Source organism: Megascapheus bottae, chromosome 20, assembly GCF_031878675.1.
Source record: "Megascapheus bottae isolate mThoBot1 chromosome 20, mThoBot2.hap1, whole genome shotgun sequence".
NCBI classification, from domain to species: domain Eukaryota; kingdom Metazoa; phylum Chordata; class Mammalia; order Rodentia; family Geomyidae; genus Megascapheus; species Megascapheus bottae.
The window spans coordinates 43,121,239-43,191,769 of record NC_143528.1 but is presented as its reverse complement, the minus strand read 5'-3'; the positions used below and the strand labels follow the sequence as shown (position 1 = coordinate 43,191,769).

General features: G+C 47.4%; 1 protein-coding gene across 6 annotated transcripts; it reads left to right on the top strand.

The window, feature by feature from the left end:
• The first annotated feature begins 12,612 nt into the window (after positions 1-12,612).
• Arhgef10 (Rho guanine nucleotide exchange factor 10) lies at positions 12,613-69,433 on the top strand. 6 transcript variants are annotated; one of them, XM_090353706.1, is made up of 28 exons: positions 12,613-12,752; positions 14,802-14,957; positions 15,652-15,942; positions 17,929-17,992; positions 20,576-20,652; positions 23,378-23,434; positions 24,451-24,614; positions 26,823-26,939; positions 30,315-30,429; positions 32,226-32,332; positions 36,004-36,081; positions 36,340-36,519; positions 39,026-39,142; positions 39,920-40,012; positions 42,325-42,495; positions 43,883-44,028; positions 46,245-46,420; positions 53,450-53,565; positions 54,260-54,387; positions 54,726-54,826; positions 56,428-56,549; positions 57,777-57,857; positions 58,237-58,457; positions 59,590-59,747; positions 65,037-65,179; positions 65,935-66,109; positions 66,437-66,559; positions 68,181-69,433. In XM_090353706.1, the coding sequence occupies exons 1-28, from the start codon at positions 12,716-12,718 to the stop codon at positions 68,696-68,698; spliced, it is 4,032 nt and encodes a 1,343-aa protein (XP_090209832.1). In that variant the 5' UTR covers positions 12,613-12,715; the 3' UTR covers positions 68,699-69,433. The 6 variants fall into 6 exon arrangements, with proteins under 6 accessions (XP_090209832.1, XP_090209833.1, XP_090209831.1 ...); XM_090353707.1 differs by having other exon boundaries at positions 17,926-17,992; positions 39,923-40,012; XM_090353705.1 differs by having other exon boundaries at positions 17,926-17,992.
• Positions 69,434-70,531: the final 1,098 nt, after the last annotated feature.

The window sequence follows — 70,531 nt, the reverse complement described above, 5'->3', positions numbered from 1 at the left end:
CGGTGTGTGAGGAGACCTCCATGTGTGAGGAGACCCCGGTGTGAGGAGACCTCCATGTGTGAGGAGACCTCCATGTGTGAGGAGACCCCGGGGTGTGAGTAGACCCCGGTGTGAGGAGACCCCGGTGTGTGAGGAGACCTCCATGTGTGAGGAGACCCCGAGGTGTGAGGAGACCTCCATGTGTGAGGAGACCCCGGTGTGAGGAGACCTCCATGTGTGAGGAGACCCCGGTGTGAGGAGACCCCTGTGTGTGAGGAGATCTCCATGTGTGAGGAGACCTCCATGTGTGAGGAGACCCCAGTGTGTGAGGAGACCTCCATGTGTGAGGAGACCCCGGGGTGTGAGTAGACCCCGGTGTGAGGAGACCTCCATGTGTGAGGAGACCTCCATGTGTGAGGAGACCCCAGTGTGTGAGGAGACCTCCATGTGTGAGGAGACCCCGGTGTGTGAGGAGACCCCGGTGTGAGGAGACCTCAATGTGTGAGGAGACCTCCATGTGTGAGGAGACCCCGGTGTGAGGAGACCTCCATGTGTGAGGAGACCCCATGTGTGAAGAGACCCCGGGGTGTGAGGAGACCTCCATGTGTGAGGAGACCTCCATGTGTGAGGAGACCTCCATGTGTGAGGATACCCCGGTGTGTGAGGAGACCCCGAGGTGAGGAGACCTCCATGTGTGAGGAGACCCCGGTGTGTGAGGAGATCCTGTTGTGCGAGGAGACCCCGGTGTGCAAGGAGATCCTGTTGTGCGAGGAGACCCCGGGGTGCGTGGAGACCCTGGTGTGCGAGGAGACCCCGGGGTGAGGAGACCCCAGTGTGTGAGGAGACCCCGGGGTGCGAGGAGACCCCGGTGTGTGAGGAGACCCCGGGGTGCGGATGCTGCCGTCTGGAGACAGTCCCCCCCCAGGTCTGCTTTGTGAAGCTTGCACAGTTGTCCTTTGGGCCCTCTTGGGATGGAGGGCGCTGTGCCATCTGGCAGCCCATCTCCTGGGAGACCTGAAGCAGACCTGAGCAGGTCTGCCCTGGTGGCTGAGTGACCTGCCCTCCCCCCCACTAATCGGGGACCCTTGTGTCAGGACTGTCGAGTCTTCTAAGAGACGCTTGGGGCCCTCTTGGTAACTGAGAGGTAGGCAGGTATAACCCCTCACCACTCCAGTCACCGGGCTTTCACAGCTCCTGCCCTAGGGCCTGGGGATACATTGTGGAGCTGTCAGTGCTTAGATTCTGTGCTGGATGCTCCCTAACTGCCTTGTCTGTACATCAGCCCGGTAACATTTTCATGGCTTGCCTTTCTTGTGGTGTTGCTGGAATTGAACTCAGGGCTATCTACAAGGCTTACCATGTGCAAGGTTGTGCCACTGAGCACAACATTGAATGATACTATTAAAAAGGTGCCTTAGAATAAATAGATGGACCTAGAAAAAATCATGTTAAGTGAGGTAAGCCAAGCTTAGAGAGACACATGTTTCCTCTTATAAGGGGGAGACTAGATCTAAAATGCACTGGGACATGATACATTATACAGGACACTAGACATTCACACATAGGGAGACCAAAGGAGTATGCTCTTAGGAGAGGAACAAAAGGCACTGTTGCGTCTGATCATTTGCAACAATATTTATGGAACTGAATTTCAGGAAATGGAAATAAGGTGTTTTCTTTGTTATTGTTTTGTTTATTTTGGGCAGAATAAGAATGGCACAAAAATGGAGAAAGGGTGAAGAAGTGCAGCAATGATACTCACTGTGGAAAATGACCTATACAACTTGTAGGTGGGGATGGGAAGGAAAAATTGGGGGAGAGTAAGAGAAGAAGTGATGTTGTCCAAAAAGAAATGTACTCTTTTTTTCTTCTTCTTCTTCTTCTTGTGAGTCCTGGGGCTTGAACTCAGGGCCTGAGCACTGTCCTCAAGCTTTCTCAAGTCTAGCACTCTACTACTTGAGCCACCGCACAACTTCCGGCTTTTTCTATTTATGTGGTACCAAGGAATCAGACCTGGGACTTCATACAGTCTAGGCAAGCACTCTACCACTAGGCCAAACTCCTGCCCCCCCCATTTCTAGGGGGTCAGTCAGGGGGCTTGAACTCTGGGCCTGGGTGTTGTCCCTGAGCTCTTCAGCTTAAGACTACTGTTCTACCCCTGGAGCCACAGTTCAAACCACTTCTGATTTTCTGGTGGTTAATTGGAGGTAAGAGTCTCACAGACTTTAGTGCCCAGGCTGGCTTTGAACTATGATCCTCAGACCCCAGCCTCCTGAGTAGCTAGGATTACAGGTGTGAGCCACCGTGCTCGGCTCTTAACTTGCCTTATATAACTGTAACCCCTCTGTATATCACCTTTAGAATAACGATAAAAGATGTGTACCAAAAAAAGTGTCCTGAGCTAGACACCTGCCATGAAGGAAGCTGAGAGCTGAGGAATGGGGTTAGAAGCAGCCAGGGCAGGAAAATCCAAGAGACTCATCTCCAATTAGCCACATAAAAGCCAGAACTAGAAGTATGGTTTAAGTGATAGAATGCCAGCTATGGGTGAAAAGGCCAAGTGTGAGGCCCTGAGTTCAAGCCTGAGTTCTGTTGATCATCGATAGATAGATAGCTATAGATATAGACAAATCCAAATAAAATCCTGAACAGGACAAGGCATGGTGGTATAGGCCTGAAATCCCGTACGAAGACTGGCCTGTGTGAAACCTTACCCGAAAAAGTCTGAAAACAAAAGGACTTCTAGAGGTATGGTTCAAGTTGTGCATAGCTTAGTGTCTGGAACCCCACCTCCTTGAGATTAGAGGTGAGGACTGCAGTTCAAAGCTAGTCTGAGTAAAATGTGATACCTCATCCCACCTAGTAAAGCTGACCGTGGTGATGATTATCTCTTATTCCTGGTCTGCCCACATTAAAAAGAAATGTAAGCCCTTATTTGAAAAAGCACTAAAATAAAAAGGAATTGGGATGTGGTTCAAAAGCATGAAACACTGGGTTCAATCTCCAAAACTGAAAAGCATTAAAAAAGACATGTGGACACCTGTTTTAAGGATATTCTGTGCCCCTTGTCCAGTCAGATAAGACAGTCAGGACTTGTCAGGGAGTCACTTGTAGAAGGTGTTTGTTGTTGCTGAGTCTCTCCATACACAAGAGTTGTCAAAGGGGTTTTAGATAAGGAGAGAGAATAGTGAAATTCAGTTGCTCACATTAGCTGCCTTCTCCAGCCCAGCATTCCAGGCTTACATGTGCTAACCTGTATCACCAGCAGAAATAGCTGCTTGGTTTTTAAAGGCTGGAACCTGACTTTGTACATTTATCCTTAGGCATTTTGATGTGCTGCCTCTTGGTGAAGTTAGACCAACTCCAGGTATTCCAGATGGCATGGCGATGTTGTGGTGGGAAGTTGCTGTGTGGTGTCTCCTTGGTCCTCAGACTTGCTTGGGAAGCTGGGAGGCAAAGCAAGAGACTCACCGGCACTGGTGGCTCATGCCTGCAATTCTAGCTGCTCAGCAGGCTGAGATCTGAGGATCACAGTTTGAAGCCAGGCTGGGAAAGAAAGTCTTTTAAGACTCTTATTTTTACGAAACCACCAGAAAACCAGAAGTGGAGCTATGGCTTCAAGCGGTAGAGCATAGCCTTGAGCAAAAGAGCTCAGAGACAGCACCCAGAGTTCCTATTTATGCTGTCGCTGGGATGACAGATGTGTGCTACTTTCTGCTAATGTGTGAAAGGCTTAGTGTCTCTTCTGTGTGTTGGATATAGGAAATGATTTTGTGTTGTAAAATATTGGTGTCAAATGCAGTGATAAAAGCTGGCGGTGAGCCTAGCATTTGAGAAACAGGCAAGAAGGCCATGAGTTGGAGGCCAGCTGGGCTCCATAGTGAGATATTGTCTCCAGAAAAAAACAAACAGAATAAAAGCTGTGATAGTCATGTGGAGGCCTTGTAAGACGACCACAAGTAAGTGTGCGGGCCTCACTGTTTGCAAGTGCAGGTAGCACTTTGGTTCTGCCACTGAGAGTAGACTCGCCTGTGCTCCAGCAGGCATGAGGTGCTGCTTGACCCGCCTGGCTCCAGAGTCCAAGCACAGTCACAGGGAGTCCTGGGCTGGCGCTCTGCTGACCACACTGCTGCTCTGCTTAGCTCTGCTTAGGCTGGGGGAGCACTTAGCCCTTGAGGCCATAACCCACACAGCCCTATGCTGCTTTTTGTGCCAACATTTCGGTGTGTGTTCTCTTCGTGGCTCTGGAGGATTGTCTAGTTGTTGCTATGCTTGGAGATCATGTGTTTTCATAAAAGCAATTTGGACATTCCCTTTTTGATACAGTACCCAAGTGGGAAACTTCAGTCACATGTAGAGTTGTTTTTTTTGAGTCTGTGTTGTCTCTCGTTGGTATGGATAATTAAGATCTGACTATACACGGGAAAGGTCAAGGAAGTGTGCCGGGTATATGTGTATGTGTTTGTAGGGATTGAACACAGGGACTTGTGCCTTTGTGTATACTAAGCAGGTACTCAGCGCCGTTGCATCCTCTGCTCAAGCTCATATTTTGACAAAAAGGGATTATGCACATTAGGCATGCTGAAGTATTCAGTGTTGATTCGAGCAGATGTTCAAAGCTAAGGGCCTCGGAAAAGGACATGGGTCTCCAGAAAGCAGGACAGTGGGCTGGCCCCATTAAGGGTGCTCAGCCTTTGATGGCAGTGACTCTGAAATTGCTTGAAAATGTTGAACATTCACCTGTGTGGACACAGCCCAGACATTCCAAAATCCCCAGGTTATATGTGACTATTGGTTGTGTGCAGATCTGAACCTGCTAGGTCAAGTCATCCAGGTGGGATGCTGGGAGGCCCATGGTCCTGGAGTATGTAGGCCTGGTCAGGGTCAGCTTCCTTTTTTTTGTCAGTCCTGAGCCTTGAACTCAGGGCCTGAGCACTGTCTTTGGGTTTTCTCAAGGCTGGAACTCTACCACTTGAGCCACAGCACCACTTCTGGCTTTTTCTATGTATGTGGTACTGAGGAATCAAACCCAGGTCTTCATGCATGCTAGGCAAGCACTCTACCACTAGGCCAAACTCCTGACCCCGGTCAGCTTCCTTTCTTCCCAGGCAGGGCCCTGCCCTGGCCCTGGCCTTCCCCCAGCTGCAGAAATGCTAAGAAAGTCCATTGATGATCTTTTGGGGTGTGTGTGTGTGTGTGTGTGTGTGCGCGCGCGCGCGCGTGTGCACACAGCCTGAGCCTAGATCCCTGCGCAGGGAGCTGCCTGCCTGCCTCAGGCCATGAGCACCTGAAGTCCTCTGTGTGGACCTGAACCCTGCTGCAGATAGCCTTCTGCAGAGCTGTGGGGGAAGATGGTGGCTCTGTCTCTGGAGCTTAGACGCAGGCTGCTTTTCAGTTGAAGTTTAGGTTTGAACTCTTGCATAGATTCTGAGGTCTGGAAAGGCACACAATTGATTTGCACTCATGATCCAGAATCCAGGGTATGAACTGGAGGGAGGTGAAGTGGCTGTGTGATGTGGCAGATCCTCTGCCTGGGGGGGGGGGGGGGCGGGAGAAGGGTTGAAATAACATTCAGACAAGCACGCCTCTCAGTGACTTCATAGGAAAGAATGAAAGGTGCAGCACTTTGCCAGGCAACATAGGCAGTTGGGGAAGTAATCATAGGTGGTATGGCAAAGAGGAGAGTCTTGTGTTTTCCAGGATGTGTGGTCTCTGTAGTGACTGAGCCAGCGGTGGAGAGCTGCAGGCATCAGGCACTTCTTACTCCGCTGTCCATCTCTGGCGGGCACAAAGACTACTGGTGACCTTGGAGACTGGAGAGAAAGGGAGGGTGTGTGGGGGCTCACCTTAACTCCCAGTTTGTTATCCACCCAAGTCCCTTTGCAGATGACTCAGGCAGTTGTCACTGGTGGACAGTTGCCCAGGGTGCCAGCCAGCACATACCTAGGCTGCACAGAGCCTTGAGGAGCTCTCCCGGTTTTCCAGTTTTTGGTTTTGGGGGCTTTTTTTGGCCAGTCGTGGGGCTTGCACTCAGGGCCGAGGCATTCTTCTCCAGCTTTCTCAAGGCTAATGTTCTACCACCTGAGCCACAGCACCAGTTCCAGCTTTTTCTGTGTATGTGGTACTGAGGAGTCAAACCCAGGGATTCCTGCATGCTTACACTTGGTGTGTTGTGAGATGGATCTTGTGTGTCCATACTGCACTCGGTGTGTTGTGAGGTGGATCTTGTGTGTCCATACTGCACTGGGTGTATTGTGAGGTGGATCTTGTGTGTCCATACTGCACTCGGTGTGTTGTGAGGTGGATCTTGTGTGTCCATACTGCACTCGGTGTGTTGTGAGGTGGATCTTGTGTGTCCATGCTGCCCTCGGTGTGTTGTGAGGTGGATCTTGTGTGTTTGCTGCACTCGGTGTGTTGTGAGGTGGATCTTGTGTGTCCATGCTGCACTCAGTGTGTTGTGAGATGGATCTTGTGTGTCCATACTGCACTCAGTGTGTTGTGAGATGGATCTTGTGTGTCCATACTGCACTCGGTGTGTTGTGAGGTGGATCTTGTGTGTCCATACTGCACTCGGTGTGTTGTGAGGTGGATCTTGTGTGTCCATACTGCACTCGGTGTGTTGTGAGGTGGATCTTGTGTGTCCATACTGCATTCGGTGTGTTGTGAGATGGATCTTGTGTGTCCATACTGCACTCGGTGTGTTGTGAGGTGGATCTTGTGTGTCCATACTGCACTGGGTGTGTTGTGAGGTGGATCTTGTGTGTCCATACTGCACTCGGTGTGTTGTGAGGTGGATCTTGTGTGTCCATACTGCACTGGGTGTGTTGTGAGGTGGATCTTGTGTGTCCATACTGCACTGGGTGTGTTGGGAGGTGGATCTTGTGTGTCCATACTGCACTGGGTGTGTTGTGAGGTGGATCTTGTGTGTTTGCTGCACTCGGTGTGTTGTGAGGTGGATCTTGTGTGTCCATACTGCACTCGGTGTGTTGTGAGATGGATCTTGTGTGTCCATACTGCATTTGGTGTGTTGTGAGATGGATCTTGTGTGTCCATTCTGCACTCGGTGTGTTGTGAGGTGGATCTTGTGTGTCCATACTGCACTCGGTGTGTTGTGAGGTGGATCTTGTGTGTCCATACTGCACTCGGTGTGTTGTGAGGTGGATCTTGTGTGTCCATACTGCACTCAGTGTGTTGTGAGATGGATCTTGTGTGTCCATACTGCATTCGGTGTGTTGTGAGATGGATCTTGTGTGTCCATACTGCACTGGGTGTGTTGTGAGGTGGATCTTGTGTGTCCATACTGCACTGGGTGTGTTGTGAGATGGATCTTGTGTGTCCATACTGCACTCGGTATGTTGTGAGGTGGATCTTGTGTGTCCATACTGCACTCGGTGTGTTGTGAGGTGGATCTTGTGTGTCCATACTGCACTCAGTGTGTTGTGAGATGGATCTTGTGTGTCCATACTGCATTCGGTGTGTTGTGAGATGGATCTTGTGTGTCCATACTGCACTGGGTGTGTTGTGAGGTGGATCTTGTGTGTCCATACTGCACTGGGTGTGTTGTGAGATGGATCTTGTGTGTCCATACTGCATTCGGTGTGTTGTGAGGTGGATCTTGTGTGTCCATACTGCACTCGGTGTGTTGTGAGGTGGATCTTGTGTGTCCATACTGCACTCAGTGTGTTGTGAGATGGATCTTGTGTGTCCATACTGCATTCGGTGTGTTGTGAGATGGATCTTGTGTGTCCATACTGCACTGGGTGTGTTGTGAGGTGGATCTTGTGTGTCCATACTGCACTGGGTGTGTTGTGAGATGGATCTTGTGTGTCCATACTGCATTCGGTGTGTTGTGAGGTGGATCTTGTGTGTCCATACTGCACTCGGTGTGTTGTGAGGTGGATCTTGTGTGTCCATACTGCACTGGGTGTGTTGTGAGGTGGATCTTGTGTGTCCATACTGCACTCGGTGTGTTGTGAGGTGGATCTTGTGTGTCCATACTGCACTGGGTGTGTTGTGAGATGGATCTTGTGTGTCCATACTGCACTCGGTGTGTTGTGAGGTGGATCTTGTGTGTCCATACTGCACTTGGTGTGTTGTGAGGTGGATCTTGTGTGTCCATACTGCACTCGGTGTGTTGTGAAATGGATCTTGTGTGTTTGCTGCACTCGGTGTGTTGTGAGGTGTTTCGTGTGTGTCCATACTGCACTCGGTGTGTTGTGAAGTGGATCTTGTGTGTCCATACTGCACTCGGTGTGTTGTGAGGTGGATCTTGTGTGTCCATACTGCACTCGGTGTGTTGTGAGGTGGATCTTGTGTGTTTGCTGCACTAGGTGTGTTGTGAAGTGGATCTTGTGTGTTGCTGCATTCGGTGTTTTGTGAGGTGGATCTTGTGTGATTGCTGCACTGAGTGTGTTGTGAGGTGGATCTTGTGTGATTGCTGCACTGAGTGTGTTGTGAGGTGGATCTTGTGTGTTTGATGCACTCAGTGTGTTGTGAGGTGGATCTTGTGTGATTGCTGCACTGAGTTTGTTGTGAGGTGGATCTTGTGTGATTGCTGCACTGAGTGTGTTGTGAGGTGGATCTTGTGTGTCCATACTGCACTCGGTGTGTTGTGAGATGGATCTTGTGTGTTTGCTGCACTAGGTGTGTTGTGAAGTGGATCTTGTGTGTTTGCTGCATTTGGTGTTTTGTGAGGTGGATCTTGTGTGATTGCTGCACTGAGTGTGTTGTGAGGTGGATCTTGTGTGATTGCTGCACTGAGTGTGTTGTGAGGTGGATCTTGTGTGTTTGATGCACTCAGTGTGTTGTGAGGTGGATCTTGTGTCCATGCTGCACTCAGTGTGTTGTGAGGTGGATCTTGTGTGTTTGATGCACTCAGTGTGTTGTGAGGTGGATCTTGTGTCCATGCTGCACTCAGTGTGTTGTGAGGTGGAACTCGTGTGTCCATGGTGTGCTCAGTCTGTCCTGTGGTGGAGCTTATGTGTCCTTGTTACACTTGGTGCGTTGTGAGGTGGGGCTTGTGCGTCCATGCTGCATTCAGTGTGTGGCGTGATGGAGTTGGTTTGTCCAAGCACACATTGAAGCAGCCCTTCAGAGCTCACTGTCTGAGTTTGCCTGACCAGTTGTGTCATGCTTTGTTTGAAACTGCGGTTCAAGTGCACAATGAGATCTTTCATTACGATTCTTAAATTAAAAGACGGCAGCCATGATACCAAGTGTGTGCCCCAGGCTGCTGTTGTCTCATGCTGCATGTCAGGTCGCATGGCATTCTGAACAGAGACTTTTGGGCTCTGCCCAGATCCATTCCATTGTCTCTGGCAGGTAAGCTGCAGTGCCTGCTGGTCTTGAGAGTCACATCTCCATACTATAGCTGCGTAGTAGCAGGCACTGATTGACCCTGGAGAGTGCATGGAAACCCCAGACTCCACGCAGTGGGATCCTCTGATGCAAGGCCTAGATGAGCAGGTGTGTGTAACCTGGCCTGCGTTCTCAGAGTGCCCTTGTGGGTGGGCTGCCAGAGGGCTTTACAGTAGACTGTGAGGTGTAGCCTCGAGGGCCTCTGGGAAGAGTGGAAGCAAAAACATGTGTCTCAGGATGCTCAGGATGCTATATTCCACGTCACTGAGGTTAGACACTGTCCAGGGCACAGTTTGGAGTCATGCCCTATCTGTGACCCTTTATTGGGCCTTGTTCTTGATTCCTAGGGAGGAGCAGTGAGGGTCTTTTTCTCTGGAAGTGTTGTGCTGATTAAGTTGGATCTTACATTTGAAGTCCTGGGACAGTCCTCTGAGCAAGAGCCAGCCAGTGTGTTCTCACAGGTGGGCTCTTGCTGGAAAATTGAGGTAGACTGTTTTGTTTCATTTTGTCTTGTGCTGTCTGGGCAGTGGAAAGATGGGGAGTCAGCTGGACTGAGTGGTCATGTTAACCATTTGTGAGGCCCATGAAGTATAGCCTTGAACACTGGCAACGAGAACATATGTGAACATTATGGCCCAAAGCCACCACATGCGTGCCACATGCGTCTGTCTGTCCTTGAATAGATTCCAGGAAAGGAGTGTTGGCCCCAGGCCATCGTTCCACCGCACAGATGAGTAGTGAGCATAAGACTTACAAAGTAAGGGCAGAATAGATTGTATTTTTTTCTTTTCTAGAGCCAGGAGGCACTGATGGGTATGCTGTCTCTTCTTGCCTTACTGGTGTTGGCTTGTGGTTGTCAGCTGTCTGTTTAGACACCTGTCACACAGGTGCTCAAGATGCCCCTCTGCTTCCTTCCTCATTTCTCAGGCTACACAGTTGAAGGACATTAGTTGGTTGCCTCATCTCTCCTATTTCTGTCCCTGTAGAACAGACTTAAGGAACTGCTAGGGCCAGTCTGTGTTCTTCCTTCTTCCTCTAATATCCAGTAAGCTTCAGAGGCACCAAAAGTCACTTAGAAGGCTGCTCTTTGGCATCCATTCCTTCCTGTGGCCTCTCATGATCTACTGAAAGGAAAAGGCTAATGTTGCCTGTCTCTCCATGCCATTAGCCCAAGGTTTCTCCATTGGACTGTTGTGGTGGGTTGTGGGTGTGGGCACGGGCACATGCATGCATGTATGTGTGCATACCTCCCTGAATGTCACATTCTGCCTTAGAACCTGTGAAGTTCTGCAGAATAGGAGAGGTGCACGCACATTGCTGAGACCAACAGCTCTTCCATGCTGTGGTCCTTGGGTCTGACTGTTGGGAGCACTGCATTGTCCACTTGTTCTCCAAGGAGGCCTTCCTCCTGTGTTACTGCTTTGTCATAGTTAGAGCATACCTATACCTGCCTTGTGTTGAAAACTAAATAACATTTCCTGCTGTGAGGAGATGAACTCCTTTGCTCCTCGTTTAACACCTTTGAGCAGCACCAAGCTTGCAGACTGCAGACAGGGTGGTGGGTATAGGCAGAGAAGCTGGGTCCATGTGCTTCATCACCACACTGAGCTAGGCCCTTATTTCCATTGCCTGCAGTGGCCCAAGTTTTGTCCTCTGACGCAACTGTGACTTTTTCTCCCTGACGAGTGTGTGTCCAGTGAGGAATGGAGGAGGTGGGTGGGGGTGTGTCACCCAGGAGATCAGGTCCATGGTATCTGATACTGAAACAAAAGCTGGAAAAGAGCCCTGAGCAGTTCGCTTTCCCTCCCACTGGCACAGTCAGGGTGGGTATTACATGGACTGTGGTGTAATCCAGGGTGCTATTGTCTGGTCCACACAGAATCCAGCGTGGTGTTGACCATAGAGAATTTAGGTGGTGGGGTATGCTCCATGCAGAATCCAGGGTGGTATTGTCTGGTCCACACAGAATCCAGTGTGGTGTTGTGTGGTCCATGTAACCCAGGGTGGTACTGTAGGGTCTGTACAGAATACAGGTTGGGAATTGGGTGGTCTGAGAAGTCAGTGCATTGAGGGCCGGGAGCATATCCTCGTGGTTGTGCTTGTCTAGCATGCATGAAGCCCTGGGTTCCGATTCCTTGGTACCACATATACAGAAAACGTCGAAAGTGATGCTGTGACTTAAGTGGTAGAGCACTAGTCATGAAGAAAGCCCAAGGACAGCGCCCAGTCCGCGAGTTCAAGCCCCAGGACTGGCAAAAAAAAATAAAGTCAGTTAACTGAATTACAGTCTCCTGAGTTAAGAGTCTCATATTTATTAGTGTTTTGTGTTTTTCAGCTTGGTTTTTCTCATACAGTAGGGAAAAAAGTTTACAAAGGAGAAATAAAGAAAAATATGCATATGAAAAAGGGCTTGCCTAAAGGGAGCTAACTTTTTGTTAAATGGTCTTTATGTTAAAAGTATTGCTTGATGCTGATACCTTATACCTGTAATCCTGGCTACTTAGGAGACTGAGATCCAGGGGCTTAAGTTCAAAGCTATCCCAAAGCAGGGAAGTACATTGAGACTCTGTCTTCAATTAACTACCCCAAAGCTGGAAGTGGAGCTATGGCTCGAGTGATAGAGTGTTAGCCTTGAGTAAAAACAAAAATAAAATAAAAGAAAAACTCAGGCATGGTGTGAGCTAGTGGCTCACGCCTATAATCCTAGCTACTCAATGAGGCTAAGATCTCAGGATCACAGTTCAAAGCCAGCCCAGGCAGAACAGTTTGTGAGACTCTTAAGTCCAATACTCTACCATGGAAGTGGTGATATGGCTCAAAGTGGTTGAATATTAGCCTTGAGCAAAAGAGCTCAGGGACAGTGCCCGCACCCAGTCCCTGAGTTCCAGCCCCAGGACCAACAAACAAATAAATAACTTGGGGATAGCACTCAGCCCTTAATTCCAACCCCCGGGACCAGCACACACATACACACACATACACACAAACATACTCACACGGACAGTGTTAACTGAAAGAAAAGAAAGGAAAGGCATTTTACTTATGTTTTGATTTCTCCCCTTAGAAGATGGTATGAAATTAAGCAAGGAATTTCAGTGGTTTGGGGTTGAGATGCATCTGGGGTAACAAACTTCTGTCTATAATTCAAGGTGAAATCCAGGCTGCTCTGAGAACTTTTGTTTCATTTGCTCCTATTATTTCCAGAGAAATTCACTAGGATTTGCAATAAGTGTGCTTTACTTACAGCTATATGTGACTGACCTTTTGTTGTTGCAGGGTTATTGCTAGAAAGTCTTGTCCACTGAAAGGAGAGGGCAGTGCCCCTGCTGGTGGCGGCTCCTGTCCCCTGACCAACCCAAGAGCATTCCCCAGGCTGAGTATGGACCAGCGGGAGCTGCCCCCTCCAGTTCCCACAGGTAGGACTCTACCTCCTTGCCAGTGTCCTAGGATCCATGGTGGCAGTGTTGAGGTGATAGTTAAGGAGAAAGATGTACTTGTCTTTGTTGTTTAGAGGGGACGTGAGCTTTGAGTGGCTCCATAGCTCTTGGGGTGACTAGGAGATCTGTGTGTCTCATGCTGATCTGTGCCCAGCATCTGCTTCCCAGGAGGTTCAACTGGACTCACATCTGAAGGGGAGGTGCTCAAGGGAGGTGTGTGTGTGGGGGAGGGATTGTACTAGAGGCTGCATCCAGGCTTGAGCCCTGCCTGCAGGGTAGTGTTCTGTCTTGAGTCACTGAATCTCCTGGTGCCCAGAGGGGTGCTTATGTTGTTTCCCTTCTGCTTCCATCTCCTGTGGGCAGTACAGGGACATGCTGAACTTCTTATCCATCTGCTTAGTAGATAGAAGCTATGTGAATTGAAGGACCCTTGGTCCATTTTTACCTCCTCAGAGCTAGGTCTCTGACAAAAGGCCCTGTGGAGACTGGTCTCTGCCTGGCCGTGAGCAGGTAGTTCATATTCACAATGCTTCTTTAGTAGGTCTTTTCCCGTGTCTCTTGAGAAATGTGGCCTTGTTCTCAGAGTATGTACCAGTGCTATGGAGAGGGAGTCATGAGATCTGCACAGGTCTGCGGGTTCCTCTGTGTCTAGGACCTAGCAAGCAGTGCATGGAAGGGTCTGACCTTGGTGCCTGTGGTGTTGATTCTCCTGTCCTGTCCTTACAAGTTGGGCCTGAATCACAGGTGGCAGCTGTAGGTACAGATGTTTCCTCAGTAAATCAGGGGTGGAAAGATGCCATCAATAGTCATGATGTGGAGAGCATTTAGGTGAATAGATTCTAGTGTGTGGCACTGACGTCAGGATGAGGTAAGCACTCAGACAGCCCATCTGTTGGGGTTAAGATAAGAATGAAGACCAGAAACCAGGCTAGGACTCTCTTCCTGTCTCTTTTTCTGCATGTGGCTTTGGGCCAGCTCTTTTCCCGTGAATCCCAGGTCTTTTCAGCCATAGTGACGTATATGATGGGAGATGTTATTAAGGTGCTTTGAAGTGCTGAGATGTTGGGGAGAACATTAAAAATTAAAAAGCCAGGAGCCAGGAGCTCGCACCTGTAATCCTACCTACTCAGGAGGCTGAGATTTGAGGATCGTGGTTCAAAGCCAGCCCTAGCCCAAAAGTCTGTGAGACTCTTATCTCCATTTAATTACCAGAAAACCAGAAGTGGCTCTGTGGCTCAAGTGGTAGAGCACTAGCCTTGAGCTGAAGAGCTCAGAGACAGCGCCCAGGCCCAGAGTACAAGCCCCATGACTGACAAATTAATTAATTAGTTAAAAAGCAGCTGGGTTCACACTTCAATCAACTTTTTCAAAGAATGACCCTCAAATAATTTGAGTACATAGTATTATACAGAATGTACAACATTACACAGAATATACACCATGTTAGTTCATAAAAATAAATAATTGCCGGGCGGGGGGGGGGAGGAGCTGGGAGTTTGGCCTAGTGGTAGAGTGCTTGCCTAGCATGAACAAAGACCTGGGTTTGATTCCTCAGTGCCTGCTTGCTGTGTTCCTAAGGCCTGTGGCATAGCTACTACCACTTAAACAAGTTTTGTTTGTTTGTTTGGTTGGTTTTTTTTTTTTTTTAATACAATACTCGGTCTTTGAGCTCAGGGCCTGGGTTTGCTAGGTAGGCAGTCCACACCTGAGCCATGCCATAGTACTTACTTTCTTGCTTTTAGGTTCCAGAATGTCTCTAGCTGTTTGCTGGAAGCTGGAAGGTGATTCTCCTACAAATCCTAGTTCAAATGTGAAAACCTGCTTTTCTTCCTTCTTGTCTTTTGTTATTTTTGTTTTCTTTCCAGCTGAGAGTTGTAGGGTGAATAAAAGGGAAACAGGAGGCTGCCCGCTGGCTTGGAGAGGGCTTTTGGCTCAGTGTCATCTTTTCTGTTTTTTTGTATAGAAAGGTACAAAAGTGTTAGCGACAAACAATAACCTTATCGTTTATAATATTTTCTTAAACTTTAGAAAATGAAGTGAAATACGACCCTAATAACAATGACGAGGAAGAGGGAGAACAGTTTGATTTTGACAGTGGAGATGAAGCTCCAGAAGCCGATCGGCAGGCCTCGTCTACCCCCGAGGCAGGAGGAGCAGAAACAGGAGCAGCTGTTGACCTTGCAGGTGAGGCCCGGTGGCCATGCTGCCTGGTGCTCTTGGAGGCCTGCAGTTAGTGCCTGGCTGCCTCTGCCTGCCTAGCTGACGCTCCTGGTTTCTGGGGCTGGGGGTTATGGCTTCATCGTGATGAGCCGGGCATCACGGTGTCTCAGCCTTACCGTGATGTACCTGAGCCAATGTACCTTGGCTTTGACAAAATTTCTTCTGTCAATTTGTACTTTTTCCTACAATTCCCAATCCTGTCCCTCTACATTCCTATTTATATTTTGTAGATATTTGCTATTTCCTAATAAAAATTGCCTTGTCATTGTAGCATGGAATGTTCAAGTCTCTATGCCATTTGGGGTGAATTAACTAGAGGTGGGGCTGAGGCTTGTTCTTACTAACTAGGTAAATTGCTTGGACATGGTTGTGGTTGAAGTGGTGTTAGCTTTTCTTCTCTCCTGCCTTGGCATAGCCTATCCGTGGCTCTCTCGCACATCTCGTTGGATAAAGGTGTTGAGACCTGATAGGCAATGTCTGTCTCACCTGTGCCCAGAGGTGCCGTGGGTCCCTGCTCCACCCTGCACTGGTCTGTGAATGTCGGGGCTTCTTGTGCTGACAGAGAGCAGGAACCCCTGAGCCCTAACTGGCTGTAGTAGTGAGGGACCTGTTGGCCATGCACTTTATATCTGTCAATAAGTGACCTTCTGTCCTGCAGAAGGTGAAGATGAAACCACCTCAGAGGCTGCCACCGTGGCGGGACCTGCCATGCTTGCTGTTCCTACAAAAGTGAACCCATATTCTGTCATTGACATCACACCGTTCCAGGAGGCCCAGCCGTCCGCCCCAGATTCACATGTAGAAGAAGAAGGGGTGGGCCTGCATGTGCCCAGTGGGTACTCAGTGCCTGTGCCCTGCGGCTACGCCGTCCCATCCAGCCTCCCTCTGCTGCTGCCGCCGGCCTATTCCAGCCCTGTCATCATCCGCACCGAGTCTGTGGAGGAGGAAGGTACACATCCGTTTCCTCGCATGCTGCTGGGCACCCTGGTTGCAGAAGTCTGGGTATAATCTCCTCCTTATTCACCAGCAGGGGTTTGGTCTGCAAGCAGGAAAAGGCCTGATACTAATATTCTTCGATGGCAGGAACGCAGTTTAAGAAAGGCTTAGCATCGGTTTTCTGACCTCCTAAGTTCTCTCTGCGAAACAGGGAGGACATGGCCTTGACCACAGGGCTCACCAGCTCTTCCACCTCCCTGATAGTTTGTCCCTGTTCTGGAGAATGGTCATATGGTCAACTGTCCTAAGCTACCCATTCCCTGCAGCTCCCCTCCCCCTCCCCCCACATCTCTCTTCAAAGGGTCACAAGGCAGACAGGCACGTTCCCGTGTTTAGAATTTTCAGTAGAGTATATTACCATACAGTTATATTACTGGCTTTTATAGACAGTTTAAAATAAAAGGAAATTGTTTTAAAGTCATTCTGAGTTACTTTTATCTTCTTTTGTCAGTCCTGGGGCTTGAACTAAGGGCCTAGCCACTGTCCTTGAGCTTTCTCAAGGCTAGCACTCTACAACCTGAGCCATAGAACCATTTCCAGCTTTTTCTATGTATGTGGTACCAAGGAATTGAACCCAGGGCTTCATACATGCTAGGCAAGCACTCTACACTAGGCCACACTCCCAGCCCCCAAGTTTTTTTTTTTTTTAAGTAAATTATTTTTAAATAATGTTTAATCATTTTAAATAACTAAAAATATTAAGAATAAGCAACTGCCTTTAAAATGAGTGTATCTTCTTTAAGAAGACCACAAGAACTCTGTAGTCTGATCCCTAACTTGCTCTGTGTTACCAGAGAAGAGCATCTTAGTGAATTGTGGAAAAAGATAAATATTATGGATAACCTGAAATATGGGAGAAATCTACTCCAAGAATGATGATGTCCTGTCTTCAAAAATCAAAATCAAGGCTTCCCCCCCCTGGTCGTGGGACTTGAACTCTGGGCCTGGGTGCTGTCCTGAGCTCTTCAGCTCAAGGCTGTCTTACCCGTTGAGTCACAGCGCCACTTCCAGTTTTCTAGTGATTAATTGGAGATGAGTCTCATGGATTTCTGTGCTTGGGCTGGCTTTGAGCCGTGATCCTCAGGTCTCAGTCTTCTGAGTAGCTAGGATGCCAGGCGTGAGGCATGACCCAGGGGAGCCTGGCAAAACTGGAAAGAAAAGAAACCTTTACCAAAATTTCACATCAATATAAATTACAGTTCTGCAACTGAGATGTTCTTGTGCATAGCTCTTTTTAGTGAAGAATGTTTCTCACAACTAGGGATTGCCTGCCACATGCCTCAACACTGTACCTGTATCACTTGAGCCACAGCTCCACTTTGGGTTTTCTGGTAGTTAAGTGGAGACCTGGCTTTTAACCACGATCCTCAGACCTCAGCTTACTAAACAGTTAGGGTTATAGGCGTAAGCCGCCAGCACAGAGCAACAAATTCGTTTTTGAAAGTTCTTTATGAGCAGCTTAGTGTCCAGCTGTTGGATGAGAATCATCTTCTTACCCCCCAGTGGCTCCAGTGCTGTGCTGAGGGCCACCATCAGGGATAGAGGCCATCTGAGGGCACACAAAAAAGTGTTGTCTCCTGCCCCACCTTTATCCTCCCTCGCAGTACCCACTCCTCAGACTATTGGTTGACCACTCATTGTCCACCTCCATGAAGCATGTACAGAGTCTGAAGAAGGGGTTTTGTCATGTTCTCAGCACCTGTAAACAGTGAGTAGTGGAATCTCAGTTAGACCCAAGGATGCCTGAGATAGTCTGTGAGCCTGAGATTGGGTGTTTGGCTGTGTCACATTGATTTATTTCTCCCTTGGAGATCAGCATAAATCTGTCAGTTAATCCTTTTAAGACAAAAAGAAATACGAAACCATTTGAAGGATAAAAAGTCAGCTGCATAAACATTTTGTTGGACATAAGATAATATCACTTCTTTTCTTTTAGCAGAAACACCAGAAGTCACAGAAGATGGACAGGTTACTTCTGTGAGTTTGGAGGGGCCTGAACCCAGGTATCTTCATTTGTTAGTGCTACAATGTCTTCTGAATCTGTGTCTTCCTCCTAGACCTTTGGACTTGATATGCCCTCATCTCCATCCAGGCTTTCTTCATGGGGTTGGTTCCTCGGCCCTCCCAGTGCGGCAGTGCTCCTGTCCCAGGTCTCCCAGGTGTGGTGACCTCCCCTCCGCCACGTACTTTGGTTACCAGGTGTGCCCTTGGTACTTTCAGGGCAAGGTGATAGGAGCCACATCCTTTTGTTTCCATACCTCCTTGCTATCTTGCCCATAGTCGTTTGGGATTGTAATATTTTAGGTACAAAATGCTCCAGAAAACAAGTAGGATTTTGGGAGAGAGTTATTCACTTGCCAAGAATTTTCCCTCAGTGGAAACACAAAGCACACCACTAAGCAGATCCACCATGACCTTTTATTAGCAACTGTGCTTCTACGCATAATTTAAAGGATGGTCAGGCACGATGTTTTACACCTGCAGTCATAGCTACTTTGGATGCCGAGATCTGAGGATCATGGTTTGAAGCCAGCCTGGGCAGGAATTACTTCCATTTAACCACCAAAAAAGAAAAGAAAAGAAAAAGAGATAAGAAGTGGAGCTGTGGCTCAAGAAGTAGAGTGCTACCCTTGAGCAAAAATGCTCAAGTCCAGTGCCCAGGCCCTGAGTTCAAGCCTGCCCCCCAGTTTTGTCTGTCTCTCACATAAAATACAGTCTGCTGATGTACAGTACAATCTGCTGTTAAGCTCAGTGCTTTTTTTAAGAATGAAATTTTTTGGGATTACTGCACTCAGGGCCACTTGAGCCATGCCTCCAGCTCTGCTTTTTGCTGATCCTTTTGGAAATGGAATCTGGTGAGCTTTTCTGCCCAAGCTGACCTAGAACTATGATCTTCCAGATCCCAGCCTTCTAAGGAGTTAGGATTGTAAATGTGACTCACTGGCACCTAGACTTGAAATTTTAAAACACGTGGAAACAGGGTGGGGAGTGTGGCCTAGTGGTAGAGTGCTTGCCTAGCATGCACGAAGATGGGGTTCAATTCCTCGGTACAACATACATAGAAAAATGCCAGAAGTGGTGCTGAGGCTCAAGTGATAAAGCTCTAGCTTTGAGAAAGTCCAAGGACAGTGCTCAGGCCCTGAGCTCAAGCCCAGGACTGGCAAAAAAAAAAAAAAAAAACCACCACCACCACAACAAAAAACCCACATGGAAACACTTTGAAACAATTAAAAATTACACTGTCCAGATTTTATTGTTTTTTCATTTTAAAGTGTCTTTTTGTTCAGTTGTCATTTCAAAGTTAAAAAGTACAGGAATTGTCCTTTCTCCGTCTGGTCCATCCCTGAGTGTTGAATGGCTTCCTAACCACTCACACAGCAACTGCAGAGCTGTGGAGAACCTAGGGCTCTGCACACCCCATGGCCTGCACACTCTGGGGTCCACACACCCCAGTGCCCTCACACCTTAGGGCTCGCTCGCATACTCCACGGACCGCCCACTCCGGGGCCCATGCACCCTGGGGTCTGTTCACCCTGGGGATTGCATACCTTTGGGCTTTTGGCAGCCCCTCCCGTAGTTGTGTTGTCTTTGGTTTTGCTTCTTCACTTTCACCTCAGCACAACAGTATGGTGGGATTCCTAACTTTTACATTTCACAGGCTGGCTCTTAACTACCCTGCCCAGGACAGGAGACATGCGATTGTCCAGGCAGGCCCCACAGCGTGCACCTCTGGCCCACTGGTTAGGAGAGAACAGTGCTTGGAGTTCTGTGCTGTCTGTGGAGTGGGGGATTATAGTCTCCTCTCACAGACGTGTGGCTGTACTCTATCAAGACCTGACCTTCCTCTTGAATTCCAGTTCTTTCAGATGTCTCAGTTCCTTAGAACTTTCAGCAGCAAAGTGCCTAGCAGTGTTCTGTGTCCTCGCCATGCAGCGTTGATATGTGTCACGTGACCAATTTCCGTGTGGGTTCTTCAGAGCTGTCCCTGGATCTTGGTGTGCACCCTAGTTCAGTCTCTTCCTCCCCGTGGGTTCCTTCACATGGCTGGGAGACCCAGCAGGATGAATGCAGCATCGTGGGGCCCAGTCACTCTGCATCCCGCAGTCTACACTGTGTCCTCACAAACTGATCTCCAGTGAATCTGGCCTAGTTGTTCAAGTGTTGTGGTAGCTTCCTTTTGCTTAGTACAGCATCTGTGTCTGGATGTAACTGCATCCCTGTGGGCCAGTTTAGCCTCGTGTCTCATCCTACCAGTCTGTGCTGGAGGCAGAGAAGGCCCAAGCCTTGCACCACCAGCCTAGCCTCACGTGTGCCACATTAGAGCAGATGGGAACACAATGGAGACTTTTCAGTGCAGACACAGCAGTGCTTACACCGTGCCACGGCAGCAGACAACGGTGCTGTGCTTGGAGGCAGTCTCAAGCCCGTGTGGGCAGAGCCGTAAATGAAAGTTTGTACTTGTGATTCTGTAGACATAGCCGGTATCCGGGAAACTACACAGCCGGCAGGATCTGTGAATTCATGCATAGGCTGGGGCCCTTCGCCAACCCAGTGATGGTCCCATTTCATCCTGTGCTTCCTTGTAGTGCTGATCATGGCAATCGAGAGGGCAGTGCCCTGGCGCAATGGGCAGCCGACCCCGCCAACACCGCATGGATGGAGAGTGAGTACCTTTCACCAGAGCCCTGGGTCCCCATGAACTCCCATGGGCCTTGCCAGCAGGTGGCAGCATGTTCCGGTTGGAAGTTTTAAGACATAGTCACATCATTAAAGTATTAATTAAAACGATGTGTGAGACAGGGGCTGGTGAATCACACTTACAGTCCTGTCAGCTTGAAAAGCTGAGAATTCATGATTTTTTTTTAAAGCTAATGTGTGAAAAATTTCCTTGAGACTTTAAGGCCACCATTTTGCCTCCCATCATCCAGTCACAGTGTTGCATCTGAGCCCATATGCTTTCTGATTGTTTCTTTTTAGGACAGATTTGGTTTTATTGCAGATTGTATAGAGTGGGAATGAATGCTTTGACCTGGATCCTATAGCCAGCTGGTCTCCTGAGACAGCATAGCTTCTGACTTTCAGTTCCTCATGAGACACTTTGTTATGGATCGTTTTTGATGGCAGTAGCTGGGTGGGTTCAGCTGATCATAGTCCAATGGCATATCAGATTTAGATTCTACTGTGGATTAAGAGCTGAGATATTCTTAGCTAAGTTTATTTTATTTATTTATTTATTTAGTCGGTTGTGGGACTTGAACTCTGGACCTGGGCACTGTCCCTGAGCTCTTCAGCTCAAGGCTACCACTCTATCCCTTCAGCTACAGTGCTACTTTTGGTTTTCTGGTGGTTAATTAGAGATAAGAGTCTCACAGATTTTAGTGCCTGGGCTGGCATTGAACCACAATCCTCAGATCTCCACCTCCTGAGTAGCTAGGATTACAGGAGTGACCCACCGCACCTGGCCTATTTTTTAGTTTTTAATTAATTAACTTTTTCTTTTGCCAGTCCTAAGGCTTGAACTCAGGGCCTGAGGGCCTGACCACTGTTCTTGAGCAGCTTTCTTAAGGCTAGCATTCTACCACTTGAGCCACAGCACCACTTCTGGCTTTTTTTCAGTGTATGTGGTACCGAGGAATCGAACCCAGTGGTTCGTGCATGCTAGGCAACCACCCTACCACTAGGCCATGCTCCTGGCCCCCTATTTTTTATTTTTAAAAGGAAAGAAAGAATTATAACTTTTTTTAGTAGTCTTGTACTTTTGCTAGGCTCTTCCCCTTGAGCCATGCCTCTAGTCCTTTTATGCTTTGTTTTTCAGATATGGGTCTATATTTTGCATTCAGCTGGTCTCAGTCTGTGCTTCTACATAGGCCTTCCACATAAGCTGAAACTATTGGCATGCATGCCAGATCCACCTTGTTTGTTTAGATCTTACTTGCTTTGTTGTTGTTAGTTGTGGGGTTTGAACTCTGGGCCTGAGCAGTGCCCCCTGAGCTCTTCAGCTCAAGGATGCCAGGGCTAACTTTGAACTGTAATCTTCAGATCTCAGTCTCCCGAGTAGCTAGGATTTCAGGTGTGAGGCACTGGTGCCTAGATCTTACTAACTTTTTGCCTGTGCTGGCCTGATCTCCACCTGCTGAGAAGCTGAGATCTCAAATGTGAGCTACCACATGGCATAAGATAACTTTCTAATTATGCCTTTTATAATTCCCTGCCTTTTTAATTTCTGGGTAATTCTTTCCGAATTGGCATTTAGATATTTTCCTGTTGCTTCAATGTAGAAATGTGTCGTGGTTTGGATAGTCTCTTTGCAGAGTGGGCAACATAACAAATGAATGTTTCACAAAACATTTCCATGTGAGGTCTGGGGTCTAGCTTAGTGGCAAAGCACTTTTGTAGCAAGTGCAATGTCCTGGGTTCAATCCTTAGTATCAAAAAAGAAAAGACAAGAAACATAGTTTTTAAAAAAACCAAACACAAACATTTCCATGTGAAGCATGTAATTCTTATAAAATCAAGTTCAAATGCTTTGCTGCTCTAATGTCATTGCATGCAGTGAATGCTATATTGCTTGCAGACCCTTGAAAGAAAACTGAACACTTTTGCTGAATACAAACTGTCTGTCCTGCATTGACTGTTTTTGTGCCATGTAGCTTAGGCTGTTCTCCTCTTCTGGGTGTGAATATTGCAGTACTGCAGCCACTGCCTACTTGGTGTGAAGATCACGAGCCACTGGTTCATCTTAGTCTCCTTATTCCTGAAATTGTCACCTGTGGATTTTGTCATAGCAGCACAAATGAATCTCACAAACTTTAAAAATGTTTGTAGCCAGGCTCAATGGCTCACACCATTCTACCTTAGATCAGGAAGATTGAAGTTCAAGGACAACCTAATTAAGAAGGTTATAAGATCTCATGTCAACAAATACTGGATGTAGTGGTGCTTACATGGCATCCCAGCTATGACAAGAGTCATGAATAAATGGATTGTGACCCAGGCTGGCGTAGTTCTGAAAGCAAGGTACTCCCAGAAAATAACCAGAGCAAGAAAAGGGTCAGGATATGGTTCGAGGGTTTGAGTGCTTGCCTAATCGACATGAAACTCTGAGCTCAAGACCAAATTCCCTCAAAAAAATTGCTGTAAGAGTGCCATATAGAGATATGTAATTGAACGAAGTCATAGCACAGATTGACCTGAAATCACAAGCTGCTGGTGACACATTACATCCTTTATGCCAGGCAGAATTTAGTTCTGATCAAAATGTCCTGCTCATGCTTTAGTGAGGTTCTGGATAGTTATAGTCACAGGAACCCAGCCCTGTGAAGTTTAGACTACTTGGTCAGTTCTCATCAGCTTTTTTTTTTTTTTAACTTTCCTCTTATTTATTGCAGATCCAGAGGAAGCAATTTATGATGATGTTCCAAGGGAAAATTCGGATTCTGAACCAGGTTTGGTCTCATTTGATATTGTCTGTTAGGAGACAGAATATGGCAGTTTATCCTTCTGCGAGCAGAGAGCCCACTGTGTACACATGATCCTTGCCTGCAGAGCACCTACTGTGTACACGTGGTCCCTACGTACAGAGCACCTACTGTGTACACGTGGTCCCTGCATGCAGAGCACCCAGTGTGTACATGTGGTCCCTAGATTCAGAGTGCCCCATGTGTACACATGGTTCCTGCTTGCAGAGCGCCTACTGTGTACATGTGGTCCCTAGATTCAGAGTGCTCCATGTGTACACATGGTTCCTGCTTGCAGAGTGCCCAGTGTGTACATGTGATCCCTAGATTCAGAGTGCCCAGTGTGTACACGTGGTCCCTACATACAGAGCACCTACTGTGTACACGTCGCTTCATGCAGAGTGCCTACTTTGTACACGTGGTCTCTGCATGCAGAGCGCCCAGTGTGTACACGTTGTCCCTAGATTCATAGTGCCTCATGTGTACATATGGTCCCTGCATGTAGAGCGCCCAGCATGTATGTGTGCTCCCTGTTTGCAGAGCACCCAATGTGTACTTGCGGTCCCTGGGTACAAAGCACTCGGTGTGCCTGTGATCCTTGGTTTAGGATAGTGCTCAGGCCCTAAGTTCAAGTCCCAGGACTGGCAAAAAAAAAAAAAAAGACCAAAGAGGTAAGAAATAGGGAGGGAGGCTGCTGGAGGCTCAGGCGTGTCATCCTGGCTACTCAGGAGGCTGAGGATTGCAGGTCAAAGCCAGTCCAGGCAGGAATCTGTGAGACTCTTAGTCTCTAATGAAAACCACCAGAAAAGCAGAAGTGGCACTGGCTCGAAGCGGTAGAGCACTAACCTTGAGCAAAAGAGCTCAGGGACAGTGCCTAGGCCTGTTCCTAAGCACCTTACCTTTCCAAGAAGCATGCCTGAACGCTAGCCATGTCGTTCCTCAAACAGGCAGCATGCTAGTGAACTGTGTTTTTATTTTCCCTTTCTCTTGGTATGTGCATTTAGATGAAATGATTTATGATGATGTGGAGAACGGAGATGACGGTGGAAACAGTTCTTTGGAATATGGATGGAGTTCAAGTGAATTTGAAAGCTATGAAGAACAGAGTGACTCGGAGTGTAAGAATGGGATTCCCAGATCTTTCCTGCGCAGCAGCCACAAAAAGCAAGTACGTTTTTGGTCTGTATGTTCTGAGGGCAAGTGTTCTGTTAATTTGGAAATGGGCTGGTGAAATGTGGCTTTGGTTTTCACGAATTTAAAAAATTCTAATACATTGAAAAGTCTGAAATGTGGTAACATATTAACAAAGGAAAGGATGCATCTTATTTTACCTCGTATAATCATGGAATATTAGGAGGTTAGATTTTTGTAACCCAAATCACTTAGAAGTCTGAATGTAGACTCCTCCTCAGACAATGTCAGAAGACAGGTGACCATTCAGAATGCTGAGGAGCAGGTGCAGTTGCTGTCTGCAAGGTACAGGTTTTTCACGTAATGTCCTAAATTTGAGCTCTACACAAGAAAAGGAATGTAGGAAAATAGCAGGGCTTGAGAAATGATGCTGAAGCACACAGATCCTTGGCCATCCCAGGATTATCTTTTCCTGTAGGGAACTTTTCTCTTGCTTTGGTGGAAAACTTGTGAGATAAGGATCCAGGGAGGAAAGCAGAGCCTTGAAGGGTGAATTCTAGTCTGGGTGGTACAGGACTGGCCTGGTGCTGGTTCATTGGGGTGGGTCATGCAAGGAGTCCTCCAGGTGGCGTTCTGTTGGTGGGTTTCTTCTGTGTACAGAAGAATCCATTGGTTCTCTCAGGGGTGCTCACAGCAGTGATTGGGTACTTTCTGTGGCGCTGGCTTATGGTCTGAGATGGTCAGTCAGAGTCAATGCTTCTTGCTTGATAGACGGCCATAACTAGTTTTCCCCACCTACCTCCTACTGGTTCTCAGGAAGCAGAAGCTGCTTTTGACCTAGTTTCTATGTCGCTGTAGTGGACAACCTGTTGCAGGTTGTTTAGAAGCTTCATAATCTCTGAAGTCACTTTATGATACTCAAGAAGCAGCTACCAGTTCACAGTGATGAGTGCAACATCTCAGTGTTATAAACAGGCCTTTTCTGGAACGTAGGTTTATGTGTAGATGAACTGGTACTAGGGCTTGAACTCTGGGCATTACTTGGCTTTTTCACTCTTAGCTGGCACTTTACCACTTGAGCCACACTTCTTGGTTTGCTGGCTAGTTGGAAATAAGAGTCTTTCAAATTCATCTGTCTGTGCTGGCTTTGAACTGCGACCCTCAGATCTTGGCCTTCTGAGAATCTAGGATTATAGGCATGAGCCACATGTGTAGACCTTTTCAGGGATTTAAACTACAGTTGTAGTTAGCAGTGCTAGTAACCAAGACTTGACAGTGTCTGGCACTCCGGATACTCAAAGGCCCTTAAGGAGTTCTTCTGCACAGAACATCTTGGGTGGCCAGGTACTGTGTTGAGACAATCTTCAGGACTAAGGGTGGGGCTAGGCTACAAACAAGCCCTCCTTGTCCTCACAGTGGACCTGTATACTCCATCAGGGTCAGGCCTCCAAATGCCAGTGACAAGGTCATATGCCTCAACAGCCACTCCTTGCTGGGAAAAGTAGCATGTCAATGTGCAGAGACTAGAACCAGAGGCGTTTGTGAGGAGGAGGTTGGGGTCGTATATGGAGAAGTGTGTACCTGGTGGGGCATGTACACGGTGGGGCGTGAACAAGTTAGGCTGTAATTAAATGCTGTTCAGAATGCTCGTGTTGTGGTTGATGTGAGGGGGAAGGTGGGCCTGGTTGTGCGCAGCTAAGACAGAGGTAGCTGTGGGAAAGATGGCCCAGGAAACCTTAGCCAGCCTGTCATTAAGAGCAGGTGTCATGTCACTCAGGAGGCTGTCACATCACTTAGCTGCTTGTCATTGGGAGAGGGTGTCAGCCATTCAGCTGCCTGTTGTTGGTGTTGAGCCACTCAGATGCCTGTCTTTAGGACAGGGAGCCATGTCATTTTAGAGATTATCCTTCCCTAGAGAAGCTGCACTCCTGAAAATAGCTGTCTTCCCAAGAAGCTGACATAAGAATCTCAAGTGTGTTTTGGGCGTTAGAAATCCTGATCTCATCTGCATGGCACATAGTGATCCCACACAGAGGTTTCTGGCTGTTTATTTGCTTGGCCTTGGCCTTGGGCTGGAGAGCATGTGGCTGTGTGCACTTACCTTGGATTGATGGGGTTGGCCACGGGTGCTCTATTGCCAGGGCCCCAAGAATCCAGCCAGTAGGGCCACTGTCACTCATGTACGACTGCCTCTGGATACCCAGAAGGGCGCGTTTTGAAACGCTTTTGTCTCTTTGTACTTTAGCTCTCTCATGACCTAACCCGCTTAAAGGCGCACTGTGAGGAAAAGATGAGAGGCTTGATGGCCAGCACGGTGGGAGCCGTGGAGGTGCGGAGGCCAAGGCGAAGGCGGGAGCGGAAGGTAGTGTGGGGTCTGCCCTGTGTGTTCAAACGCCTGCGCACAGCAGGCCACTCAGAACAGTGGCAGGCGGCTGTGTTGGTCACTTGTGCTGGAACAGTGGTTCTTAAAGTGCAGCCAGGGGTCTCGGATCCACCGAGGTGCTTTTGGAGTTCATACAGACTCTGAGCCAGTAATTCCCATTTTCCAGAACAGGATGGTGTGTGATATCACAGCCTGTGCAGTGCAGAACCCCACTGTGTCAGAGAGTTCTAAAAATGCACAACAGCAGCATTGGTTTTTGTTTTGAAAATAACTCTGTTATTTAACATCTTACCGATTATTCTTCAAATGAATATTAATTAAAAATTTAAAAAGTTCTATTTTAACTGAGAAATTATCTATTAATAAAATTGGTTAATAGACCTATATAGATCCGTAAAGCTGATACAAACTAATCCTCAGGGGTGGAACGACGTGTAAGAGGTGGGGCATGTGCTTGGCATGCATGAGGCCTGGGCTTGATCCCCAGCATATAATATGATTTTTAAGACTACAGAGGACTCCTAGGCTAAAATGTTTGAGAATTGCTGGGTTTGAATGTTGTAAAAATGAGTTTCTGAAGATGTGTATTCAAAGGGTTTAAAGCACACACATTTAAAAAGGTTTAAAAGGACACTGCCAGGTAATTTTGACCTTAATCTTGTCTGTCTGTCCCTTGATGTGAGGTAACATTTACCCAAATGTCCAGAAACAAGGGCATACTAAAGCCACTAGCACAATGATGTTCATTGCAGCACTATTTACCATAGCAAAGGTGTGGAACCAACCCAGATGCCCCTCAGTTGATGGGTGGACCAAGAAGATGTGGTATTTGTACACAATGGAATTCTATGCTGCTGTCAGAAAGAATGACATCGCCCCATTTGTTAGGAAATGGAAAGACTTAGAAAAAAATCATATTAAGTGAAGTGAGCCAGACTCAAAGGAACTTAGGCTCAATGGTTTCCCTCATTTGTCATAATTAGTACACATCTAGCAGTCTAGATTTGTACTCTAGCAGAGGATTACAGTAGCTCAAAACCTAGGTGCATGAGGTCATCTAGGATGAGACTAAATGAAAAGATCTCTAGGACATGGAAACAAGAGCTTTTATCTTGTGTGGTTGTTGTTCTTAATGTACTATGTTATTTCTCTTCTCTTTTTTCCCCCTTTATAGTTAATCTCATATTGTTACTGTATTTACTTTGTTACCTGGTATATTGTATATACATTTATTCCTTTATTTGAAATAGGAAAGGGAAGGGGGAAAACAAGATGATCGGGAAGGGGTGGAGATGGGGGAGGGAAATGGGGACAAAAACATGAGAGGGGGCATCAATGTGTGAGACGTAATGCACTTACTACCTGGCGAATGTAACTGTAACCCCTATACGTTACCCTGACAACAAAAATAAAAATAAATAATAATAAAAAAAGAGGCCAGCTCATCCCAGCTTGGAAATGTAACAGTGGAAACCAACGACAAGGCCAAAGGGGCCTGGTCCTACGCTAGAGCAAGAGAAGAGAAAGACTAGGTTCAGGACTGGGCTAGATAGACAGACGACAACCTTCATCAGGACGAGGCCTAGGCGGCCATTCCATGGATGCAGTGTCTGCTGGCATCCCGTGCGGCCCGAAGTCTGAAGTCCTCCGATTGTCATGGTCTCACCTGAGTCTCCAGCCCTGATTGGGTTGGCTCATGTGGAAGTGGGGCTTCTGGCCTGAGTCTGCAGTCCTCTGGTTGGCACAGACTCACTTGGATGCGGGGCTTGTGGCTTGAATCTGCAGTCTTCTGTCACAAGGTCGGATTGGGCCATGTAGCTGCCCAGGCCTGGGTTAGAATACGGGCAGACCTAGAAGATGGTAGGCGGAAGTGAACTGGATACCTGCCCACGAGAAGGAGATGCTCAGCGTGCGTTAGAAGTGGAGGCCTGGTGGCAGGCTGATGGATGGTGGAAAGGGCTCTGCCGCTCTTGATGTTGAGGAAGAGAAGGTCCACGCACGGCGCCGATGCTGGAGGTGGGGAAGAACGTAGATACCCATGCAAGACTCGGTGCTGGAATTCACTTTAAGTTGAACCTTGGTTCCGTTGCGGTGATATGTAGGCACTGGGACGTAAGGACAGAGGAATGGTCAGGGTGAGAGTGAGGAACGTCGGAGCTGGACCATCTGTCCGAGGTGAGGAGGCCAAAGCTGGAGCCCATGGTGTCAGGGTGCGCTCTTTGAGTTCCATGTGGGAAGGCGTTGCATCTCTAAATAGACCATTTGGATTTTCTCTGAAAGAAGACAACTCCGCCCACCTGCCAACACCGCAGGTGTCAAGGTTTTTTTTTTTTTTTTTTTTTTGCCAGTCCTGTGGCTTGAATTCATGGCTGGAGCGCTGTCCTTGGACTTTTTTTTCTCAAGGCTAGTACTCTACCACTTGAGCTACAGCACAACTTCTGGCTTTTTTCTATGGATGTGGTGCCAAGGAATTGAACCTGAGGCTTCGTGCATGTTAGACAAGCACTCTACCACTAGGCCAAAGTCCCGGCCCTCAGGTGTCAAGTTTTTAAGGATAAGAAATATAATGTGCTAGCTGAAGCTCTCCAGTGTCATGCACTCGTGAGTATCCAGCTGAAGGGCCCGAGGTCAATGAGCTCCCATCCTGTGAGATGTGTTCTTCATGGCCTACCTCTGAGGAGTGGTGGTAGTTGGCGCATGCTCGATTCTGTGTGCTCTACAGCCACCTGATTCATCTTGCCTGTAGCCCCTGTGTTCTGGGCTGGCTCTGGTGATCATGCTGTGCCTGGGACATGTTGGGGGCATGGATACTAAGAACATTCAGAGCTCTGTCAGTGCTGGGACTCTACAGTTAGTCACTTTGCTGTGTGACATTGTACACTTGATGCCAGTTACCCTACAAGACTCGCCGTGTTTGTGGTTATGATAAAGACTTGAACATGTGGCAAGAAACTTTGTTTACAAACAATCAAAATGAAAACAAAACAACCATGAAAGCCTCTGGAGTCTAAAAGCCAATTTCAGGTAGTGTTTTAAGCTCAGACTACTTGGCAGTGTTCTTCTAAAATGAATAGATTTGAGACAAGTTGAATCTTTTTTTTTTTTTTTTTTTTTTTTTTTGCTGGCCCTAGGGCTTGAACTGAGAGACTGGGCTCCCTCCTTGAGCCTCTCTGCCCAAGGCTAGCACTCTACCACTTGAGTCACAGTGCCACTTCTGGCTTTTTCTGTTTATGTGGTATTGAGGAATTGAACCCAGGGGGCTTCATGCATGCTAGGCTACTAAGCCACATTCCCAGCCCTGACAAGTAGAATCTTACGGAGCACACTTTTCACTTGATTCCCTTTGTTTTGCAGATGCAAAAGCTAATGAAGGCAGCCAAGGAGGGCACCAGAGATGGGCTTGAGAAAACCAAAGCTGCTGTGAAGAGAGGCCGCTCATTCATCAGGACCAAGTCTTTTACTCCTCAAGGTCTGCGTTCATTTGCTTGACATGAGCCTCCTTTGTTGTGGCTCCTGCTGGGGATGGAGGGTTTTCATCTGAGTGGTGGGAAGGGTGGGGAGGGGCTAGCCCCACCTCTGTGGCCTGGGTTTCTGGGTAGTCACTTGTCTAAGGGCCCCCAAGAAGCTGTGAGAATTCACTAGCAGATTGACCAGTATAAGTAGAAAATTAAAGGAGTTCTCACAGGCAGCTGACTCCTTCCATCTCCACTCAGCAGAGGATAGACAGTATCCCAGCCTGGTCCTTGGGCCTTACCCTGTAGCCCTTCAAGTGCTGACCCTGGTCAGCCTGGATTCATAGCCACTTCACCCACCTTAAATCAGGCCTGTGGGTGACATTGCCTATGTGTCAGTTCTCTGTATCTCTCGGCTGTCTGCCAGGACTAGGATCCTAAGTCAGGAAATGATCATCTAACAGGTTTTAGAAATCTTTTCACTGGAGGATCTGTAATGGGAGCGGATGGTCAAGCCATCCTAAATTTCACTAAGAGAGATGGTAGACCTGTGCTGCTCTCGCATGTGAAACTTTCTGGGGATGCTGGACGTTGTTGACAAGCTGTAGATGCAGGGTCAGTTAAGTTGGAGGAAGTGTATTGAATCTCCTTGCACCTCTGTGTTAGCATCCATTTGTGAGAATTGCAGGTCCATCTGGTATCTGCAAAAGCTCATTTCTTGTTTCTGCTGTACATGTCCTGTGCAGGTAATATCTGTCTGCAGAAAATCCTGGGTTTCTGCGGGGGGATGGCCTGGGAACACTGTCACTGGAGCCAAACCTAAATTGGACCCTTTAACTTTCTGATGCTGATAACATCCTCAGCATTGGTGGAGGCTATTGGGATCCCAGAGCATTTCCTTGGTGAGGGAGACAGAAGTATGCTTTCTAATTGACATGTGGGTACTGCATGAGAACAGCTGGGATCTGGGGCCACATTCTGTGGGTCCCTAGTGCAGAATAAAGTCTGCCTTTAGCCGCAGTACCACTGAGAAGATCCTGGACTCTGGGAGCCAGTCAGAAATGCCCGTTGTGAGCCCTTGCCCCAGTCTTCACCTGGGCCCCACTGCAGGCAAGCCTCTGGCTTGAGTCGTCTCTGGTCACCTGGAGAGGTACTGCAACCTGACAGTCAAGTCTCTTTCTACCCTCACCTCATGAGCGGCTGAGACAAGGCTGATGCTCTGGGTCCTGGATGTTCCAGAATTACCTGGAAACTCTTTAAATAGTACCCTGTGGCCAGGCCTACTCTCCAAGCAAGGAATCTGGTATGATTTTATGACACCATGGTCCATGACTGCACCTCTAGAGCTTTGACTTGGCAAAACTCCAGTTTCTGTACCCGAGAACTAACTTACTGGATTTTGGAAAATTCTTCTTTTTCATACTTCCAATGAGAGGCAGAGACAAATGTTGTATGAGATCCCATCTGAGTTTTTTCCAGTTATTTTTTTTCTCACATATTCCTAGCTGAAGTCTTTGTGTCTGCTGGTGGTGGTATGCAGGGTAGGAAACAGAAATATTCTTGTTTTTTTGCTATCAATCCAATGATATTTCTGCCTTTTGACATTATATTTGAAGATGTTGCCATATTTACCTTGTAGGAAGGTATTTTGTTGAGTTGGTAAGATTTCTATTTAATAATAGCTGAGCAGAGAATAAGCTTATAAAATTAAAAGTTTCTTCACAAAAAGATTTATTTGGTAGCTCTTCTGTTGATGTTATAAATATGGAATATCATGAAACATGTACATGTTGACTTTGTTTTCCCCTTGAAGATCACAGATCTTATCTTGAAGAAGAGCAAAATTTGTTTATAGAGGTTGACTGTAAGCACCCAGAGGCTATCCTGACTCCAATGCCTGAAGGCTTGTCTCAACAACAGGTATGGTCACCTAACATTCAGGTACTCTGTATCAGTGTAGCATGCGTTTTAAAACATTAGGAGGTTTTCTTGCTACATATGTTGTCCCAAACTCTATCCAACACCTACAAGGTCACTGCTGTCTGCCCATGTTTTACCAATTCAAAAGTTACTCATAACCGGGTACAGTGGCTCACACCTATAATCCTAGCTACTCAGGAGGCTGAGATCTGAGGATCGAGGTTCAAAGCCAGCCCAGACATTAAAGATCATGAGACTCTCATCTCCAATTAACCAGTAGAAAACCGGAAGTGGCACTGTGGCCAGGGGTAGGGTGGTAGCCTTGAGCTGAAGAGCTCAGGGACAGCATCCTGGCCCAGAGTTCCAGCAGGCGACCAACAAAAAACCAAGAAACAAAAAAGTTATACTCATGGGCACAGAGGAGTAGGTGGGGGGATGTTGTCTTAACTATGTCTTAACTAGCTCAGGCCATTTTTGTTCTTAAGTATTTTGAATATCACTCCCCAGTGTAATTGTGAGAAATATGTAAACTTACATTTTGTGGCAGTTTGTATTGATGCAATCACTTAGAATGTCGATACGTATGAAGTGTGTATTTAATTACCCGTGGCTGAGATAAGAAAGGCAGATTTTAAGTAATGAAATTATCTGAACATAATGTGTTTCTTAACAGTTCAACAGTTGGTAGCAAAGGGGAAAATCAGTCTCCATTTATTTAGGTGAAAGGAAAAATGTAGGGCTAAGGACATATCACAGAGTTATAGAACTTCAGGGTAGAAATAGATTTTTAATGGGGATTTTAGATCTTCTTGACATGGATGAGTATGGTACAAGTTATAGGTAGTAAGATAGATTGATAGATGTTTAAATAGGTATATATACAGTTGGCTGATAGTGAGAGGTGTATTGATGGATAGGTAGACAGACAGATCAGATTATGGATGGATACATAGGTGAGCTATATAGGAAAATAGATTCAGACAACAGAAAGACACAAGGAAAACTACATAAAAGGCCAAGTGCAAGGTCTGAGTTTAAAGAGGTTAAAAAGGATACCTAGAAGTTGCTAACTATTCAATAGTATTGAAGAGTATTGTATTAATTTGAAATTAATACAAAAAAGCATAGATGAGGGACCGGGAGTTTGGCCTAGTGGTAGAGTGCTTGCCTAGCATGCATGAAGACTGGGGTTCGATTCCTCAGTATCACATATGTAGGGAAAAAAAAGCCAGAAGTGGTGCTGAGGCTCAAGTGGTAGAGCGCTAGCCTTGAGAAAGCCCAAGGACAGTGCTCAGGCCCTGAGTTCATGCCCAGGACTGGCAAAAAAAAAAAAAAAGCATAGATGAATGGGAGTAGTTTAGAGTATCCATAGTATTGCACACATGATGTGATGAGGTTCAGAGAACCTAGAGTAGAATTGTTTAGTAATTCCTAAGTACTTGGTACTTAGTACCAGCTCCACCTGCTAGCAGTAGCTGTGGAATCTAGGAGACTGATTTCAGTTTCATATTTTAAATTGTCTTTCCTCAATTTGAAGGCTTGTGACTCAGGAGCCTTGGAACAGTGTCTAAGAACTGAATTTCAGAAAAATAATGTTTGGATTTGGCCATGGGATGTAGTTGTCATTTTAAGGTGAAAATTCTATGTTCATCCTGCTACTGAGAACCAGCCAAGGTCAGGTAAATAATGCTCAGGGGCTGTGGCTTTCTGGCTTCTGGGCCTGAAGTTTACTAACTCCAGCCACACTGGTACTTTTTTTTTCTTTTTTTTGCCCTGTGCCACTCCTGGGGCTTGAAGTCAGAGCCTGGTGCTTTCCCTGAGCTCTTTTGCTCAAAGCTTTGAGCCACAATTCCACTTCCAGTTTTCCCGTAGTTAATCAGAGGTAAGAATCTCATGGATTTTCTTGCCCAGGCTGGCTTCGGATTGTGATTCTCTGATCTCAGCCTCCTGAGTAGCTAAGAAGACAAGTAGGAGCTTCTTTTACTCAAGGCTAGCACCCTACTTACTACCTGACCCATTGCTTCACATCTGGCTTTTTCTGAGTGGTTTATTGGAGATAAGAGTCTCATAGTCCTTCTTGCCTGGGCTGGCTCCCAACTGTGATCCTCATATTTCAGTCTCTTGAGTAACTAGGATTACACGTGTGAGAGCCACTGGTTTGTGGTTTTAAAATGACATCAAACTTTTGGGTGTCTAAGAAGGGTTTGTTTGTGTCAAAGTTTTGTAAAAAGAAGAACATTCCTTAGTTCATGTCTTCCTGAGCAATGTACTTAACTGTTTCCTCTGGAAAATACTCTTGGCCACTAGGTGGCACTGCAGGATCCTCACATAGTTTCGCCTATCAAGTCATTGCCTAGAAGAACTGTGTGCGCATTTGTCTACCTGCGTATTTGTGGTATGGTAAGGGCATGCTGTTTTGTGTGCATGCATATGTGCATTTGTGCATGTGTATGTATGAGCTAGTTTAGGAGAAGTTGTATTATGCTTTATTTTCCATTTATTGACAGATGTCGATAAGATGGCAAGCATCTTACAGCTATAAGTTGGTTGTTATTTGTTTTTGTTGGGGTTTATTTTTGGGGTGTGTGTGTGTGTGTGTGTGTGTGTGTGTGTGTGTGTGTGTGTGTGTGTGCTTGTCTCTCATGGGGCTTGTACTCAAGGCCTGGATGAGCTTCTTTGCGTAAGGATAGCTCTACCATTTGAGTGACAACTCCATTTCTGGCTTTTTGGTGGTAAATTGGAGATAAGAGCCTCAAGGACTTTTCCTGCTTGGGCTGGCTTCAAACTTTGATACTCAGATCTCAGCCTCCTGCATATAGCTAAGAGTACAGGAATGAGCCACCAGTGCTCACCTTCACAAGTTTATTCTTTATCCACTTCAGTAAACTGAACAAAATCAAAAGTGTTTGGGGCTAGGAGCATGGCTCCTTGGTAGAGTGCTTGCCAAGCATACATGAAACCTTGAGTTCTGTTCCTTGGTACCACATACACAGAAAAACCCGCAAGTGGTGTGGTGGCATAAGTAAGTAGGAGAGCCCTAGCCTTGAGAAAGGCTAGGGATGATGTACAGGCCCTGAGTTCAAGCCCCAGGACTGACAAAAAAAAAAAAAGAGTATTTTAAATGTAGCATCTCAGACAGTGGTTTTGTACCCTTAAATGATGGCAGATGTCACTTAGGCATTCTGAGCTTGTTGGGTGGATCTTTGTATGGTCACAGATATTTGCAAAAAGGCCATCAGTAGCTTTCTTTGATCAAGACTGGAACTACTTCTTTGGACTTCATTATGCATTCAAGTATCATCTGACTTATTGTTGGGCACAGAAAATATATTGGTTCATTTTGTTCATTATTGTTGCACAAATGAATACCTTAGTGGTATAATTTTATTTTTTTCTGATATGATTTGCAATTTGAGAAGTATGTTTTGTATATTTATGTCAATGAACTCACACACCATTTAAAATGTTTTTGTGGCCTTGGGAAGTTTCCTACATTCTTTGGGCAGGGCCTTATTTTTGGTAGATAAGTGCTTTCCTACTTGAGCCTTAGTCCTATACCTTCGTCCTCCGGATGTTTCCATTCCTGTTTAAAGTCTATTTGATTAATTCTTACCATAAAGACTTGGACAAAGTAAGGTTTAATTATTCTGTCTATTTTAAATTTCCAATAGGTTGTAAGAAGATATATACTAGGTTCAATCGTAGAAAGTGAAAAAAACTACGTGGATGCTCTTAGGAGGATTTTGGAGGTACTTATATATAATACATATACTTCTAGCTGTTTTTTTTCAAAGTTATGTTTTATTATTATATATTCTGTATGCGCACGTATGAATCAAAAACGCACAATTGTGAAAAGTTCTCAAAGAAATGTAAGCACTGTGCCTGGATCTTGACATCAAAAGTCGTGTTATTTGTTTGGAAATGAATGTAATTAGGTAAACGGACACGTACTCCTATGTCCGTCCCTCTGACATGCTGGACTATCTCACTTGTTTCTGGCTCAGCAATATGAGAAGCCACTGACTGAGATGGAGCCTCGCATCCTGAGTGGGAGGAAGCTCAAGATGGTGTTCTACCGTGTCAGGGAGATTCTGCAGTGCCACTCCATGTTCCAGATCGCCCTCGCCAGCCGTGTGTCCGAGTGGGATGCTGTGGAAACAATTGGGGACGTGGTTGTAGCTTCGGTAATCCGTCTTAACACTTGACGCTCTGGGGACGAGTGTGGCACAGCCCTTTCTTCCTCTTGCCAGCCACTGTTTCTTTTGTAGGTAGAGGGTGACGTCACATGGGATCAGGGAAGCACCCAGCCCTGCATACCCCCAGCTGAGGCTCTAAACTGCTGGGGGGGGGGGGTTCCTGTCTGCACTCTCTGTGAAGGGTCACACATGAAGGCTCGGAGCAAGTGATGTATCCAGAGAGGTTTAAAGGCAGGTGCTCTGTGTCCTGCATACCATACACCATTCTGTAAATTGTTAATACCTCTTGTTGGTGAACACTGGGCCCTGTCCTCCTGACCTTGTCTCCCCTTCTGTGTGTAGAATCTGTGCTTAGGAGTGGTAGAAACATATCTGGATGTTTTCCTCAAGCTTGTCCTTTTTGACATGCAATTTTTCATTGTGTGGCCCAGGCTTGGGCCCTGCTCTGTGACACAGGATACAATGTTTCCTCAGCTTGCTAATGTTTCCTGGTAGCAGAAGCGGCTGCCTGGAAACTCTGAGCACTCAGTACCTATGAGTCATTTCTACTCTGTTCCATGTACAAATTTTCCCTTTGGTTAGATCAATGTTTCAGTGTACAAGATTATGATGAAAAAGGTTTGTTGTGTAATTATTAAAGGTTATCCTAAGGGATAGATATAGGCTTGGAAATTTTTTTTGTCAGTCCTGGAGCTTGAACTCAGGGCCTGGGCACTTTCCTTAAGCTTTCTCAAAGCTAGTGCTCTGCCACTTGAGCCATAGCACCACTTCCAGCTTATTCTGTGTATGTGGTACCAAGGTATCAAACCCAGGGCTTCATGCATGCTAGGCAAGCACTTTACCACTAGACCGTGCCCCCAGCCCTTGAAACTTTTTTTGCTAGTCCTGGGCCTAAGCCCTGTCCTTGGGCTTTCTCAAGGTTAGAGCTCAACCCCTTGAGCCACAGCACCACTTCTGGCTTTTTTCTATATATGTGGTACTGAGGAATCAAACCCAGTCTTCGTGCATGCTAGTCAAGCACTCTACCACTAGGCCAAACTCCTGGCCCCCACTAAAACTTTTTTGTTTAAAAAAAAAAAAAAAAAAAGAGGTTCATATAAATAAGTGGAAACTTTTTAATGACCCAAGAAGACATTTGTTTATTTGCGTATTTATTAAAAGAGACGGAAATCTTCCTATGTAACCAATACTGGTCTCAAACGAGATCTTCCTGTGTAACCTCAAAGTGCTGTGATTATGGAAATGAGCTACCATGTCTGCTTGAAATTTCGCCACATTACTTGCAGAGGACTTGACAGAGTGAAGCATATGAACAGCAGGGGCTGGGAAGCTAATGTGGGACCAACATTCTTGCTAGAATATTTACATAATATACCTGACAGATCCTTAGGAAAAGCAGAGGAAATATCAGCTACTTATTTTTTTATTGTAATTAATAAAAGGGTTACATGATATTTGCCAGATAGGAGGTGCAATAATTCACATACATTGATACCCTTTCACATGTCTTGGTACCCATTACCCTCCCCCCTCAGTTACTTATTTTGCTTGTATTTTTTTTTCATTTTTTGTTGGTTGTGGGGCTCGAACTTTGGGCCTGGGTGCTGGCCCTAGGCTCTTCATCCCAAGGCTATCACTGTACCATTTAAGCCACGGTGCCACTTCTTGTTTTCTGGTGGTTAATTAGAGATAAGAGTCTCACGGACTTTAGTGCCGGGACTAGCTTTGAACTGTGATCCTCAGATCTCAGTCTCTTGAGTAGCTAGGATCACAGGTGTGAGCCATGGACATTGAGCTGCGTATACATTTTTGCCTGTGTTATATGTTGGTTTCACATTATTTATCTTGGGAGCATGTTTTAAAAGGCAGCTATGAAACTTAAGGTGCATGAGTGCCCAAGTTGGCAGCAGTCACACAGGGCTCTGCTGTTTGTGTTGTGACTGCCTTGGGACACAACAGCTCCTCCACTGGCAAGCAAGGCCTAGCATGTGCTCAGGAGCACCCATCCCTGCCTCTGAAACCTTTATGTGTTTATGAATGTAGGGCAGTACACACACATGCCCTTGGGCCTCAGCCTGACAAGCACTGTTAGCCTCTTGCCCTGCCTGTCCAGGCAGGCGTGGTGGTGCTGGGGTCTGTAGGTATTGGAGTGCCCATGGAATGATCAGTTTTGCACCCAGAGGCTGCATCCACCAGAGGAGACTTGGCAGGAGCTGAAATTAAGGCTGCAGGTCATCATTACCTTTGTGTGTACTTAAATTTCTTTCTTAATTGGAACCTAAATTGACAGTTTTAACCAGGACTCCTACACGCTCGTTAGGGTCTTTAAAGTGAGATTCTGTTACCCTAGAGCAGAGTCCAGCAAGCCTGCAGGCAGAAAGACCCACCTATGCCATGCTGGGTTGGTGCATTCTAGGGAAGGTTCTGGTCTTCTGTTTTAGATTAGAAAAGGCAGCATTTGGACTCACACCACTTCTCACTCTCCTTGTTTCAGTTTTCCAAATCCATGGTGCTAGACGCGTACAGCGAGTATGTGAATAATCTCAGCACCGCTGTGGCAGTCCTCAAGAAAACATGTGCCACCAAGCCTGCTTTCCTTGAATTCTTAAAGGTGAGCGCATTATTTTTTTCATTTAACATTTTCTTGAAACCAGTTCCCTGACAAAGTACCTAATAATGACAACTCGACCAAACCTCGTCTCTAATAGCAACTTCTGTACCAGTAGACCCAAAGTTCTGGCATAGACTTGAAACGATGAATTTTAGGTTTTTTCCTGAAAGTGACTTTTATTTGCCTGTCCTTAGTGGATAGAAGGTGAGATCAGACCCAGATAACCTTCCTGCCTTCAGCTTGTTGTTCAGCATAAGGGAAACCCTGTATTCTGGATTCTGAGGGCAGAGATTTGGCAAGCCTTGGGAACGCGACCCCTAGGTGGAGCGAGCCCTGCTGGCCTCTGGCTTGGCAACACTGCAACCATTCCCCTAGTGGACGCTAGTATGGGGCAGACCTCAGCCAGAATAGGAAGCAGGAACGTTGCTGCAAGTTGAACCCACTGACCCCCCGCCCTTTCTAGACTCTGCCCTCCCAGCTCAGTCTCATTTCTGTTATAAAACCTTGAGGTTGTGTCGTGTTCTTGTTACTTGAACCATCTTCCTGGGAACTTCTACTACCCGGGCAGACTGGCTGACTCAGATACTCAGGTACACCTTGGAGTCGGCCTTGCTCAGAGGCAAGGGCTGGGTAGGTGGTGACTAGGATGAGATGTGGTCCTCTTCTTGGCGGATCTAAAGGCAAAGTGTACGTCTTTGAGTAATACTCGTCCTGTGTGTGCTCACAACGTGGCTTGGCCTGGCTGTGACCTGAGTGACTGAGCATGCTTTCCTACAGCAGAGCCAGGAGAGCAGCCCCGACCGTGCCACTCTGTACAGCCTGATGATGAAGCCCACTCAGCGCTTCCCCCAGATCAGCCTCTTGCTCCAGGTGCGTCTCGGCCCCTCGGCCTCAGTCAGGCCCTGCACCACTTCACTGCCAGAGGGTGATGGGAGGCCAGGGGCTGGGAAGTCAGGTGGCCTGCAGGGGTTTGGGCCCTCCCTGGAGACAGCCACAGAGCTTTGATGCCCACCCACAAGTGGAAAGGCCTTACCCACATGACAGCAGGACAGTCAGCAGCTTGCCCATGTGTGGCTTCCCCCTCAGGCCTACCAGGGTTTGGTCTAGAATTGTGTGGGACATAGTTTGTTCTCTGTGTCCAGAGGGGACACAGAGAAGATCAGGAACAAATTTAAACAAGTTGTGCAAGTTGCTCATTTATTCAGCAAGACAACCTGGGAACTGGGTGGGTCCAAGATGATCAATAAGCTATCCAATCGAAGCTGTGTTCCTCAGAGACCAAGACCTGAAGCAGACCTACCCTGCTCCCCTTCATAGAAGGTGCTCCCCTTCATATGGGGTACAGGTGCATACACTGTTGCTCTTCTGGTTCCTTGCCCCACCCTATGCCCAGGTACCAAGATCCCCCTTGAGTGCCCTGTCTTAGTACTAACCCTCTCCACCAGGGACTCCTGTTTGAAATGGCATTTGCGGGCTGGAGATGTAGCTAAATGGGACTGTGTTGCCTAGCATGCCAGGGCACTGACCCAGCACTGCAAAAAGAAAAGGAAAAGAAAGCTTTTAGAAGAGTTCACACTGGCTTCCTCCTGCTGAGGAATCTAAGAATGGGTCACTGCCTGGGTTGCGGATGGGGTCCAGCAGCTCACAGAGCTGTAGTGTTGTCCTAGGAATGAGCTCCACTCAGCTCTTTTCCATCAAGGTTTTTTTTTTTTTTTTTTAGGGAACTAAGTCTGTGTAAAATGTGCTTCGGAACCAAAAAATTGTCATGAAAGTATGAAAAAAGATTAACACTAAACTGCCAGCATTGGTTATTTCTTGATTAGGTTTATAGGCTCTTTCTGTTTTATGGTATTTATCTTATATTTTCTAATATATGTACACTTGGCCTGTTTTGGAATATTGATAACACAAGCTATTGTTCACTGAATACCAAAGTCCCCAGAAAATGTGTTTTATCCTTTTTCTTTTTTCTTTTTCTTTATTTTTGCTGTGCTGAGGATTGAACTCATGAACCTTACACTTGCAAGGCAAGTACCCTACCAGTTGAGCCACACCCCTACTCTTTGCTCCTTTTGTTCCCCCACTCTTTTGTTCATTTTCTAAGTAGGGTCTTATGCTAATTTCACCTATGCTTAACTACGACCACAGGAATGAACCTTCACCCCCACCTTGGTTTTGAACTAGTCTCTCTTAACTTTTTCCCAAATTAGCTTTGAACCACAGTCCTCCTGCTTTATCTTCTGGGTAGCTCAGGTTATGGGCTTATGTCCCGTGCCAGCCTGTGTTTTAGCTTTCAATGGCCGATGTTTGTAACATGTTGGAACACTGTTAATTTGAAGGATGCAAAGTCATCGTGTATATCCCCCCCTCCACATTACCAGTCATCAGGCACCACCTGTCCATTACCGAAGTCATCACGCAGCACCCCTGCATTACCACGGTCAGCAAGCACGTGCCCCTTCTCACCTTCCCATGGACATCATGCAGCACCTTCACATGACAGTGGTCATCCCTTGGTGCCCCCATATTTCAGCAGTCATGTGTCTGTCCCGTCCCCTCCCCCCCAGTTACAATACCAGCTGGGCAAGGAAGCTAGCCATCACAGAGCTTAGACTGTTGCCATTTAACCACACTGCTGAAAGACTCCAGGCCTAGCCAGAGCGGTGCATACTTTTATTGGTTGAATCCATGTCTTACATGGGTGTGTATGCTGCCCCAAACAGTTACAAGGCTGACCTTGCACGGTTTATGGACCCCCATAACTGATAGAATCAGTTTTCCTAATGGATAAGTTTGAAATACTGTTCAGAATGTGATGCAGTGGCTGGAAGGAAGCACTTTCCAGTTGGGAAAGCAGTACTGTGCGCCTTCGGAGCCCAGGGTACGGTGGTCTCTGATTATGAAGGACTGTGCATGTGAGGCACAGTAGAGCAAAGCACAGGACCTGTGTGCATATTGGTGCATATGGCACCAAGGCGGCCCATGTTTCAGGGGAGTGGACCAAGGCAGGTCCTTGTGGTATGGGAAGGCACCACCGTGTATTTGCATGTCAGGTGAAGGCACCGAGGTGGCCCGCGTCTCCGGGGAGGGCACGGCACCGAGGTATATTTGAACTCACAATGAGCGATCTGTTAACCATCCATCATGTGTGGTAACAACCACCCTCTGCTCCTGGCTCACAGGACATGCTGAAGAACACCTCCAAAGGACATCCTGACCGACTGCCCCTTCAGATGGCACTAACAGAGCTCGAAACCTTAGCAGAGAAGTTAAACGAAAGAAAAAGAGATGCCGACCAACGCTGTGAGATCAAACAAATAGCAAAAGCCATAAATGAAAGATACCTGAACAAGGTTGACAGAGATTTGTTTCAACTCTATAGTAAAGTTATTTTTGCTTTGTACTAAGCAGCCGCTTGCTACTGCTCACTTAGTGCTCGCCACTGCACATGGCCGGAGGTCACCTGCATGAAGGAGTTCAGGGGTGCTGGGGCTGCTGTTCATGACCCTCGCAGGCCCGAGTCCTTTCATAGGAAGGATCTGGGCAGGGCGCCTCCGTTCCTCAGATGGATGCAGAAAGGCTCAGACTGTGTCCAGAATGCCACATCTCATTGTAGGCACTGCTTGCCTTGTAGCCAGCTGTGTGTGTCTAAGTTGTGTTTATCACAAAGAAGAGATACAGAACGAACAAGAGGAAAGCAGTCCTTTGCCAAGCTGCTTCAGCTTCGCATTAGTAAGAATGGTTTTTCTACAGCAACCTGCTGATGTGTGCGGGCTCACCATATTCATGTAATGGTGTGTTCCTTATTATGGGCATGATAAATTGCGTTCAGCGGTCTTTGTTGCCAAGATCTCATTTGTTTTTTTTCTCAGTAGGGGTAACTCCTACTTTATAGTGACATTTAGTCGTTAACTATGAGAACTTCGTGACAGTACATTTCCAAATGATGTGTGTGGAGTTTTCATCAGCAGAGAATTGCAATCAGTTCTATTTTTACTGTGGTTTGTAGCACTTAAAGCTATGCTTCCTTCCATGCGTGAGGGCTTGAAAAAGCGTGAGTCTGCAGAGCAAGCTGGGTGGGGGGAGGAGGGATGCAGCATCTGAGTGTTAGGCAGATGTGTAGGCCAGAAAAGGACTGCCCTGAGCCGGTGTCCAGCCAAGGGCCAGGGCTGACAGACAGTTGAGATCTAGGATCAGAGTGGTACATTCTTCTGAGCATGGTGCCACAGCGTGATCTTGGTTGGAAGGAAACATTTTCCCAAGGAACTCGAGGTGTCCCTGTGGCTCTGGGACACTGTGGCCGACATCTGTTCAGGTGCTGCTGATGGCCCTGCCTGTGTTGGCTTTGGAAAAGTCAGTTGCAAAATGGTTCTCTTCTGAGTGCTCATGGCTAGCTATAGTGAGTAAAGGATGGCGTGTTCAGAGCACTAGAGCAAGAAGAGGTGAGCAAGAGGGACCATCCCCACATGCAACAGGCTGAGCTCTAAGAAAGCCCCATGTGCAAGGAGCTTAGATCCTTCCTTGCTTAGGGCAATTTCAGATGCTAATGTCTGTGAGGTATGGAGTTTATAATTGTGTTCTGGGCCCACATCACTTGTACATGAAGTGTGAGCAGGAACAGATTCTCTTTAGTGAAAATAATCTCTAAAATTTGATGCTGTAACCGATACTTTTGTGAACCTCCCTCATCTCCACTTTGCATTTTTGTTGGTGATTGTTGGTGTTATTTTCCACGTTCAGCTCCTTGGCAGTGGAAGTCGGTACCTCATCCGCTCCGATGATGTGATAGAAACAGTTTACAATGACCGAGGAGAAATGATCAAGACCAAAGAACGCAGGCTCTTCATGCTGAATGACATACTGATGTGTGCCACTGTCACCTCCCGGTGAGAACAGACCTACGTGCTGAGTTAGCCTCACTGAGAGGTGCTGTCTGAATCTAAGGATGAGGCAGACTTTGTTCAGGTTTCCACTCAAGCTGAACTGATCTGATGCTAAACTTAGTCCTATGACTAAAGGAGCAAGCAAGTTGATTTTAAAACGACTCAGGTTGGGTCTCTGAGTCTCTCTCTGCTGGTAGAAATTAGTTGCCTACAGGTCGACTTATCCAGGCTCTAATTTCTCCTGTAGCCCTCACTAATCAGTCTTGTCCTTTTATTGTTTCTAAGCTACTTCTTTATATTTTTGATAAGTGCTTACATATTTAAATGTATATATATTTAGTATAAACCAAGAAAACAGTCAGTGCCCCATTGATTCTTTTTTTTTTTGGATGGTGGTACTTGAACTCTGGACTTGGGCTCAGAGTCCCTTGAGCTCAAGGCTACTGCCCTACCCCTGGATCCTTAGTAAAACTTCCAGTTTTCTGGTGGTTAAGAGTCTCACAGACTTTAGTGCCTGGGCTGGCTTTGAACCATGATCCTCAGATCTCAGCTTTTTGAGTTCTAGGATTACAGGTGTGATCTACCATGCCTGGCTCATTGATTCTTTCAAATAATTTGACCTCAAACTTGTCCTCTAGCACATAAAGACAGTAGCAAGTTGAGGATATCCAAGAGGTTAAGGTCAAATATAGCTCATATATAAGGAATTTGGTTTAAAGTTAAATGTGGTATTCTTGTTGCTGGCTGAAATAGTACAAGCTAAAGCAGAGCAAGCTTATAATGGTTTACAATTGTCAGTTGTTAGACTTTTCAGGAATTTTGGAAGCCATTTTCCTAAACCTTCAGATGGTTTAAATGATTTATGGGAGTGTTTACACTATGGAAGTTGGATGCAGGCCCTCTTTTGGAGAGCAGACAGGGAAGCAGTCTATACACCACCTTCATGTGACCTGTCCTTCTTGCCTCCCTTCTTACCCCTACTGGTAGAATCTGAGCAAAGATGGGGCAGCTTGGTGACACTTGGCAGTTCACACTGTTGGAGTCTTACTTCTGCAGTGTTGAATTCCAGCTCTATTCTAGGCATTCCATTTACTGGCCCCTCAGATTCTCATCTAGAAGCTGAAAGGAAGGATGATGGTTATAAAGTAGCCGTGACGATGATAAGACTCTTGGCACAAAGTTCACAGGCACCTAACTGCCCACAGTGGCCGCACAGTGCCTGCCAGCACAGTGCTCTTACCATCTGCCCCTGGGCGTCAGCCCTTCTGCTCCTCAGCATCTTCCCTTGTTTGGAGCAGGCCCAAACAAGTCTACAAACTATACCTCTCTCAGCAGTCCTCCACTTCAGTGAAAAAGACTGGCTTAGCTGTAACCACAGTGGCTGTGGCCGCGGCCAGCGTCTGGGTGCTGTGTGTTTTTCACTATCTTCTGAATGTTTGGAAAGAAGTCACTAACTTTCTGGTGTGGAAAAGTGATCTTTGAATGTTTCTCTTCATTATGCTCCATATAATAATAGAAGCACTTATATGTAACATGTTTTTCCACTTAATTTCTATTTTCTCAGTAAATACTTTAACCCATGAAGTATAATGGTCGGGTTTAATTCTATTAAAGTAGTTATAAGTATATAGGAGAGAAGAATCGATTTTGCAATTAACATTATGAAGCAATTCATAGAATTGTTCTATTTGTTAATTTCTTGAGACTACCTGAGTCAGGGTCTCTGTGAGTCGCCCTGGGGAGGCCTCCTGCACTCTGGCACTGCCAGGGGATCTGGGGACACTGGCCAGTCACCAAGTTCTCCCAGGCAGTCTAGATTGTTCACTGAGTTCTCCTGGGGGATCTGGGGACACTGAGGACACCAGTCACCAAGTTCTCCCAGGCAGTCTAGGTTGTTCACTGAGTTCTCCTGGCGGGGGGGGGGGGGGTGGAGGCGGTTAGGGAAACCAGTCACTTAGTTCTCTTATAACACTGGTCATTAAATTCTCCTGGACTGGTCACCATGTTGTCCTGGGACACTGGTCACCGAGTTCTTCTCTTGGGGGGTCTGGGTGAGGAGGCAGAGAGTGTCATGCACATTCAACTGGAGGCGCCACCGTGGAGACCAGGCGTCCGTGCATAAGGAAGTCAGGTTACCAACTCCACAGTTGGGTTTCTCAGTGGCTGGGGGAAGGGTGGAACATGCTATTCACAAAGTCACAGACTTCTGGTTATTTCAGTACCTTTCATGAAAACCACATGGTGACCGGCCAGAGGTACCTGCTCAAGTGGAGTGTCCCTCTGGGACACGTGACTGTGATTGAGTACGGCAGCAACCCCAGCACAGGCGAGCACAGCCGATATCCCTCCGTGCACCCTCCCGAAAGCCTGGCTGTGGTGGCAAACGCGAAGCCACGTAAGTGACCCTGTGTTAATGCTCTCACAGACCTGGCCTCTGGTAGATTTATTGGCACAGTGAGGCCCAGAGCCATTTATGCTGTGGACTGGTATGTCATGAAGTCAGTCCTCATCTTTGAAGGTGTCTCCTGTCGTGGGGCCTCTTTTTAGCTGGAATCTTAAGTGCTGGGCTTCCCCCTGACCAGGCTAGGACTCAGGTGGTGTCTCTGGTAGCACTGAATTGCACAGGTGAACTTTCTGCCATGAGTGAGATGAGTGAGAGAGATGCCAAGATGCTTACTGCAGCAAATAGCCGTGACTGCTGTGCTGTACAGGCTGCATCTTGATCTGAGGGTAGAAAGCATTGTCTTTTCTCCTCTTTCAAAAAATACAAATAAAAGTCATTAAATTTGTTAGTTGTTATTTAATTTTTGTGTAGCCTAAGGTGGTCTCAACTTTATGACCTCCTGCCTTTCCTTCCCTATAATTCCTCCTGGAAATGCAGACATGTGCCACCATGCTGAGCAAAGCTGGCCAAGTTTTGTTTACTTCTTGGCTTCTGCCTCTTATGAACACAACACAGGAAGGCTTAAGTGGTAGAGCTGGCCTAGTTACCCTGTGTTCAATCCCCATTAGCACCACAAAACAAAAAAGCAAACAGTAAATTTATCTTGCAGCAAATGTCCTGATTTGTTAATTGAGCCTTATCAGAGTAATTTGTCCATATATGTTCAGAAGCAAGAAAGCTAAGGTTAAGACTTTACTCTGCCTGGTTGGATATGCACAACCACTAAACTTAAAGGAATATAATTTAATGAGTATCAGGTCTAACTTGCTATGAATCTCTTCTACTTTTCTTACCCATACATATCATTAATTTAATAGTAATTCATGCTTAGTAAGCTAATTCTTAGAGCATCAAATTTGGGTTTCTTTGTGTCTGGAAGTTTGAGACAGTCTCTATGTGCAGCCTGGTGCAGCTACAGTTGCATAGCCCAGTAGCCCTCTACTGTGGGTCCTCTTGAGCCTGGGGATCACTTGCACCTGGTGGTGTTACTTATCTGAATTTCTGGCTAAGTTATACTGTAATGTGCACCTTCTCCTACCCTCCCAATTAATAACCAGGATACTAAACTATATTCCAGATTTTCAAAATGACATACAGGCAAATGGGTGAAAGAAGGGAAGAACAGAAGTATGTGTGTGGTGTGTGTGTGTGTGTGTGTGTGTGTGTGTGTGTGTGTGTGTGTGTGTGTTGGGGGGTGACTGTGTTTTTCAAATAGTCACAATTCATTCAAATTTTATCTAAAGAAAAACTGAGTATCTTACTAAAATTCTGTTCATTTTCTGAACAAAGGCACATGTATTTTTGGTCTGCTTGAGTTAAGGGTTACCACATAGTATTCAAGTAGTTAAGGATGGCTTTGGTGCATAAGATAGAGTTCAGGTATTACACACCCTTCACGTTTTCTTACTCATACTGAGATAACCAGAATGAGGTTAGAAAAAGTTAGCAGTCTCTGAAAGTATACTATTCCATTTTTCTGAACCTATGGAGCAAGTTAACTTTTTATTTTTTACATTTTTATTAGCATGTATTAGCTGTCAAGTGAGTGTTTCACTGTGATATTTCTATGCATATACAATCATATTCTAATAAACCTCATCCCTCACTCTTACCCCCCTTCTTAAGACAATTTCAACATGTTTCTTTGTTCTGCTTTCATGCCTGGGAACAAACTACTTCAACCATATTCTTCATCTTCATTCGTCCAAATTCTCCCCCCCTTCTTCCCCCCCCTGTCTCCTTTCTCCTTTCTCCTTTTCCTTTCATTCTTTCTTTCCTTTTTTGGTACCCTGTTCCTGAAGTTTGAACTGGAACTGGACACTCACCCTGACTGAGCTATTTTGCTCAAGGTTAGTACTCTACCACTTGAGCCACAGTTTCACTTCTGGATTTTTCCTGGTTAATTGGAGTTAAGAATCTCATCAACTTTCCTGCCTGGGCTGGTTTCACACTGCAGTCCTCAGATCTTAACCTTCTGAGTAGCTAGGATTATAGGTGTGAGCCTCTGGCACCTGGCTACGTTCATGTTTTTAAGTACCGAATCTTTCACTCTTCCTTGTCTGTCCACTCAGCAGGGGCGCAAAGGGATGGGAGTAGTGGAAATGTAATTCTATTAGCCTGTTTACCTTTGAAACAACTTTTACAATGAGTCTCAGTGACAGGTTAGTTAGTTTTGTTTTTGTGAGAAAGCTGTAAAACATAAACAAAGAGTCTTGTTTAATATTCTCTGAAAAATGGCCTTGTACTTTTTTTTTAAGTTGCTCAATAAGATGATTACAGGAAGGGAGGGGATGGGGGAAGAAGTGCAAGAGAAGGCAGAAGGGGTTGGACATGAACCAGAGTTTTAGACCCCAGGCCCAACCACACGTTGCGTCTAGCCATTTGCTTCTGTAAAACTGGATTTTGCACTTGAGACACAGGTGTTTCTAGGAGCATTCCACCAGAAGCAGTGGCAGAGTCAGCCTGAGTGTGGTGGAGTTCTCACTATCTGCTGGAAGACATATGCCACCTGGGGAAGTCAGACAAACAGGTGCCAGTGGCAGCAGGGCCATTGAGGCTCAAGATGAGACTGCCTGGGCTTCCTGAGCACTTAGACTGCTGGTTGCTTGGCTTGTGCCTACCATGTGGCTCTTGGGACCTTGATTCTCTGCCTGTGAGCTGGGTTTCAGCTGTGGAGTGAGGGGTCTTTAAAACACCATGTAGATTTAAAATACTTTTGAAAATAAACTGCATTTTTCTGGTTTAGTTCAAGTTTTCTAATTCCTGAGGGATAGAACCCAAGCCTAATTTTTCTGGGGGCTTTATCCAGCCGTCGAGAATAGGCAGTGCTCGCTAGCATTTAGAATTGGTGCAAGCGTTGGGCCTGCTTGTAAGGTGAGAACATGAATGCATGAACTGTCCACATGCCGTTGGCGGCAGGTTAGTAGATGAGCTGGTGCAAGTCTCTAGTGTTGATGGGATCCCTCTGGACTGCACGGGAGACCTGGGTCCGCCCACAGCCACATGCCTGCTGTGCTGCCGGCGCTCCCTCGGCCTGCACAGCCTGATCTGGTTCCCCTTCAGTGTTCTAGCGCTCAGAATCATTTTGAGAAGCTAGCTAGAAGTTCCTGTTCTCCCTGTTTGCTCATGTGACTCTTCTGCTGTTGCAATGACTGTAACTGGTCTGTTGCCTGGTGTTGGAAGCAGGTTGTGGGCGTCATTGCCTAGCAACCCAGCAGGTGCCACTGGGTGAGGCTGGGCTCAGCCTGAATCATCGGGGGTGGGGCCTGCCAAGTTCCTTGTTCCAGAAGCAGGGTTTGTGCCTGTCAGCCTTGCTGAGTTACAGCTTAAACTTTACTCCTTTCCCAGGGCTGGGGAATGGGTGACCCGTGATCCTCCAGGGGACCTATGAGTTGGTTTAAGCTTCTAGAGTCCCTAAAGTTAGTTTTACTAAGTAACTTTTATTTTGTACATTCACCTGACTTTTACTTTGTACATTGCACTGACCATGAACCATCTGGTCCTGGTGTCACTTCTTGTGTCTGTATTCCATCTTAGGGTAATCTTTTCTTCCTATAGACTTCCTGCTGATCCTCAAGGCCTTGATTTTCAGTAAGTAAACAGCACAGCACCCCTGCCTTGTAAGGTGTCTTAAGCATAGACCCTGGGGAAGACTGAGACATGGCCCAACCTCATTCTCCAGGGCCCTTCGTGAAGCAAGAGGGGGAGATGACTTATCAGACAGGATGGCACCTCAGGGTCTCAGGAGAATCTCGTTACCAGCATTATAAATACTTCCCAGATATACTGCCAACATATAGGAAACTGAGTACAAGGAATTTTAAAAAGCACTCACTCACTTGTCTGTGCAGATGTTGAGCATTCGGTTTTGTAACAGTCCTATTACTTTGTCATTCGTTACAGAACCCTTAAAAGTAAGACAGGAACAGAAAGGCATGGCTGTGCTCTGTCAGGCAAGATAATTGTATAGGAGAACAAGATACAGGGCCAGCCTCAGGCTGGAGTTGTGGCTCTCAAAGCAGTTGTAGAGATATAACTCAGAGCGTGAGAGGTGTGGGTAACTTGTACATTAACACTATTTTGATTTGGGGGGTTGGGGGCTTTCCCCCCAAAAAAACTGGCATCTGAAGCAAATACAGCACCATATTAATATCTATCCATGTGTTATTTTTTTCTGGTTTTTGCAATTTAAAGAATATTTTATAGCCAGGAGCTGGTGGCTATTGCCTGTAGTCAAGGGGCTGAGATTTAAGGATTGTAGTTTGAAGCCAGAACTAACAAAAAGTCCAAGACTCTTCATCTCTAATTAACTACATTCCCCCCCCCCCAAATAAGATAAAAGTGTAATTATGGACTGAGGTGATAGCTTTGAGCACTCTAAAGCTCAGGGACAGTACCTAGTGCCTCGCTCCCCCACCCCCGAGGGGTGGGCAGTAGGGATTCCTGTGTGAGTCTCATGCCCGGGCTGGGTCCTAATCAGACAGACAGTGGCTCAAACCCCTACCCCAGCTTCTGACTGGCAGGTAAAAGGTGTGGAATAGCCTGCAGGAGATGGGGTGCTCCTCTGTTGTCACAGGCTCTGGGGGACAGCCCTGTGTGCATTAGAGGTAGAGACACCACAGGTGTGGGTCTGTCAGCATGCAGAGGCCCTGCCAGCTTCTTTGCCACGTTTGTACTTCAAGGATGAGATCTTAGCAGGACTTAGCAGTGCCCCTCATACCTTCTGTCCTCTTTAGCACTGTGCTGGGCAGCGGGGGAGAAGTTGAGGCACTGGGGGGCGCAATTTAGATTTTGCCAGAATCTAGAGCCTACCTACATTAAATCTGTGCTTGTGCCATCTGCTTAGATGCAATGACTCAACCATCCCTGTGTGGTGTGTTCCCCAGACCTGGACCATGGAAGGTCTCTGACAACCTGTCTCAGTCCTTGAAATTGCTAGCCAGTAACCCTAAGACCTGGCTGGGTGTGTACCACGAGAGGGTTTTGTACTGAATGACTACAGGTTGCTGCAGTCTTTGTGTAGTGGCAGCTTTACTTCTGGCAGGAGCTTCAGGTCATTGTGGAGAGGCTTAGCTCTTTGCCGGGAGGGTGGGTCATCAGGTTCTGCTCCACACAGCTCACTTCCTACGTACTTTAGTTCTCATGGGAATGAACGTTTTTTGGTGACACTGAGTTTCGACTCGGGTTATCTCTGCCCTTTGCACCTGAACATTGCATCTGTTCTTTACCCCTGCATGCTGTATCTCCCCTTTACACACATCCCTGCATCTCTTTAAACCTGTTCCCTACATTTCCTCTTTGTAGCTCAACCCCTCATCATCTCCTTATACGTACACACCACATCTCCCCTTACCCTCTTCCAGGAGCTAAGTGCTCCTTCATTCCTGCTTGTGTTTATCCCCCCTCTTTTTCTGTGCTGGTCCTAGGACTTGAACTCAGGGCCCAAGCACTACCCCTGAGCTTTTTCTCTCAAGGCTAACACTCTACCACTTGAGCCACAGCTCCTTATCCAATGTTTTTGGTAGTTAATGGAGCTGAGTCTCATGGACTTGCCTGTCCAGTCTGGCTTTGAACTATGATCCTCAGATCTCAGCCTCCTGAGTAGCTAGGACTACAGATTAGAGCCCCTGGTGCTTGGCTCCTTTTCTCCCTCTTTCTCCCTCCCTCCCCCCCTTTAAAGATAGAGTCTTTCTTTGTGGCCTGGGCTGGCCTTAGAATTAGCTCTGGAATTACAAGCAGATACTACCATTCATAGCCTTGCTTCAGAGCCCTTGTCCTCACCCCCTTTCTGTCCTGCAGATACCTCTGGCCCCAGTGTCCCTCAGCTAGCAGAGAAGACCTTTCAGGGGTCATCGATGGTTGCCTTGTCTCCCCAGGTCATGGAGCTCCTGGGATGCCTGAGAATATGCTCCATCCTGGGTGCTGCAGGTGGTGTTTCTGTTGGCTTGGCCTTACAACCCCCTTCCTCATTTGTCACATTGAATTCTATTCAGCTGACACCCTGGATTTCCCAGCCAGTTACAAGTATTTCCATGGAAACAGGCAGTGCTCGTGGGAAAAGCCAGAGAGAGATGTGGAGCCATTGTGTGCCAGCCTTGCAACAAAGAACCTGACTCACAGAATTTAAAACACTTTAAACTGGCAACTGTATACCTGGAAATGAGCTCTTTATCACTTTGTTTGCATTTGATGGTGCAGGGGTTTCAACTCAGCCTTGTGTTTGCCTTAGGGGGGTCATCTACCATGAGCCACACCTCCAATCCTGGTTTTTGCTGGTTTTTTTTTTTTTTTATTGCCATGTAGAGTGGGGTTACAGTTATATTCGCCAGATAGTAGGTGCATTGTTTCTCACACGTTGATGCCCCCTCTCATGTTTTTGTCCCCATTTCCCTCCCCCATCTCCACCCCTTCCCAATCATCTTGTTTTCCCCCTTCCCCTTCCTATTTCAGATAAACACATAAATGTATATACAATATGCCAGGTCACAAAGTCTATTGGTTATTTTCGAGGCAGATCTAGCAGCTTCGCCTGAGCACGTGTTTGAATTGCATCTGCCCGTCCTAGGCTTGCCATCCTAGCCAGGGTAGCAGATACATGGCCGTGGGCCCAGTTCTGGGTTGATTGAGGGCTTTCACCCCACCTCTCCCTCTTTACCTCTGTACCTGCATCACCTGCCTCTCCCCCACCCCACTCTTCAGGAATGAAGTTCTCCTCCATTAATTGGCCTTGGACCACAGCTTTCCTAATTCCAGCCTCTCGAGTATCTAGAAATACACAGCTGGGCCTCTCAAGTAGCTAGGGACATGGAACCTAGCTCTGACAAACAGTTTGACTACAAACTAGTGGATCATCAGTAAGGTTTTGTTTTTTGGGTTTTGGGGTTTTTTTGGTGGGGGGGGACACAAACTAGAATTTAGTGTTTCCCAAGCATTAAAGTAAGAGGCTTTGGGCTTTCTTCTTTTTTTTTTCCTCATTTTTAGACAAAGTTTACATGGGACCAGGACAGCTATATCAAGATCTGCAAGACTTGCTGTATGATCTCAATGTGGTTGGTCAGATCGCTCAGCTGATAGGAAACCTTAAGGGAAACTATCAGGTAATGCCCAGGCAGTTTAATTTTAAGTTGCTTTTCCTCCTAACTGTGTGTGAACCTGTGATTAAGTCTCTAAGCTTTATGAGAGGTTAAACTTCAGATGCCTTTAAAAATTGCTCTGATGTGCCTTCTCTTGTTTTGGTTAAGATGAAACTTATTTCATTATAGCGTCTCTTCGTTTTCCAAAAACTCTTGAGTGCAGTTCTTGACTGGGAGATGTCTTGGCTGCAAGCTGGGCACTGGTGGCTTGTGCCTGCAATCCTAGCTGCTCAGGAGCCTGAGATCTGAGGGTCACACTTGGGGGGCAGCCTAGGCAAGCAAGTCTTACGAAACTCATAAAAGCCGTGAGTGGCTGGGCAGCAGAGGTTCACACCCTTCACCCCAGCCGGGTTGCAGCCAGCCCACACAGGAAACTCTGTGGGACACTTACGACTAATTAACCACCAGAAAGCTGGAAGTGACGCCGTAGCTCAAGTGGTAGCCAGGTGAGAGCACGGGGCCCTGAATTCAAGCCCTAGAATTGACCAGAAAGAAGGAGATGTCTTAACTAGGCATGGTTAGCCTGATCAGTGTTTCTTTTTATCCTCATATATGAGTATTTTTGTATCTTCCTGAAATTTTCATGTTACAGTTTTGCTATTTCTCATCCTTAATATTTTTATAAGCACTTAACTATGAATATGTATTTCTTTTGTAGAACTTGAATCAATCAGTAGCCCATGACTGGACATCAGGTTTACAGAGACTGATTTTGAAGAAGGAAGATGAAATTAGAGCTGCTGATCGCTGTAGAATTCAATTACAGCTCCCAGGGAAGCAGGACAAGTCAGTAACAGCGCTGTCATATGTGTTGTCTTCTCTTGATGACTATATTGGTTGAAGTTGGTTTCTGGTGTGACTAAAGAGCACAGGCATGGGTCCTCAAGGTCCTGGTCCTGGTCAGGAGCTCAAGGCCCTGGTAGGGTTGGTCTCCAAGGCACCCAGGTCACTGCGCATCTCAGCCTGTGTGCCCACCCTCCCCTGACATGCAGAGCAGAGCAGGGCAGGGCTGCATGGCCAGGACTCTAGTGGGTCCTGTGGTCCTTCTGTGAGGAGAGGGGACTGTGACGTAGTTGTGTTGTAGGCACAGTGTGTAAAGTGTGTGCTTGTCTTGTTTCTGGCAGGTCTGGGCGACCTACATTTTTTACAGCTGTGTTCAATACATTCACCCCTGCTATCAAAGAGTCCTGGATCAACAACTTGCAGATGGCCAAACTTGCCCTGGGTAAGACGTGGTCTGTTCAAGGTAATTGAGGTGGGGTTCAGGAAGCCGTGTCCATTGCAGGGTCCTTGAAGAGCTCTTCTCTACACGAGCACATGGGTACCTGTAAGGGCAAAGTCAAGGCTAAGGAGAAAACTCAGAAGTGATTCCTCCCTTCACCCGCTGGAATAGTTTATTTCCCTCATGCAAGTTTGTGTTACAGTCCAGGAGCCGCATGGACGAATGTGTGGCTTCTGATGGGACTGAAGAGCACGGGCATGGGTGCTCAAGGTCTTGGTCCTGGTCAGGAGCTCAAGGTCGGTCTCCAGGGGACCAGGTCACTGTACACCCTCCCTCCCTCCCTCGACACACAGGACTCTGTAGAGTGAGTCCTGTGGCCTCGTTGTGGGGGAAGGGGATTGATTATTTTTCCTCTGTCCTTTTGGCCTTTATGTGCTGTTATTTATTTCATTTCGCATACAGTCTTATTACCCAGTATACTGAGAGGTTGTGTGTGTGTGTCGGGAGGCGGGGGTGGTGTATGTGTGTGCACATACACGAAACCTCTTAAGTGTAGACAATCTGAAATGTTACATGAGAATAAAGCAGAAGAATTAGCATTCGAGTGTTGATTGTCCCTGAGTGAGTGAGTGAGTGAGTGAGAGAGAGAGAATGGAGAAAACGGGGCTTTCACCATTTAGTGGGAGCCTTCCGATTTGAATGTTGCTCCTTTTCCCTGCGTACAGTAATGGTTTATGGAGTTAGGTTCAAAGGGACTTACTGAAAAAGAGGAGGGTATGCAGTCCAAAGAGCAAGGATTACATGATAATAATGATAAATTAAGTAGCTTATCCTTGATCCATCTTAAATATGAAGATTGTGATTATTTACTTTGGTAACAAAAATGTCTTGGTTTTGTTGACTTCTTACTTTCTAATCCCATAGCACTACAACCATGTGTGTTAGCTTTAGTGGTTGTGACAAAATGCCTGCTATAAACAGAAGAGGAAAGCTCTGTTTTGCTCATGGTTTCGGAGGTTTCAGCCCATCGTGGTAGGGAGGCTGAGAATGAGCAGGTCACATCATGGACAGGAGGCAGAGTGGAGGAAATCCCAGAAACTGCCCAGCTTCCTCCAGGGGACCCCACTTTTCACAGTTGTACCGCCTCATTGTCTGTTCAGGTTTTGAATACATCCATGGGTTAAACTACTCAATTGGTCAGTTCTCTCATGATCTACTCGTTTCTGGAAACTTCTCGGATACACTCAGAGGTATATTTACCTCCCAGGCCTCTCTCACCCATTTACACTGACATTCATCATCAGCTACCGCATGACTCTCTCAGGACATCCACGAATTTGAAAATGGGGAAAGGGTCATAGGAAATGGGCTTGTGGTGTTGACACATAGCCAGGGTAGGGGGTGGCAGAGCTGTGCAGTGCCACACAGACATGGATCCTGCTGCTGTCTAAAGTGAAGCGGAAGTGTACAGCTCACCTGTTCAGAAGGGGCCCCACCCTCTGTGTCTTAAGCAGTAGGATGTCTGGGCCATCCTCTTCTTTGGCCCCAGACTGCTGCTTCTGAAAGTAGTTAATGCCAGCCTTGCTGTCTGCATGTCTTCACAGAGGAGGAGAACCACCTGGGCTGGTTCTGTGTGGATGATGACGGGAACCAGACTAAGAAGGAGACGCACCCTCTCCTTGTGGGACACATGCCTGTGATGGTTGCCAAGCAGCCCGAGTTCAAGGTGAGGGTCCCAGGGCAGCACCTTCTCTCTGTGTGTATCTTGCCTTTCCAGGGAGGCACAGTAACTATTTCTCATGAGGAAACCAATTTAAAAATAGTCGGAATTGCTGTTCTCTGAAGCCAAGGGGAGGCTCTGACACCCTCGCTGATGCCCACTGGAGGCGCAGACACTGCCCGATGCCTGGACCCTTCTTGTTACCCCAGAAGGCTCACTGAGGTGATGTTGCTGCAGTTCACTGTGGTTCTGTTACAGGTTGGCCACCCTGGAGGCAAGCTCAACTCAGTTGCCTTTCTCATGCCTGACTTAGACATCTGTTTCCACAAAGAGGCCTCCAGGCTTGGGTCTGCCTGGTGCAGCATGCCCACTCTCCCAAAGTTGTTTCCTCTCCGGGGTTTCCTCTGTATGTCCCCAGAGCTGACCCCCATTTCCTCTTCCTCCACCTCCTCTCCTCCCCCCCGTACCCCGGCCCCCAGGCCAGTGCCTGGTGATATCAATGGCCAGAGGAAATAAGTCAGTGTTACTGTTTCTCATTCCTGATCTCTGAGTGGGCTTTTCCATGGTCTCCATGAGCACACCATGACGTCTCAGAGCCGGGATCTATTAGAAGAAGCTCACCACTAAAACATTAACTTCTAAGACCTGTATAATTGGTGCTTTATATCACTGTTCCCTCCTGAGCCGTGGACATCTCTACCCAGCCAAAGACAAACGTGGAGAAAAAAGATGGTGTCTACCGGAAAGATAGATGTTTCTTGTCCTAATTTCCTCATCGAGGCAGTATAACCATTTACATAGTGGACAGATTAGGTATTATAAGGTACCTAGAGCTGATTTAAAATGTTCTGGAACATATATGCAGGCTTTGTGCAAATGCTATACCACTGTATATGAACAATAGGCTTTAACTCTGGAGAATTCTAGAATCAATTCCCTGTGAACACAAAGGATAGCTATGCTTTTAATCTTTCATCCTTCCTATTTTATTAATATTATTATTAATTTAATATTTTGATGTATTGGAGTTTGAACTCAGAGCCCTGCATTTGACCGACAGTGCTCTACTACTTGAGCCATTCCTCTAGCCCCCTCTCTCTTCCTATTTTAATCTGTGTTAAGTTGATATCTGAAATTTCTGGCTAGATAATGAGCAACATCATTACTTTAGGATGTTATGTAGTATTTAAGCCCAAGTTCCATTTTATATGTGAATATTTTATTCTGTTTTAGATTGAATGTGCTGCTTACAACCCTGAGCCTTACCTAAATAATGAGAGTCAGCCAGATTCTGTGACACGTGGCTTCCTGTGGGTAAGATTCTTAACTTGCTTTAGGGCAGATTCACAAAGAATCAGTCTACCACGGGCTTTACCTGACTGATCTCTGAACAGGAGAGGGAGCTGAGCCCCTTTAGAGAAAGTGTGGGATGTGTTTGTACTCTTTCCCATTGAAAATTTATGCAGATTGGATTGATTCTAAAGATGACTACATAACTAATAGGAAGATTGTTGGAACAGTGAAATCATAGAGACTTTCCCTCTTCTGGATGTGGCTGGCCTTGTACGTTGAAAACACAAAGGGGTGCTATTAGCAGATTCAGTTTTTCTGTGTGTTGATTTTCATATGAAAATTAGGTTGTAAGGGTATGAATTTATTCATTGTGTTTTTCCCTCTTAACCTGCTGATTCAGATTGGAAGCTGTAGCAGTCAGATGGGCCAGATTGCCATTGTGTCATTTCACAACTCCAATCCCAAAGTCATCGAATGCTTCAATGTGGATTCACGCATCCTCTGCATGGTGTATGTCCCCGTGGAGCAACCCCAAGGGCCTCCCACAGTCCCAGACCCTGAGGCCATGGCCACCAGGTCTTCTGATGTGCCCACCATCTGTCTGGGCACAGAAGAAGGAAGGTACAGAATGTTTCAGTGTGGCAGGGATCGTGCCTGTCCAGAGCATGTATCCAAACAAAAGCAGGCAATCCATGTAGGATATGAGATGTAAGTGGGGGGCGGGCAGGGGGTGTTAGGATCCTTATGCTCAGAATTACCAGTTCATCAGGGCCACAGGAATTGTTTTAGGAATCCCCAAAGAGACATGATAGTTGTTGGGTTGTTGTTGTTGTTGTTGTTGTTGTTTTTAAGAGAGTTTCTTACTATGCTATTACTTCCAGAGTGAATCTTTCTTTTTTTTTTTTTGCTGCTTCTTAAAAGTGCATCATTCTGCTCGACACCCATGACTCATGCTTGTAATCCTAGCTACTCAGGAGGTTGAGATCTAAGATTGTGGTTTGAAGCCAGCCTGAGCAGGAAAGTCCCTGAGACTCTTATCACTGATTAGGCACTAAAAAATCAGAAGTGAGACTGTAGCTCAAATGGTAGATTACTAATCTTGAGTAAAAAAGCTTAGGGACAATGCCCAGGCTTTGAGCTCAAACCCTAGGACCAGCATACACACAAAATGTACATTATTTCTGAAAGTCCAGAAAACATAACTGTATCTATATAGCCATGTTAAACATTGACATTATTCAAAGGAAATGTAAGGTGTTCCAGAATGTGTAAGAAGAACTAATTTTTCATGTAACTTAACATTTCTATTTAAAATATGAGAATATTCTGGGTATTGATGACTCGGAACTATAATGCTAGCCCTAGCCATTCAGGAGGTTGATATTTGGAGGGGGTTTATAGTTTGTGGCTAGTGAAGGTAGGAAGTTCCATAGGTTCTTTCTCTAAAAATAAGCAGAAAGCAAAGCTGGAGGTGTGGCCCATGTGGCAGTGCACCAGCTAAGCCAGCACAAGGCCCTGAGTTCAATCCCTATACTGGAAAAAGAAGGAGAAGAAGAGGAGGAGGAGGAGGAAGAGGAGGAGGAAGAGGAAAAAGAAGCAATTAGAATGGGTACAGATGTATGCAAGCATGTGTCAGGGAGAAAAGGATGGGCAAAGAGGGAGGAAGTAGGGTGAGATTTGAGGGCACTGAAACACGCTGCTCTGGGCTGCTCGGGGAGCAGTGCCCTGGTTCACTTCTATTTTTCTTTTAAAGCATTTCCATTTATAAAAGCAGTCAAGGCTCCAAGAAAGTGAGACTTCAGCACTTTTTCACTCCTGAGAAGTCCACCGTCATGAGCTTGGCCTGCTCACCACAGGGCCTGTATGCGGGCTTGGTCAATGGCTCAGTGGCCAGCTACACCAAGGCTGCAGGTAACTGGTTGTTCCTGGGGCCTGGGGAGGGGTGTGATGTCAGTGTCTCCTCCTCTTAGCACTTGTCACCCAGGTTCTAGACCTGTGTCACTTTCTCCTTCCCCAGAGCCGATGATGGACACACAGGAAGTGACTTCCAAAGTCCGTCTCTGGGGGCCTTTCTCCACTCCACAGGAACTGGATTTCATGTGAACATAGCTCTGAATCTTTGGCTCTCACCCTCCTGGCCCTCCACATGCTCATTCATACATGCTCTTGGACACTCGGTTGCAGCCCTTGTGGCCTTTCCCTTTCCACCCTCCTCACCCCATCCTCCCCCCCTCCCCACTTGCACAAGGCTGGTTCTTCTGCCCTGTGCAGAGGGAGCCTGGTGGCCTTGCGGAACAGCTGGCCAGGAGTCGTGCTTCATGTCCGCTGCACGTACCAGCCTGCCGCTCCTGACACAGTTTTCCTGAATATGGTTGCCTGCTCCACCATGTGGAGCAGCTCATCTCTCGCTCCAGTCCTCTCTTCACACTGCCATGGTATCTAACTGGCCTTCCCGAGGTCTTTCCTGATGCTGAGACTGCCTGAAGTCCTGCTGTGGCATCTCGGGATTGTTCTCCCAGCCATGGCTCTCTGCCTGCCACCTGGTTGTCCCAACGCAGATACACGGAGGCGCAGGCTGCTCGCTGTCCCTCGTTACTTGTCGCAGGCATGGAGGAGCTGTACTGGTAGTGGTGGACAGTGCTGTTCTCAATTCTTGTGAGGTTCAGCATCCCTGCTTTGTGGGATGTTTGTTTCCAGGTTCCAACCTTCCTACTGTGTCCTGGATTTCAAAGTGGGGTGAAAAGCCCCCTCACCCTTCCATGTGGTAGAAGACAGTGGCTGGGCTTCCATTCCCCTCCTCCAGGACCCCAGCTGTCTACCAGCTCCAGATCACCCTCTCCTGCCCCAGCTTCTGTAATGCCCTACGTTTATTTCCTCTTTGCATTCCCACCAGTTCCTTTTCTAGTATTTGCCTTCCCCCTGAGCCACCAGCGTGGCTTAAAGTAATATCCTGTCTCCCCAGAACCCTGTGCACCCTTGTGGGAGGTGTGTACCAGCTTACCCTTTGGCCTACAGGAGCCTCTTGCCCTGGACCTCTTCACCTCTGAGGGCCTCCTGGTTCTACTTCCGTGGCCCTAAGAGGGCCCTAGGGGCGTGTTCCCCGGCCCTGTGTGCACCCTGTGGAAGAGTTCAGGGATGTCTGGCCGCCTGCATGCACACTTCTCTGTGGACCTGCTGGTCCCTGGCACTGGTAGTATGCATCGCCTCCTTTTCCTTCCCATCACAAATGCCATAGGTGGACCTTGCCTGGGGGCTTCTCACCCTCTTTCACCTCACCGCCATTTCTGTTCTCTGTGACTGGTCTTGGTTGCAGACCTCCCATTCCATTTTAATATTTCTGTTTATCTATTTTCTTTGCCCCTTCCAACTTCCCAGCACCCTGTCCCAGTGGCTGGACTACGCGAATGTCTACTGAGCAGGGGTGCCATTCTCCTCTGCTCCTTGTTCAGCATGGCTCCTGTGCATGACTCTTTACTAGGCCCAGGCCTAAGCAGTTGCTTCCTCAGGCGTGCATTCTAATGTGTGTAGCTAGAGAGTTCCAGTGCTTTCCTGGTCAGATTATTATTTTTAATTTTTTTTTGTCGGTTGTGGGACTTGAACTCTGGGCCTGGTGCTGTCCCTGAGCTCTTCAGCTCAAGGCTACCACCCTACCCCTTGAGCCACAGCCCCACTTCCTGTTTTCTAGTGATTAATTGGAGTCTCAGGAACTTTAGTGCCCAGGCTGGCTTTGAACCTTGATCTTCAGATCTCAGACTCCTGAGTAGCTAGGATTACAGCATAAGCCACCGTGTGGCTCTCGTCAGATGATGATGATGATGATGATGATGATGATGATGATGATTTTGCCAGTCCTGGGCTTGAGCTCAGGGCCTTGGCTTTCTCCAGGCGAGAGCTCTACCATTTGAGCCATAGTACCACTTACAGATTTTTTTTTTCTATGTATATGGTACCGAGGAATTGAACCCTTTGTGCATGCTAGATAAGCACTCTACCATTAGGCCAAACTCCTAGCCACTGGTCAGATTATTTTTTAGCCAAGTGTTTTCTCATCACCCAGTAAGAAAGGCACTCCTTTCAAGCTTTTTGGTTTTTTTTTCTTAATTGTTTTATTGTTATTATAAGAGTGACGTATAGAGGGGTTACAGTTCATAAGTCAGGCAGAGTATGTTTCTTTTTGGACAGTGTCACCCCTTCCCATTCCAGGCTTTGTAAGGAAGCTGGCACATTTATCTAACACATACAGTGTGTGCGGCAAAGGGCTGGACCTCCCCTGGACCCTGACTGGTCCTTCCAGGTACCCTGTGCAGTGCAGGCTCTCCCTGCAGGATGGTGGTGGCCATATTAGTGAGTGTTTCTGTCAGTTCTTCCCAGATGATCCTAGTCAGTAGGGGCCAGATGGTGTCTAGACCTTGAGCAGACAGGCATCCAGATGCTCAGGCAGCCTGGAGACCTGCTCAGAGCCTAGGAGGTCATACAATTCAGTACTGTGTTTGACCTCAGGGCCTCATACCTGCTGGTCCACCGCTCTGCCACCACACTTTTTAATGTGGGTTATTTTTCAAGTAGGGTCTCACATTTTCACCCATGATAGCCTGGACCTTGAGACTCCTACTTATGTCGCCTGTAAAGCTTGGGAGTACAGGGACAAACTGCCACACTTAGCTTTTTTGTTGAGCTATGGCCCTGCAACATTTTTCCCTCACTAGTCTCAAACCGCCATCCTTTCAGATCGTTTCCTTATGAGTGACTGAGGTTTCAGATTTCTACCACTGAGCCTGGCCCACCAATGACTTAATGTTTTAGAGTTTTTTTGGTGCACCTGCTCTTGTGTGTATGTGGGTGTGTCTGTCTCTGTGTGTATGGTACTGGGGATAAAGCTCAGGGCCTTGGTGCATGTTGGGTAAATGCTCTATTCCAGAGCTATACCTCAGGCCCCTCAGGTCAGAGACTTCATAGACGGTTAGCTGCATCCAGAGTCTGAGCATCTATTGTTGGCATAGTCTGCAGAGAGAAAGGACGAAGCACACAGGAGCTCTGAATGGAGGCAGAGGCTTCTATCCAAGAGAGGGCACAGGACAGGTTATGGCAGGGTTTCATGTCCAGCAGACAGGAATATATAATTTGGAAACTTGAAATGATGATGATTCCAATGCAATCCAGCAAGGCTCCACAGCGGATTCACACACTGGTGTCTGTTTCTGCCAGCGCTTTGTATGTGTTTTCATGCACTTTTAAATTCTCTTTGTTGTAGTTTGCTTGAGTTAGATTAGTATTCTCATTTGTCAAAGTATAATTTGAACATATTTCTGTTTAAAAAAGAAACTCCTGGCCTGATGGTAGAGTGCTTATCTAGCATGCACAAAGACCAGGGTTCGATTCCTTGGTACCACATACATAGAACAAAGCCAGAAGTGGTGCTGAGGCTCAAGTGGTAGAGCTCTAACCTTGAGAAAGTCCAAGGACAGTGCTGAGGCTCTGAGCTCAAGCCCAGGACTGGCAAAACACAAAAAGAAACAAAACAAACAAAACTCCTATGTATTCACTGATAGTATTTATTTATTTAGCCAGTTGTGATATTTGAACTCAGGGCCTGGACACTGTCCTTGGACACTTTTGCTCAAGACTAGTGCTCTGCCGCTTGAACAACAGTAGCACTTCCGGCTTTTTCTGAGTATGTGGTACTGGGGAATCAAACCTAGGGCTTCATGTGTGCTAGGCGAGCACTCTACCACTAGGCCACTCTCCTGGTCCTTCACTGATAGTCATTTCTTATTTCTTGTGCCTTAAACGGTTTCTACTTTTATTTCCTTGATTAAACTTAGAGGAAGGTATATGTGCAAGGACTTTCATAATCTGAACTTTCTATCTTCACATTAATTTGTGCACTCCCATGTATAATAACCTTTCTTTGGAGAGGGTTACTTTTTTTTTTTTTTTGAGACTGCATCTCACTACGTAGAGGCTAGCCTTGAACTCAGAATCCTTCAGCCTCTGCCTTCCAAATGCTGGGTCAGCCACCAAGCCTGGTTTCTTCTTGAAAGATTCAGGTGATTATTTTTCAAACTCTTCCTTAGCCAGCTTCAGACCCAAATTTTCATGCCATGCTGTGCCCTTAGGATCGTGCACCTGTCAGAGAAAACTTGCACATCTTGAGCCTATACATTCCCGTCACGGTGGAGGCTGCAGGGCTACAAAGAGCAGGGAGAACCAGGAGGGAAAGCTGTGCGTGTGTTCACACATGTGTGACTGTGAGGACGAGGGGGGGATGATGTCCCTGTGTGCACCTGTGTAGGCATGCGTGCGCGTGTAAGTTAATGCTTGCATTTCTGTGTGTATTCCTGAACATCATAATGCTAAAGTAAACCTGGTGCAGATACTACATGAAACTCTGTTCAGTGTTCATTGTGGCTGTAACATTGTTTGGCCTGACTACAGCATAGAATCCCCACTAAAACTGAACTGTACGGAATGGCATGATTGCATTTGTTCATCCTTTCTCCCTTCTTTTCTGCACCCTCCCCTTTCTCCCTTAAAAAGAAAGGAATTAAAATCAGAAGCATGCCACAAGAGTCAAAGCTTGTAGTGACTGTACATTTCTGGTTTGTTTGTTCATAAATAGCTTCATGATTCAGAAATCCAGTGTTCCCGTTCCCCACTTTGGGCATAGAGCACTTTACTACGTCCAGGGCTTTGGTGTTCCGGTGGGCATGCCATCTTCTTAAGCTTGGTGGCTGAAATAACCGTTTATTGACAATTCAAGGGTTAACGTAACTAGTTTTAGGATAGTTATGCTAGTCACTTTAAAATGTGTTTTTAGAGGCTTAAGGAAGTTTGATGGTATCAAAGCTAGTGACTCATACTTCATATAAAGTGATTACATTATTGCTGTCCCTTGACGTAACTTAGACCAAAACATCTATTGCTCCCTGGACTTCCAGAGAGGAGAGAAGGCTGTCATAGTCAGTGGAGCTCTACTTCTCCTGGCCATGACCCCCAGGGGTGGTGGCCCTCCGGTTGTCACAGTGGTATCACTGCTGTGCTAGACCACCATGCTGAAGTGGAGTTCATTCATTCATACCCCATGTACACCCACCATCAGGCTGAAGCACCAAAATTACAGTTGATATTATTTAAGGTGATCTAGGGTCCTGTTTCTCTGTGTATGGTTAAATGAAATTAAAAGAGATATTTTCTTTTAAGATGGATCCTGGAATGTAGAGCCTCAGAAGGTGATTAAACTTGGTGTTCTGCCCGTGAGGAGTCTGCTCCTGACGGAGGGGACGCTGTGGGCCGCGTCTGGAGGCCAGGTGTTCGTGATCAGCATGGAGACCCACACTATTGAGGTGAGCCGCTTCAGGGCCTGCTCAGACTAGAGGAGATGCAGCTGCCACCCGTGCTTTCCACCCAGAAAGTGAAATGCCGCTTTCCTGCGGTCATGAGCCAAAGAGCAGTCCTAGGTTTACCAGAAAAGCTCAGTGCCGGCTGGTCTAGCTGCTTCCTTCTGGGAATCAGGGCTCACTGTTTGCCTAGCTCGGTAATGGAAACACTGTGCACATAGAATCCTCGAGAACATAAGGGAAATTAGCGCTTGACTGACATGTCATTTCACATCATCCAGTGAGGACTCAGAAGAGGCTGGCTAGCCACTGGAAGGCCAGCCCACCCTCTGTTGCCCTGCGGACGCTGCGGCGTGGGCACTGAGGGCAGATGGCCAGAGCCCAGGCCATGGGCTTGGGGAAGGACTTGTGGCCCATATCCGGAGTCACAGGGAGAACTGGCTCCTCGCTGTGCCAGGGCGCGTGTCGTGTCCTCTGTCTCCTGTGGACCCCGTGCGCTCATTTCCTCAGATCATCTGTGATGGTTAGCAGTTCACATGAGTTCCGAAGACGGACTTGTTCCAGGAGACTGAGGACAGAGCCTGCGGTGTCCTGTGTGGTTTTAGAGCCGTGGCCTTGGTCCTGCTCTACTCCCGGAGCTGGGCTTCAGCTGGACACTATGGTTCTCAGCACGCGTGGCTGCATGGCTTACTTAGCAGGCTTTGCACACAGAGCCGTGAGCTCCAGCTGTGCCTGATGCCCAGGACCCCTCTTCACCCCAGAACCAGCTGGAGGCCCACCAGGAGGAAGGGATGGTCATCTCCCACATGGCCGTGGCTGGCGTTGGAATCTGGATCGCCTTCACCTCGGGCTCCACCCTCCGCCTCTTCCACACAGAAACGCTCAAGCACCTGCAGGACATCAACATTGCTGCCCCTGTGCACAGCCTGCTGCCAGGTATGGGCGGGAGCACTGCAGGCCGCACCCTAACCCTAAGCCGTGTCTGTCCAGTGGGATCCTGGGAAATGAGGCCTGAGGTAGGCGAGAACAGACAAGGAGCAGGCCCCCAGGGTGGGCGAGCCTGCCGGAAGCTGTGTGTGAGTTAGAGTTCACCAGGGGTGGGGGGTCTGCAGAGGTAGAAATCGAGTGAGGGGAAGGAAAGGAGGGATGAAGAGGATCGAAGTGGAAGTATCGGGGAGAGGAGGAGGGGTTGTCCTGGCCGTTGAGTTCAGGCTCTGTCACAGGACTGCTGCCCACACTCCCTTCCCTCTGTTCCACCCCCAGGGCATCAGAGACTGTCTGTGACCAGCCTGCTTGTCTGCCATGGCTTGCTGATGGTAGGTACCAGCCTGGGTGTGGTTGTCGCCCTGCCGGTCCCTCGACTACAGGGGATCCCCAAAGTGACAGGTGAGTGAGTGAGTGACTGGCAGTGTGCCTTCCCCTGGAGCAGTTTGTGTTTACTATACTGCAGATCTTAATAGCACGAATGCCCATTGGATTTGAACTGCCAGTTCTTTTTTTTTTTTCTTCCTGTTTCTAAACGGGTGGTCTCAGGAGTCTCATTTTGAGAACACATTTCCTTGTCCCCGTCACTGTTGCCTGGTGGTTTCCATCAGTGGAGGTGAGCGTCTCCTTTGCTGCTGTTGAGGTGGGGACTCAGCTGTACCCTCCTGGGCAGCGATCACTGCTGTTCCCTGCTGCTGCTGCAGCTATGCACCGGCACCCAGAGTGAGAGTCCCTCGCCCACTCAGCTGTCTCAGGAAGTAGGAGGAAGCTTCACAGCATGGGAGTAGAAGGAGCCGGAGTGTTCAGAGTTAGAGGTAGGAAGGGGCTTTGGAAGCTGGTGGCTCACAGATGTAATCCTAGCTACCCAGGAGGCTGAGGTCTGAGGACTGCAGTGTGAAGCCGGCCCAGGCGGGCAAGTCCATGAGACTCTTATTATCTCCAGTTAACCACCAAAGGGAAGAAGTGGGGCTGTGGCAAGTGGCAGAGCAATAGCCTTGAGCAGAAAACAAAAGGATAGCACCCAGGCCCCGAGTTCACATGTGCACAGACACTGTACTTAATAGAAAGAAGCAGGCAGTTGACCAGTGCTGGGAGAACTTTCTAAGACCCTGCCTGTGACCTTAAATCCCGCTGCGTGTCTGTCAGCTGGGAGAGACTCACAGACCAGGATCTGTGGGAGTCTGGGCAACATGAGTCCAGTGAGACTCCATTACAATCTCCTAGAAAGAGCAGTTCGGATCTCTGCTTTGCCTTTGCTGCTGGAAATGACTGTTTTATAACTCGAGACGCATGGTAATGAGTTACCAGAATGACTTCTGCTGAGGAATACTTGTTCACGTGATCACCTTCAGGTTTTGCTGTTGTGTTTGTTTTTATGGCACTGGAGGGTTACTACTTAGGCACCCTTCCCCTTCCACCTGAGTCAAACTCTCAGACCTTTTGGCTCTAGTCGTTTTATAGAGTCTTATTTTTTTTTTCTGCCAGTCCTGGGGCTTGAACTCAGGGCCTGAGCACTGTCCTTGGGCTTTTATCTCAAGGCTAGCACTCTGCCAGTTGAGCCACAGCACCATTTCTAACTTTTTCTATGTCTGTGGTACCGAGGAATTGAACACAGGTCTTTGTGCATGCTAAGCAAGCACTCTACCACTAGGCCAAACTTTTTTTAAAGATTATAGTCCTACCTCTGCCTTTTCCAGCTGGGATTGCAGGAACCACCATGCCCACTCTGTGGTTAAAGTGGGTGTGTGGCAGGGGGAAGTCTTGCTAATGTTTTCCCCCACGGTTGTCCTCAAACCTCAACCTTCACAGTCCCTGCCAACTGAGTACCAGGATTATGGGCACAAACTACCATGCTTGGCTCATGGATACTCATTTTCAGGCTTTCTTCAAGTCAGCTGCACTCCTGTGGGAATGTTACGCAGAGGTGACCTAACGACGCTGGCATGGCTGCCGCCCGGTGGGGGTGATGGTGGGGTGATATCCTGTGCTTTCTTCCCTTTCCACAATGTTGCCCTCTCCTCAGGAAGAGGCATGGTCTCCTACCATGCACATCATGGTCCTGTCAAGTTCATTGTCATGGCCACGGCTTCACATCAGAGAGAAAGAGACAGAGCCCGGGAAGGCCCAGCTCCTGGCCTAGAGGCCCCAGACGAAGACCAGAATGCTCCTCCTGACGAGGGGCCCACTCCCTGCCCGGGCCCGGGTGGCCTGGACACAGCCACAGCTGTTTGGCTGGGAGAGTCCCCAGGGATGGTGACTCAGAAGAGTGACCTGTCCTCCTCCTCAGGGTCCCTGAGCCTGTCCCACGGCTCCAGCTCGCTTGAGCACAGGTCCGAAGACAGCAGCGCCTGCGACCTCCTGAAGGATGCTGCCCCCTCCCTCGGGAACAGGATGCAGCGATCCAAGAGGGCCAAGGCCAGCTCAGCCCTGGTGGTGTGTGGGGGCCAGGGCCACCGTCGTGTGCATAGGAAGTCCAGGCAGCCCCAGGAGGAGCTGGTGTCCTCGGTGATGGTCTGGCAGATCCCACTGCCCAGTGCATAGGGCAGGTGGAGAGAGAGCCGTTCACTGCACCTGCTGGCACCTGGGTGGTGTGCAGAGCCCTCAGCATCACCGGGACCCCTGCAGAGACTGCTCAGAGAAGAATGAACGTGCAATATGAGAGGGCACTCTCCTGCCCACCTGCCCCCCACTTCCCATCACAGACCCCACCCAGACACACCGAGGCACTGGGGAGAGCAGAGCTCGGCCTTCGTTCTCTTTGCCACTGGTTCACGGTGAAGGCAGAGGGCCCCAGGCCAGCTCCAGGCCTGTTCACTAGTGTAGGGATTTACTAACCATTCTTGTAGCAGCTTTCCTTGACTCCAGTTTACTGCTTTTATTTATATTTTATATTTTTTAATTCCAAAACAAAATGTGTAGCAATTTAAGCAGCCAGGTAGCCCGTAGCGGGGCAGTTGGGGATTTGCAATTGGGCTGCTGGGTGTGCTCCAGATGGTAACCAAGTCCCAGTCCGTGTTAAGGAAAATTAACAGTTAATGTTCTAGCCATGGTAATACCTACTGTTTTACAAATAGTCGTTGCTTTGAACCAAATACTCAGTCCCCATTTAGAGCCAAGTATCAATTCCAGATGTACTTGCGGTCTCCTGTTCAGTAGAGTGGTGTCCACATGGATGTAGGAACTATGCTTCAAGTCTCAGCCTGTTCTCCACACTCTTCCCTCTCTTGGGGGTCCGGAGGTGCTGTCCATGGATGTGCTGCTGCCCATGTGCTGGCCCAGCTGGCCCCTCTGCGTCCCCTCCATCTCCCGCCCCCAGTGGAAGGCACCTGCTGTGCTCTGCCCTCAGGTCCAGGTGCCTGAGAAACTGGGGCTCCGTGTGCTTTAGTTGCACCAACTTTTACTTACTGGGTGAATAGCAAGAAGGAAAAAAAAAAGCCTCACAGGCATTCACCAGAAACAAACTTCTCAGCACTTTACAGATAAATAAAAATGCTTATTTTACAACAGCCAGCTATTTTCCAAATTATTTATACACACACACAGAGAGACACTCAAGCTTTCTTAAATTGTTAGCTGCTATCTTGTTCATAAGTAAAGTCTTTCTGTCTAACTGCGGTATTACCAGTTGCTCTTTTCTGTCCCTACAGCACAAGAGCAGTCCCACACAGGGGGCTAGGGGCCTGCGGGCTCCGCTTTGTGCAGCCGTGGCCGGCTGGAGAGGTGGCTTTTCCCTAGAGCCATGCCCTGCCACTCTCTAGGATGCTAGCACAGGTGAGAAAAGCAGACATGTCAGCAGACGTCACGCATATCACAAGTTTCATAGGCTCTGTGAGGTCCTAGGGACAAGACAGGGATGCGAGGGGCCATACTTGGGGGCCATGCTTATCTGTTCACTTGCCATGTCCTGGAGTCCCTGGCACTTCCCAGCAGGTGAGCACAGGGCATGGGAATACAGCCTTACCCCCAGCTTGCTCAAGTTTTCGGGTATACCAGCAGTGTGGACACCCCTAGCTGTGCCCATCCTTCCCATTTTCCACCAGGACCGTCTCACCTCTGTAACCCCAGGCCCAGCAGCCTCCCAAAGCCCTGTCTCACAGGGGACAGAGAAGAGTGCAATCACACTGTCTGTGAGCATTTTCTTACCTGTGAACAGCAATGACATGGGTAGACTCTCCCCCCCTCGCCCCTCTGCCCAGGATGCTCACTTCTATCCCTTGTGTGGCTCTCCCGGACTCCAAGTGAAGGACACTAGGCTCAATGTCCTTGGGAACCTTGCTAAGGTGACCATGCAGGCCTCTCTGGCTCCACTGAAGCCTAGGTGGCTTGAGGATAAGACAGGGGGTCGGGCTCTCTGAGATCACCTGCAGAGGAAGT

What these genes read in the sequence shown, in the direction of transcription:
- Arhgef10 (XM_090353705.1), top strand. Translation starts at nt 12,716, where the DNA reads ATGGACCAGCGGGAGCTGCCCCCTCCAGTTCCCACAG. An exon ending in AAATTCGGATTCTGAACCAG is followed by an intron (nt 23,435 to 24,450) that starts GTTTGGTCTCAT and finishes ATGTGCATTTAG; the next exon opens with ATGAAATGATTTATGATGAT. An exon ending in AGATCAGCCTCTTGCTCCAG is followed by an intron (nt 40,013 to 42,324) that starts GTGCGTCTCGGC and finishes CCTGGCTCACAG; the next exon opens with GACATGCTGAAGAACACCTC.